Raw genomic sequence first — 71,541 nt, forward strand, 5'->3', positions numbered from 1 at the left:
CTCTGGGCATATAGCAGTGAGTGACACAGAGAAGGTCCTTGCACTCTGGAAGCTTAAAGGGCACTCCATGTGAGAGCCAAGTTTTGAAAAAAGGAATCAGAAGGACTTGTCTTCCAATATGATGAAACATAACATTGCTTAAATGCCTTATAAGCAGGAGCCAATGCTGGCATTATGGGTTACTCCAGCTTTCTAACAATGACAGAACACACAGAAATGGCTGCAAAGGAAAATTCAGTAATTTTCCATGTAATGTACTCTAAGTATCTTCCATTGAAGCACATTAAAGGGATAGTCTCCATATTTCTGGTATATAAATAACATATAAGAGATTTACAAACACATACACTCAATCATATTTGAACGGTTTTCATAATAAGCTGTGAAGGCCCAGCTCCTAAATGTTGTCCAAATATATCCTATTTGCTGTATACCCGTGTGCTTTGTTCCCCCCCACCTTTCCCCTTCTTTACTTTATCTCCAAGTGGCTGCATACAAATATCAAGTAACTATGAGGAAAGTGCCTGAAGATGCATGTGGTGGCAAGAGTCAGTTAGACACCATGGAGCATTAACTCCAAAACAAAACACATGCATCTTTTTCTTCTTACATCCTCCCACTGATGACAACTCTCCACTCATCCCTTCCCCAAACAGAATGCCTTTAGTTAAACGAGCCCTCTTATAAAAACTAACTGGCAAAGCATTCTCAATCTTTCCTCGCCAATGATGGCCCACTAGAATCAGAAGATAGGTAAAGTCCAATATGCTCTAATCACATTTTCAAATACTTCCCTTATCCTTTCCAATCTTTTCAACTACTACTGCTCTCACAAGATACAAACTGTTAGGTCCCACCATCATTCTCATCATTGTTATCTATATATATAAAAGCCTACATGACCGCCACTCGACAGGTCGACCAGTCACTATGATGAGCATTGACCACCAGGGGGCAGATGCTCAATGCAGGAGCTGCCCCCTGCTGGTCAGTGCGCTCCCACAGCCACCCTCCCGTGGTCCCTCCCCCAAGCCAGATGCCCGATTGCCCTGATCAGTCCCGATCGGGATTGGGCAAGATGGTCCCCACCCGTGCATGGGCCCCTAGTGTCTATAAATCATTAGACTGTATCTGTGGAAACACAATCAAAATAAACTTCTTGCTTAAGGAAGTCAAAACTGCTTAATTAAATCCAACCAAAAACTTAACTTCTTAATGCACGAAGTACTGGACTCAACACTGAATATGTTTAAGATATTTCATGGCAATCTGAAATATTAGGGAGAACCCCTGCAATGTAGATAATATAACATTCTTAACACTCATATACCCATGAATGTTAGACTTATTTTTTGTTTAATTTCTTTATTGGGTAAGGTACTACAAAAGTGTCCTCATCCCCCCATTAACCCCCAACCTCCCCCCACCCCCGAATGTTAGACTTATTAACAAAGCAATAACCAGCCCACTGTTTTTCATTTCCTTGGTTTGGTATTGGAAAATTACTCTTCCTGTTTCATTGTCATTTGTTAATCCTTAATTAGGAGTGTCACTTAGAAACTAAATATGGAAAGAAGCCTTTCGGAAAGGGCCATTACTTTCCCAATGTTTACTTTTTTCCAATGTCCAGGTGACAATGATACATAATGGGAACTTGGATAAATAAAGAGATACAGGGCTTTGGACTAATTGCAGTTCTATGCAATTTTATAGCCATCTTCCACCTTGAAAAACACATTAATTTACTCTAGGAGTCATTTTATATTGCCAACACCCTCATTTTACCAAAGCGGAAAGAGTAGTATCCAATGTATATATTCCACATTTGGGCGCATTCAAATCAAATCCATGTATTCAAATACTTCTGAGCAACCTATGCTTATGCAAAAGTTATCCTGGCAGACTGAATGTGATAAAAACATGTAGACCATTTGGCACAGGCCTGGCAAACAATCATTACTCAACATTGCTCATTAATACTGTTTCTAATTTTCCAACTTTTTAGTAACCTACATGGTTGTAAAATTATATGATTATGCATATATATAACATGTATAAGTTAACATGCATTAATACTATAAATAAAGCCAGTACGTTAGTGTAAAGTAACGCTATTTATCTAGAGACAAGGTTGAACAGTAGCAAAATGATCCACAAAGCAGCAGAGAACACTTCCTAAGGGGTAGTGTTAAATATTAGCTCTTATCTCTGTTTATCAATTAAGAATACAACCTCTACATGGTCTAGCATGAATTATAATTAGCACTCAGGTGATCCTAGAGAACTAGCTCAAAATGAATAGTTAAGACCTCAGCACGTGGACAAGTGACCATTTATTTGCAAGGCTGCTGCACCAACCACTGAAGTCTGCTAACTTCCAAACACTGGAATCCTGCAGAAATGCATTGCCTGCCTCAGGCTAGAAAATATATTTTTCAAGTCCCTACAGCACACACTTTAAAAAGTATCTACAGTGTCACTATCACAGCATCCAGCTTTTTATAGCACTTCAACCGTCGGCCACACCTCATTTATGACCATCGGGAAAATGGAAAGATAGTTTGGAGAGCATAGGCTTTCTTATTAAATATTTAGGTAAATATTAAAAGTAACCAGACGCCCTCATTAGGGAAAAGAAAACCTTTGTGTTTCCCAGCCTCATCTCGATCCGTGGCACAAAGCACATTCCCCCTCCCACGCAGCGAGTCACACCCGGGGCGCGCCGAGGAGGGGCGGGGAGAGGCAGGGCGCTCCGGGGTAGCGACCTGGCACCGCTCCTTCCCGCCGGCTCTAGCACGCAACCGCTAGACCCACGTGGACCGCCCGGCGGGGGCGCCGAGACCCACGCCCGTTGGCAGCCCGGCCGCCCCGGCCCGGGGGCGCGATCGCGCGGCGGGGACCCGCAGTGGGCGGCGCGCGCGGCCGGGGACCCGCAGAGGGCGGCGCGCAGGCGGGGGTCGGGGCCGGGGGCGGGGCCGGCGGTGACGCGCCACGGGGGAGGGGAAGGGAGCCCGGCTCCACTCACGCGCGGGGGCGGCACCGGGCCGTCGCTGCGTCTCTCCAGTTCAAACACTCTTAGGGGGGCGGAGGGGGCCGCAGGGGGGCGGGGAGGGAAAGACCTGGTTCCTCGTCTCTTCCGGAAACCGACGGGCCGGCAGGAAATGACGAAGCAGAGGTCGTCCGGGTCCGTGCGGTAACCGGTTCCCGCGAGCCCGGCCCCGACTCCGGGGAAAAGGGCCCCGCGCCGAGCAGCCTGGCCGCCTGCCGCCTCCGGAGCGAGCAGCGTGAGTGGACCCGCGTCCCTGCGCGTCCCGGGCCCGACCTCGCGTCACCCGGCCCCGCCCTCCGCCTGCGGGCCGCCCCGCCCCGGCCCGGCCCCGCCGGGGAGGGAGGGGGGGATGGAGGTCGCGCCCGCCCCACGCCCCCCGCCGGGTGTGTGAGGCTCCGAGTAGCTGCCTCTCGGGTGCTCGGGGACTCTCGGAGTCGCAGGAAGTAGGGAGGCCCCGAGTCCCAGAAGCCACGGTGGGCGGCGCGTCGGCCCCGCGCGGGTTCCCCGGGACTGTGTGAGGCTTGAATCAGACTCACCGGCGAGCGGCGGAAGCGCGGCGGCCTGGCAGCTCCGGAGGCCCCTGCCTGCGGCCACTCTCTGGGAAGGATTATATTCTGGACCCGCTCGACTGGATTTTTTTTCCCCCCTGGAGGAGCAGGTCTCACAAGTTGAGGTCAGGGCCGGAAGAGTTAAGGCTGGGGAGTCAGATGCAGGTGACAACCCCCACCCCCCCAGACTATGTGACATTTGGGCAGGCTATACTGTGTAACCACCACCGCCATCCCAGGCGCCGCTGTAAAACGGAGCGTAGTGCCTCCCAGCAGGTGGTTGTGAAGCTTAAAGGAGCATGTGGAACATGTGGCCTGCCCAGCACGTGAACCCTCGAATGTTCCTGCCTGCCCCCCTCGGCTCTTCCTCCCGGAGGCCTGTGTTAGCCCGTGCGCCCCTCCGACTCGGGAGGCCCATCCGCCCGTGTTTCCGAGGACTGAGAAGGAGACTCAGTTATGCGATGGACTGTGCGATGAGGAACTCTCGGAACCATATAAGTCCGTGGTTCTCAACCTGTGGGTCGCGACCCTTTCACGGGGGTCGCCTAAGACCATCGGAAAACACATATATAATTACATGTTGTTTTTGTGATTCATCTCTATGCTTTAATTATGTTCAATTTGTAACAATGAAATTGGGGGTCACCACAACACGTGGAACTGTATTAAAGGGTCGTGGCATTAGGAAGGTTGAGAACCACTGGAAGTGTTTCTAATCTGAATTTGTATCAAAATAACCAAGCACTCTTCCAGAGACAACAATGATAACATTCAAGACACGGTGACAAGTGATAATCCGTTTTAGAGCCACCTAGACATGGTATCAGGAAGCTAATTTTAAAATTTGTGATATAATCATTAATCCCTAGAAAACGTCTAGTTGTCAGCGTAAAATTCTATCAAACTAAGACCAAACCCTAGTTGTCATATTTTATCAACTTTATCTCTGAGTGTTAATATGTACCTGGGACTTAAGTCAGCTCACCCTGGCATCTCCTTAAGGAAATCGTTCGAGCATTCCTGTGCAGGGAAAACGTAGGGGAAAGGTTTAGTTTTCCCAGATGATGAATTTGAGAAATCCATGAATCATGATCCAAGCACATGGCTCGTTACATTGTGATCTTGCTGAAACATTAACGTGGCAAGAATGAACCATCGTGTAATGCCCCTGGGCATTTTGCTTCCCACTCCAGAGAAAGGCCGTGGTGGTATTCGGAACCGCTCCGGAACCGCTCCGGTGTCTGTGTGCGCTTGGTTGGACTGGCATGCGGGAAGCGGGTGGTCGTAGTTCAGGCCACATGGGAGCCATGGGTCTGTGCTGTGACTTCGGACAAAACCATTCTTTATGCCTGGCAGCCTTACAAAGCCGTGCCATTGGTCACGATGGAGAAGTGGACAGGAGAGGTGTACCCTCAGGACAGATCTTTCACCACGATACCTCCAGTGCGTTTCCCTGGAACTGGAACAGTAGTGTCATTGCATAGCAATGACGTTGTCTAATATCTGTTATATAACTCACGTTGAATTTTTACCATCTGGGTCAGCAACAATTTGAAATCCTCTGTAATTTGTAATTACTGGCATATTTGTAGCAGGAGGAAGATAAGCTCTGTAGGACTACACCATTTTAAACAGAATTTTGTGAAAAAATGGAAGCCAGAAAATTAACCTGGCTCAGATCCATTCAGGTGTTAGGAAACAGGTAGGAAACACTTTCATAATTTGTCAGATAAATGGCACCTGCCAAATGTCCTCGTGGCCACTTCTGCGTTTCCTGCTTCTTCCCTGACTTGTTAATAACTCCCACTCCCGAAAGCTACCACCCTTGCTGCGTAATGGTTCCAGGCCTTTTCAGCATCTTAAATCAGACATCTAAGGCCATCTCTTTTGCCAAACACAGTTATTGTTGTTGTTTTTTTACATTTTGGAACCAACAAAATCATAAATCATAAGCAATTATTAGTCTCAGGTCTTCCAAAATTTTTCATTTCTAAAGTAGATTGATTACTTACTATCAATCATAATTATTATATTCAGAGAAACTCTGGAGTTCAGTTTTAAGGAATAAGAGTTGAAACTCTGACTGTGCCAAATCCCCCTGTGCCTCTTACTCTCTTAAAAGAAAATTCATGGCCAGACTTTAATATATAGGATAGGGATATGGTCTGATGTTGAATGTTTAGATCTTGCATCTATAGATTACTATAATTTAAAGTAAGTTCTGTTTTATTATTTCCTGGCTAATTTTTACAAGACATCTTTCTATTCAGACACCAATAGATGTTTTAGAGAAATGATTCTTGCCCTCAGTGTTAACAGTGTAAGTTCAGTGCCGTTCCCGATACTCACTTTATTGTAAATGAGTACCTTATGTCCCCAAATGTCTGACAAAGACTTCAGATGTCAGCAAGGGACAGACATGCCACCTGGCCTGGCGGCAGACCTCTGAGGAAATTTCATTAATTTTATGCAGAGGCACACTATAAGAAAGAAAACAGAATCTGCCCTTAATACACACTTATTAACTTACTGAGCCAAATCTCCATTATAGATTATTTTGGAGGCTTGCAGGACAGGTTGAAAATATTTTAGTGGATGAAGTTCTGCAATGTCTTCATTGTTATAGAATATCTATGGGAAACTTGCAAAACAATCTCTTGGACATTTCAGATCTTCTTTTTCTTGGTATTAGAAAATGGCTGTCTTATTCTTAAAAACGACGGTACAGTTATCACCTATCGTTTTGTTCAGCTTCCTCTTTATAAAATGTCTAAAATAACACTTCTGGATTGCTTTCACATATTAGGTCATTTTACTTAGACTTACCTTTTATGTCCAACACAAAGGAGGAACTCTCTCTTAAAGAAAAAATTCAGTTACCTTCCCAAACACAAATAAGAAACCATTGCTCTTTTACGGCTAGTTGATACAGTTGCTATTACCACTCTTATTTTCTGTGGGAATGTCCAAAGAATGCATTTCCTTTAATAGAAGTCACAGCTGTGTAAATAGCAAAAACGTAACTTTTTATCCTGTAGCTTCTTTCAACCACATTTGGCCAGTAAAGCAAAACTAGATAAAGCTCCACGCGGGAGGCGTGTGGAAGAGCCTTGTCATGGCTGTCACATCTTCTCTAGGCTGAGGTCACGAGTGCAGCCCTTTTCTGAACATCACAGCTAGTTGTTTGGGCCTGTGTTTCAAAGTATGCAGTTGCTTTCATCTGGGTGATAGTCACTGTTCGGAGGCTGTGCAGTGATATGCAGCCTGTGTCCCTTTACTAATATGATTTTTTTAATCCCAAGTTTTAACCTTTATGTAGAAGCTGTAATGTTTCAAAGTAAAAAAATAAGGGGAGGACACCCGGCTGGTGTGCTCAGTGGATCGAATATTGTCTCATGGACCAAGGGGTCCTGGGTTCGATTTCTAATCAGGGCACACGCCCGGGTTGTGAGCTCAATCCCCTGTGGGAGGTCTGCAGGAGGCAGCCAATTAATGATTCTCTATCATCATTGATGTTTCTCTCTCTCCCTCTTCCTTCCTCTCTGAAATCAATAAAATTTTTTTTTTTTTTAAAAAGGAGAGGTGATCAACCAAAGAACTTGTATGCATAAATGCATAACCCATGGACACAGACAACAGGGTGGTGAAGGTCTGGGGTGGGGGAGGGGCAGACTGAAGAGGGTCAATGGGAAAAAATGGGGGACAAATGTGATACTTTCAAAAATAAAGATTTAAAAATAAAATATAAGGGGAATATGTTACATGCCTTAGTTATCTAGACCAGGGGTTGGCCAACTTTTTCTTAAAGGACCAGATTGTAAATATTTTAGGCTTTGAGAGCTGTAAGGCAAAAATCAAGGTTATTAGATAGGTAATTATAACCATTTAAAATGTATCCATTTGGAAATGTAAAACCATTCTTGGCTCCAGGGCCAGACAGAAACAGGCGGCAGGGCTGAGGTTGGCCAGCAGGCCGTATGCTTGCCAGCCCTTCTCCAATCATACCATCCCTCACTAACAGAAACCCTGTTCTTTTTTCTCTCTTTCAGCCACATGCCTGGGGATTACGGAGTGATGGGTGACGATGGCTCTATTGATTACAGCGTTCATGAGGCCTGGAACGAAGCCACCAACGTTTACTTGGTAGTCATCCTCGTTAGCTTTGGTCTCTTCATGTATGCCAAGAGGTAAATCTTTGAGTACTTCAGGGGAGATAAGAAACTGGGCATTTAAAAGCTCTGCAGGTTTGTTGGTTTGTTTGATCTGAATTAAACGCACAAAAATAATGTCATCAACATTTTTTGTTCCTGCTCTGAAAGCACTGTCTACTTGTGCCCTTGAGCACTGGGCACTGAGGTTTGGCTTGGAAAACCCTGTTGCTTTAAGAGGTGGAGATTTAAGTGCAGCCCTTGGCACCCAGCCCAGCTCACTATACTCCCATTCTATCATATCTAACACACCTCAATTTTATCACCCAGCCTGTGTTCACCAGCACCCTTGGATGAGCACACATGTTGGCCCATGTACCTAAAATGCAGAGACACTAACTCCTGTGTGCTTAGCAATTCTCTCTTTGCACACATTTTAAGCGTTCCCTTCTGTTTCCTGTGCAAGACTATTTCATAGCACTTATCCTATATAATAAAAGGGTAATATGCAAATTGACTGAACAGCGGAACGACCAGTTGCTATGACACGCACTGACCACCAGGGGGCAGATGCTCAATGCAGGAGCTGCCTCCTGGTGGTCAGTGCGCTCCCACAGGGGGAGTGCTGCTCAGCCAGAAGTCTCTCCCACCTCTGCAGCAGCGCTAAGAATGTCCGACTGTCAGCTTAGGCCCTCTCCCCACAGGAGGGTGCAGGCTAGGCAGGGGGACACCCCCCCCCCTCCCCCCAGTGCACAAGTTTTGTGCACCGGGCCTCTAGTTGAACAGTATTGGTATTATCTGATTACTTGTCTATTCCACAAAAACTTCAGTCCCTTGAGAACAAGTCCTGGTGTGTCACATAATGTAAATTCTCAATAAATATTTCCTACTTTAATTCTAGATTCCGTAGCATAATGTAACTGTTCTCTCTCATTCTCTCTCCTTTCCTTTTGTGGGGGGTGAGGGATGTGGGGGGGAGGGTGGAGAGGGTGGGGAAGCTGCTTTGAAAAGGAAAAGCACTATTAGTTGAACTGAGTTGCTTCTGCTTTAGGCACATGCTTCATGGTATCCTCTGCCAAAGTCAGAAAGACAGTAGATAGCTCAAAATAATCAGTAATCCAGAAATTACAGATGTTTGGTTTGGGGAGTAGCTCAGAGCCTATATTTGCTCTCAGACATGCAGGCTCATCCTTCCTAGCTGCCTGAGCCCTGAAGCAGCCCACCCATTGGCTGTCTAGACTGTAGGGGATGGGTGAGGGAAGGCTCTACATATCAGCACTGGCCCACTTGCAAGAAACCATGTTCCACTAAAAATAGCCACCGCCTCCTCCCCACCCCACAGTTTTAAAAGCAGGGGCACTGTTGTCAATTTTAAAAAGATGGCCATACAGAAGCTCCACTGAAGTCATGCTATTGTATACGAGAAATATGCGTATCCGTTATTTTCCAAAGTTAAGGTCTGCTCACATTTTGTTTATTGTAAAACCCAGGAAGTTACCTTTATTTGGAGGACATGAGAGGGAAGGGAAAAATCAGATATTTTCTTGTTTATGCATTTTTCCGTAGAATGCTTGGCTTTGGGAAGGGTAGGGAGTGAAAGCACAGTAGAGCTACATCACTGTTGTGTAAAGTGCACTGTTCAGCTACTTTTCTTTTGTACATTCCTGTGGCTATGCTTATACAGGCTCATACTTTTGAAAAATATGTTTTTATTGATTAAAAGAAAAAGGGAGAGGGAGGGAGAGAGAGAAACATCTATTGGCTGCCTCTCAACTGGGGATCGAACCTGGGCCATAGTGCCCTGACTGAGAATCAAATTGGCGACCTTTTGGCGCATGGAGTGACGCTCAAGCAACTGAGCCACAGCAGCCAGGGCATACAGCTTCACACTTTTTAGTGAAAGAAAGAATACCTGCCCTAACCAGTTTGTTTCAGTGGATAGAGCGACGGCCTGTGGACTGAAGAGTCCCAGGTTCGATTCCAGTCAAGGGCATGTACTTTGGTTGCGGGCACATCCCCAGAGGGGTTGTGCAGGAAGCAGCTGATCGATGTTTCTCTTTCATCGATGTTTCTAACTCTTTATCCCTCTCTTTTCCTTTCTGTAAAAAAAACAAAATATTTTTTTTAAAAAAGAAAGACTACCTGAGCCAAGGAAGCATCCACAGAGGCAAAATAAAAGATGGATTCCTTGCCACTTAAGTCCTTAAATGTAGTTTCCGATTACAACGATCCTGAGAATAATTATTATAGTCCTACTAGAGGCCTGGTGCACAAATTTGTGCACTGGTGGGGTCCAGCCCATCTGCCCCGATGGGGGCTGATGGGGGGCAGGGCTGGCCGGTGCAAGGGCCTGCAGGTGGTTTGCCGGCCAGCCCTGCCCCTAATCAGGGTGAGGGGGGCCCGTGGGGGACAGGGCCAGCTGGGGTGAAGGGCAGTGGTCATTCTGGTGGTTCTGCCATTCGGTCACTGGCCTTTTATTACATAGGATAGGTATTAATACAGATCTCTCTTCTGCATTGGTTTTGTGTTTTAGGAATAAAAGGAAGATTATGAGGATATTCAGTGTGCCACCTACAGCAGAAAGTTTGTCAGAGCCCAGCTTCTATGACACAATGAGCAAAATTCGTTTAAGACAGCAACTGGAAATGTATGCCATTTGTAAGTAGATTCTGTGCTTTACTGTATACAGAAGCATGTTTAAAGTAGAATTTTTGGAATTAAACCCAGTTAGTAAAAAGTTGTCAGAAATAGTTGATGATAAAACCTGAGTGCCCTTTTCAGATGCTCATCACAGTGACAGCAAAGGAGGTTTGCATGAAGTTAATGCTTCAGGACCCTGTGTTTGTACGGGCCCTTCCAAGACTCTGAGAAGAACCCTAGGAATGAATACGTGGGGTCGTACTTTTGTAAATTTTGCAAAAAATTAGCTATTTTAATAATCAGTTGAGATTGCTATCTCTTCCTACTGTAATTTGCCCTCCTTTCTACCCCCGTCCCTGCGGAGCAGCATGAAGGTGGCCAGGAGTGTTGGGTAGAATCTACGGGAAAGTTGAGTTGGAGCTACTTTTAGTTGGGTTTTGAGATTTTATTTATGGAATTTGCAGTCAGTCTCTTCTAGTATAAGTAAATTACTGCAAGCCAAAGCAGAAAGGAATGGCTTCCAGGAATATGGCATGTGATATTAACGTGCAAGGCCAGGGGTCATATCCAATATTAATATGTTCAATAGTACTGAGCACGGTGACTATGTAGGTGGTGGGGAAGAAACAAAGTTTAAAATGTACGGCGTCAGAATGAATTGTGGGCCACAGCCATTTATGCCACCATTTGAAAGAATAGGGGTGTTATTTCTGTGGTGTATCATTAAGCTCAGAAAGCAAAATATAATAGTATATTATACGATGCCACTCTTAAAGACACGTGACCAGAACATCCCTTATATTATCTACATATAATATAAATGTTCTATATAATTATGCAGGCATAGAGGAAGGTTTGAAGAGATACTCATCAGACTATTAACATTATTACCTTGATGGGGAGAGTGTGGGATTTAAAGAAAAAAGACTGGATATTTTTTAAAAGAAACGTATCTGTAGTAAAAAATGTAAACGTGTGTGTGTATGTGTGTGCATAGAAAGAACCAAAGAGTGAAATTTTAGGTGAAAAGTAGAAAAAATATATATATATGTGCATATATATTTTACACAAGTAAAACCTATAAAAAATTCTTTAGCATAAATTTTGTCCTAAGAACTGGTAACAGCAGTTCCTTTGGGGAAAGCAACTGGGTTAGCAGCTACAGGACTGGTCAGCTAAGAGGAATACACTTTCACTGTTTTTTCTTTTGTTCCTCTGCACTTTGTACGATATGGATGGCTTACCAGCTCAAGCTAAGCAGTAAAACTAACATAGCAGCTTTATTCACTGTAGCCAGAAGGTGGAAACAATCCAAGTGTCCTTGATGGATGAATGGATACACAAACAATGGTACATAAATATAGTAGAATGTTATTCCTTTAAGAGGAAGACAATTCTAACATATACTACAACATGGATGGACCTTAAAGACATTATGCTTCATAATTATTCTTATAATTAAGTAAAATAAGCAAGCCACAAAAGAACAGATATTGTATGATTTCACTTATATGAGGCAAAGTCATAGGCAGAAAGTAGAATGGTAGTTGCCAGTGACTGGGGGAGGAGAAAATGGGGAGTTATTACTTAATGGGTAGAGTTCAGTTTGAATGATCAAAAGAGTTCTGTGTCAGGATGGTGGTGATAGTTGCACAACAATGTGAATGTAGTTCATGCCACTATATTAAACACTAAAAACTGACTAAAATGGCCCTAGCCAGTTTGGCTCAGTGGATAGAGCATCAGCCTATAGACTGAAGGGTCCCAGGTTCGATTCCAACCAGGGGCACATGCCTGGGTTGCAGGCTCAATCCCCAGTGGGGGGCGTGCAGGAGACAGCTGATCCTTGATTCTCTCTCATCATTGATGTTTCTCTCTCTTCCTCTCCCTTCCTCTCTGAAATCAATCAAGACATATATATGTTTTTTAAAAACTAACTAAAAATGGCAAATTTTATGTATATTTTATCACAACAGAAGAAAAATCCTTAAAAAATTTAAGCATTTTTTTTTTAAGTATAGTCAGAAGCTTTGTAAAGAAAATTATAAGGGAAGAATTAAGTCTTCATTGATGCCTAGTCAAAATAGAAGTTACCTCCTATCAGTAATACATTCAGTAGTATAACATATACAATTATAAACCCCATTGTACAGGTTTTTTTTCTTCTTTGATGGGAACGGCATAAAATAAGATCAGAATTCCTGTCTTTGTAAGGCGCATGTTTTCTATTGCTGCTGTAACAAATTATCACAAATTTTGTGGCTTAAAACAACACAGATGCATTGTTTACATTTTTATAGGTTATAAATCCTACAACAGTCTTGCTGGGATAAAAGTCTAGGTGTGAGCAGGGTTTTCTTTCTGCTCCACATGCAGAGCCAGCAGCATTGCATCTTTCTGTTCATTCTTCATTATATCTTCCCTCTGTCTGAACTCAGCCAGGAAAGGTTCTCCAATTTTCAGAGTCCATGTGATTAGGTGGGACCAGGTAATCTCCCCCTCTCTTACCTTAATCACATCTTCAAAGTCCCCTTTGCGCTGTAAGGTAACATATTCACAGATTGGGGGGATTAGGATGTAGACAATTTTGGAAGCCATTATTCCTGTAAACAATGAGTGTGTGTGGGTATGCACATTTATTGAATTCCTGCTCATTGGAGCATTCTTAAGTGCTTGTGACATATCTAGCCCTAACAAAGTCTGCCAGTTCAGGAGGAAATAGCAAACAAAATTCTTTTTCTTAAAAAGGACTCCCAAAGTTGTCAAAGCTTTAGGCCACAAAAATCTGAATTTACCCCCGAGTACTGTAAACAAGTAGTATCTCTTTCTTGGCTAAGAAACAGTGAAGAGACTGAAAGTTTTAGAGCTAAGTAGTCAGTGACATTCCTAAATATTTTAGCCCTGTACTTTCTCTAGTTTTAGGTTGGGACCATTCATTTTTATTTTATTTATTTATTTATTTATTTATTTATTTTTCTTATTGACAGTTTTATAGATGTCCCCCAATTTCCCATCCCTTCTCCCAGCCCAGGCAACACCATTCTTCAAATAAACATTTCTCAGCAGTACAACGAGAATACAGAATTGCATTTTTTTCATCAAGTTTATATTAATCACAAAGTTCAATAATACATCTCTTAGGCTTATAAGTTAAAATATAGTCAAATTCCTTATTGTGTGGACAAAAGCATTATTTTTAATTTATCTTAAAGTGGAAATGGGGGGCAAGAAAAGAAAATTGCAGAGTGTTAATTTAACAGCTTAATTAATGTTTACCCTATATTTTTAAAGCTCTGAATAATCCTGATATACAAATAATAGTAATAATAATAACATATAAAATGGATATCAGCAGTGTTAAGATATTAGAGGATCATAATGTATAATAAAATTTTCCTCCAACAGAAAAAAAGTTTAATTCTAAGCTAATTCTTTACTGAGATTCATGACTGGTCATTTAATGATATTAACTAGTAATTATTTTGCTATTTTATTAAGTATATCTTTTTTCTTTCCTTTTTTTTTTTTTAATAGCAAGGAAGTATGACCATCAACAGCCACAAAACCAAGCTGACAGTGTGCAGCTCTCATTGGAATGAAATCTCAGAAAATGAACAACATAAATAATTGTTAAATAGTATTGTAGCAAGCTCCTAATTCCACCAAGTCATGAACAGCATCTTTAAAACATCTTCTGTCTCTATAAGATAATTTTTCTTGTGATCTTTATCCAAAATTTTTGGTGTGTTTTCTTTTACTTTTTTAAATTGCATCTGTGAGTGATTTGTTACACAAAAAAATGGCTCAGAAGACCTGAAAATGGGAAGAGAGACTATACCAGAGATGGTGATTTTACTTTGTGAACACCTTTGATTTCTTCAGGATGCAATCAGCCAGGAATGAAAACCCATCTTTGGAAGCGAGCATCTGAAACTTATGCCACTTTGAGCTGAAATTTTTGTAAAATGAAAAATGAAAATCCGGTCATTGGTATAATTTCCTCTCAGATTGTATTCTGTGATAAATGTAATGTGGATAACTGACTGATTTGTGTTCTCATTGATGTTGGTTACCACTCTTAATTGAATTACTACTTGCTTCTTCAGAACCTGCATAGTGGACTGTCTTTCTATATCATGAAGCGTACCCATCTGCTGATTATGGAAGCCTTCTGGAATTTTTCTCTCATGTGTTCCTAGGAGTTCATTTGCTTTTTTCTTTAATCCTAGAGTTTCATTTCTACCACAAGAGTCTTCTTTAGACCATATTGTGACCATGTTGTCAAACACTCGTAAATGAGCACCTCTATAATTGGTGTTAGCAACTTGCTTTTCATCATATGACTCTTGGTGTTTAACGTTAACTGTTTGGTTTCTAATGCTTTCTTAGCATAATAAGCTTCCCTGAAGACTCATATCTTGTACCATTTTCTCCTGTATATTGAAATGTTTTTACCTACTTTGTCATCATTATTTAAGTAAAAGCTGATTGGAGGTAGTGGTAGAGAAGTTAACTGTCCATGTAACTGACTAAGAATTAGTTTTTGAATCCAAGATATTCTTAATTCTAAGAGTTAGGGTTAATATTATTTTCCTTTCCCTTTATAATTGTAAAGTAAAAGAATGTAAATTTTAAATGAAAAGGTTTAGACCAAATAAAATCAGGGAAATTGCATTTTCTTTTAAAATTTAATTACATCATTCAAAAATGTATATATTGTTCAAGGTAAATTGTTGACCAAATGGAGTAACTCTTTTTTTTTTTTTTAATATATTTTATTGATTTTTTACAGAGAGGAAGGGAGAGAGATAGAGAGTTAGAAACATCGATGAGAGAGGAACATCGATCAGCTGCCTCCTGCACATCTCCTACTGGGGATGTGCCCACAACCCAGGTACATGCCCCTGACCGGAATCGAACCCGGGACCCTTCAGTCCGCAGGCTGACGCTCTATCCACTGAGCCAAACCGGTTTCGGCAAAATGGAGTAATTCTTAACTCACGAGTGAAGGCACTGCCTATATGAAGAACGAAACACCGTGTATAACTACAACCGTGTGTAACTAAACAGTTATAATTACAGGCTGGGGGTAGCAGAGTGGCAAGGAGACAGTCTTCTTAAACTTGGCTTTCCTCAAGGAAACACTATATTTCCATCAGCAGAGAATGTACTCGAGCAGGAACAGTTTACTTGCTGTCACTGACATGTGACACGACCTGGACAAATTACAAACCTGGCCATCTCAGATGATTTGTATAGTGTATATAAATAAATATAAATCACAATGAAATGGTGATTGTTTTTATCTGTGTCCACTAGATAGAGACAGTCATAACTAAAAACTGGTATATCATTTGGTGAGCATCAAACGTTGGCAAGTAAGAGCGGATGAATTCCTGATTTTTTTTCTCTTAAAGCTAACATGGGAATCACTCACCCCCACTGGCAGGAACAACAGTAAGTCCGCCTTTGAAGTTCCTTCTCTGCTTCAACAGCTGAGCTAGGAAGGGTGGAAGCCTGCAGCCACACTTCAAAGCGACACCAGGTGATTGTCCTGCTTCTGCCCCGGAATCCACCAAAGATTCAGTGGAACTATTTTCTTTGGAAGAAAAGTGGAATGACTAATAAGCTGGTAAATAACATTTGTGTTCTCCTTTTGTTCTTTTTTTTTCTTTTAATGCAGAAGATACTGAGCCGTGAGCACTGGTCAGCCTCTCCTGGTGCACAGCTTGAGCATGTTAAATAGTTGTTTAGCTGATACCAGCCAGCTGCACTCAGGGAAGCTGTTGGCCCCTAAAGGACACAGATGTTTGCTATAGACCTCACACTGCTTCAGGTGGAGTTATTTATATGATTCTTTTGAAAATGAAATGTGGAGTTTATGGCAAAATTGGTTTAATGTCAGAAATATTTTCGATATTGAGTCGAAATAACAAAATGATAATAAAAATAATTTCAGATATTAACAAATATATTGAAGGAAAAGGACAAAAGTATGGAATGAAGTTTTTCAACAAATAGTTATGAAATACATAACTGCTAGTCATGTGTCATCTATAGACCATTCGATTCTAATAACAATTAGAATAGGAATAGATGCAGGAAAACTAAAAGGAAATATGGTTATTTGCATACCTTTAACATCTATACAAAATAGTGAGAATAGGGACTGGAGCTTATCCTTTTTTTAATATGTTGATTTTTACAGAGAGGAAGGGAGAGGGATAGAGAGTTAGAAACATCAATGAGAGAGAAACATCAATCAGCTGCCTCCTGCACACCCCCCACTGGGAATGTGCCCGCAACCAAGGTACATGCCCTTGACTGGAATCGAACCTGGGACCTTTCAGTCTGCAGGCCGACGCTATATCCACTGAGCCAAACCGGTTAGGGTGGAGCTTATTCTTAATCTGTTTTCCACTTGACTCCCTAATAAAGCCAGAGCCAAACTTGCACAAAACTATAAAGCAAGAAAAGTTTCCCACCGACCTTTTGACCCTCGTCAGTCTCCTATAAGTCTGTATGGGCAAGACAGGTCTTAAATGAGGATTGAAAAGTTAGGATGAGGAACTAAGCTGAGAACTGAGGTGGTAAACCCTCCTTAGCCCTGTAGCATACCTGTAACTCACATGGGGACTTTCAGCAGCAGGTCATCTCTCTACTATCATTGACTTCTCACCCAAAATAAAAGTGGCTTTTAGCATTGGATTCTATGCTGATGTATTTTCCACCTTTACTTGGAGACAGTAAAAAACTAAAGCTATTTATGTAGATTAGTAACATTCCATATCCTAGGTAGGCAGGTGGGATAAGTCAAAGGAGAGGCCACTTACTGTCCAGGTTCATTGGTAGCTGAGCCCCAGATTTGATACTGAAAGAGCACTGTGTTGTGTTCACTTCTTTTATTTTTATTGTTTACTAGTTCCAGATGTTCTTGAAAAAGACCTCCATTCCAGGGATTTTATTTAACAACTAGAGGCCCAGTGCATGAAAATTCATGCACTGGAGGGGGGGGTCCCTCAGCCCGGCCTGCCCCCCTCACCATCCGGGAGCCCTCAGGGGAGGGAAGCGACCCAGTGATCAAGGGAAGGTGATGCCCCATCACACCTCTGCTGCTGCCACTTCCTGCAGCGCAAGCCTCGGCCGGCCCTGGTTACCTGATCCTCGGGCGGCCCTGGGCGGCTGGGCAGTTGCCATCCGAGGCTTGCCTGCGCCTCGGGCCAGCCCTAGGTGGCTGGGGGGCTGAGGGGACTGGGGGTGTTCGGAGGCAGGCACATGGAGTGGCTAGGCTCACCTGAGAGTGGGCCTGGCCTTGCCGCATGCCTGCCACTCTGGCAGGGTTGAGGGGACTGGGCACCGCCTTCTTTGAGGGTGTGGAAGTCAATTAGCATATTCCCTCATTGGCTGTGGGCACCGCCATCTTTGTGATGATGTGAGGGTCAATTTGCATATTCACTCTTTATTAGCTAGGACTAGGGGCCTGGTGCACAGATTTTTGCACCAGTAGGGTGTTGGGGTCCAGCCCCAGCAGGTCCAGGGGTCCAGGTGTGGATGGAGTCGGCGAAGAAGGAATGACACGGAGACAGCGTTCAGTTGATCAGCAGCCTAGCCAGGATCTCTAGCCAGGATCTCTAGCCAGGATCTCCAGCCAAGTTCTGTCTTTTATTGTCTTGTTACATCTGTATTTATACCATTTGATTTTAATCCTATCAATTTCTATTTCAAAGGTTAGGGCGTTTCTTATCTCCATTCCAGTGAGTAAAGATTATGTAGCTTAAGCGTGATTGTTCGTAGTTAAAGTGATTAACTACCTGCCTGGCACTTAGTTAAGGGGTTTTATTCCCTCCCTAACTTCATGGAAAAATCCCTACCTGGGGAAACAACCTTTCTCAGAGAGGTGACCTTGGTTAAAACACATGGTGCTAAGAAGGGGAGAAAACATATTAAGAACAGTATACCATATACCCCAGGTCCCTTGAAACATATGCTGTGCAGATGTTTCTTCCCTGCAACAACTGTGCCAAGCAGCAAGGATGGACTGGCTTCCGGCAGTGGGGTCCCTCAGCCTGGCCTGCGCCCTTTCACAACCCAGGACCCTTCGGGAATGTCAGACTGCTGGTTTCATGCCCGAGGGATGTAGTAGGGCACCAAGCGGCAGGCAGCCAGGGAGGAGCCCAAGCCCCAGCCAGGCGCTACACTGCTCCTGCTCATCCTGCCCCACTGCACCTGTCGCCATAGCCTCTTGGTAGTGCTGCCATGGAGGCAGGAGAGGCTAGCGCCACCGCAGCTGTGCTTGCCAGCTGTGAGCCTGGCTGTCGGTTAGCTGAGCAGTGCTCCCGCTGTGGGAGTGCACTGACCACCAGGGGGCAGCTCCTGCATTGAGCATCTGCCCCCTGGTGGTCAGTGTGTGTCATAGCGACCAGTCAAACTGGTAACTTAGGGTTTTATATATGTAAACTAGAGGCACAGTGCACAAAATTCATGCACGGGGGTGGGGGTGGAGGCGGGGTGTCCCTCAGCCCGGCCTGCACCCTCTCCAATCTGGGACATCCCTCTCACAATCCAGGACTGCTAACTCCTGACCGCTCGCCTGCCTGCCTACCTAATTGCCCCTAACCGCTTCTGCCTGCAGCCTGATCACCCCCTAACTGCACTCCCCTGCTGGCCCAATGGCCCCCAACTTCCCTCCCCTGCCGGCCCAATGGCTCCCAACTGCCCTCCCCTGCTGGCCCAATTGCCTCCAACTGCCCTCCCTTGCAGTCCTGGTTGCCCCCAACTGCCCTCCCCTGCCGTCCTGATCTCCCACAACTGCCCTCCTCTGGTGGCCATCTTGTGACAACATGAGGGCATTGCGTGAGGGTGCAAGGACCATCTAGGCTTTTATTAGTATAGATGTTTTGACAAATTTCAAACTAGCTGAAGAAAGTGGAGATTTTTCAATGCAACCAACTGTATTATCGACTGCAAATGTTTTTGGCTTCAGAAATCTGAATTTTTTCAAAAAATGTACCATGAAGTGTAAAATTTGACAGAATAAGTAAATGTATATTTACTGTATTCATTTTTTTAAGGGATTGCAAGTGTCTGAAGTTTAAAAATCCAGGTCTATTCAAGTTTACTACAACCTAATATAAATCCTACCTAAATGCTTTCTGTCACCTAGTATTGGCAAAGTAACTAGACCAAAGTAAATGGTTGGTGAATACTTATTGAATTAATTAATTTACTTCTAATAATTTATAGAACCGTTGTTTTATTTTTATGTTTTTGAAAAGTATTTGTAGGTTCTGCTTCTGGTAACAGAAAAGTAATCATATCAGACTCACAGATAATGATTATGAATTCAGAACAAAACATAAAAAAACTATCAGTGACCATAAGCAGACAACAGAAGGAGGTTGATCCTTGAAAGAGGGGACTGCACTACCTGAGATTTGTGATTATGTTTTTATTTTTTTTGTCTGAAGGTATTTCTAAGTCTACCAGTTGAGAGTAGCTAGAACTCAGGTAGAAAGCTATAGTGAAATTGGTTTGAGAATAGGACAGAGTTCAGGGCTTCTAGAGGGACTGGAACATGTGGAGGAACATCACAGAAAGAAGTGAACCACAGGAGGGGGAACCCCAAAATCTGCATATAAATTCTGACAAGTCCCTGGCTGACCCTATACTATGAATATACAGAGACTCTTAGGAACCTGGCAGAAACAACTAGCTAAAAAACCTGAAAGAACTAAGCAGAGTTTTCAGTCACGGCCTACCATAGGTGAGACAGTTTGAGTCCTGCCAAAAAACAATTTCAGAGAAAGATAGACTCTAGACTCTCTACACCATACCATCCACAGTGTCCAATGTACAGTGAAAAGTTACAGAAATGAGAAAAACAGTAAAATGATTCACAGTTAAAAGAAATGAGACAATGTGGTCCATAGTCAAGAGAAAAAATAGTTGATATAAACTGACTCCAAAATGACCCAGATATTGAATTAGCAGACAAGGACTTTAAAGTAGCTATTACAAGTATATTTAGATACATGAAATACTTTCAGAGACATTATAATTGAAAGGCTTTATCAGCAGCAGATCTTTCAGTACAAGAAACACTAAAAGAAGTTCTTTGGGCAAAAGGGACGTGATAACAGAAGGAAACTCACTTAAGCAAACTCTGGGCATAATGAATGACCAGATGGGGAGAAACAAGCAAAATCTAACAAGTCATTACTGTTTTGCATATCAGCAAATATCAATTAATAAAATGTTGATTGGAAACCAACTTCGACTGAGGAAATATGTCAACAGTCCAGAACATGAGAGGGGATGCTGGCCTGGCTAATTGCAGACGAACTATACATGCACCCTTTGGGGGCTGTGGAGTGTGTAAAGTTTATGTTTGTTCCCCCAACATCCCACAGGGTTCAGGGTTCAGGATCTGGAAGAGGGGCCACACGCAAGTGAAAGAGACAAGACAAGAAATAATAATTTGGAAACATTGGGGGGCCAGGCGGGCAAGTCCAACTCAAGGGGAAGGACTTCCCCTGGTACTCAGGCCTCACCAACCTTTTATTGGTTTGAGATACACCCATATCCCTTAGGCAGGCAATTTCCAGTAACAGGCAGACTAGCCCATCAGCAAGGATTTATATAATAATAAATGGGGAAGTTGCTTCAGCTACCATTGTCTGGAGTAACAGTGGGTGCACAGCCCTGACCTTTGCCAGGGCTTCAAGGGTCACAGCCTTCTGGTTCCTTATCCACACCTCTCTGCAAGTGAAGACAATAGGTGGCTTCCCACAGTGGAGACTTTTATCAGCAAATCTTTTGGGGAAAGGAGTTGCTCCTTTTCTTCCTTAAGACTTTGCTCATCAGAGTTAGCTTTCTCTTTTCGTCTTCAAGACCTGTGATGTTTTCTGAAGAGGAGTGGAGGCTGAGTTTCAGAAACACCAGTCCAAGGACAGATTTTCACTTATCTATCATTTATAAATGAATACAGGTGTTTGGAAACTTAATTACTCAAACATTTGCTTATTTAGTTGCAGTCTAATTTACTTAAGGTGCTGGATGCTTTTGGCTACTTCTTAGGTGCCTTACTTAATGGCTTCTGGCCCATTGCTATGGTGAAATAGAATTTATAATAATTCTTACGTATGCTAACTTAATACTTGTAAAATATACCCTTTCTTTGTTTATTAAAAAAAAAAAAAAGGACCCTGGCAAATCTAATATGCTTTAAAAGGATTATAAAATTTTTAGAAATGCTAGTCCTTAATTAAAGCTGTGGAGAAATTTGAGCTGAATGTATTAACCAACATATGACAAATGTAGACACTTAAATTGTTCTGCTAGCTGACAGTTTTGACTGAAGCTTGACGTTTCCTTTTTCAATTTAGTTTAAACAATTCCGAATGGAGGGAAGTCATTTCATGATCCAAATAATCTTTTACTTGTCATTTTTGGCCAATCCAAAGGATATAGTTCATCTTTCTCCTAAGAAGTGAACATAAAATTTGAGGTAACAATTTAGTTGATAGAACACAGAATTTGAAACTTAAGTTCCAGCCTGTTTTGATTTGTGCTGTATCTGTGTGAATTTGAGCTTGTCATTAATCTTACTAGGTCTCAATTTGTTCATCTGTTAAATAGGAATAAGACTGCCTTTACCCCAGGGGTGGTCAGATTCTAAATGACAAATCAGCTGAGCACCCTGGAAGGCAATGTCAAGACCTTTGGTGGGTGGGGGTGGTGTTCAATATTCTTTCACTGTGGTAACCAATTTATATTTTTAAGAGTTCTAAATTGCAAAGTCAAACATAAATGGAGTCCCTAATCCCTCCAGGCCACTAGAGTATGTATTCTTTAGCTTTCTCTGCAGTCCCAGGAAAAGCAGCTAGCTTAGGAGAACTTAAAAAGCACATGAATCAAGTCATCTAAACATAATTATCACTCACTTCAACTACATTTTAAAAACCTTCATTGATACTATCTCCATTTTTCAGGTGGAAATATGGGCACAGAGAAATTACGGGAGAGGCTCAATGTTGAAAACCAGAATTACTTTTTCTCTTGAGATCCTTTCCATTCTATTTCTCTCTCTCTCGCAAACGGAATGATTAGGAGGTTCAAGCATTGTTTCCAGTTGAGAATAATGTCAACATTATTGCTAGGAAATAATATAGCATGCCTTATTCAAGTCCCTTTGAGATAAAAGTCAAGCAAATGGCAGCAAGTAAGTTTTCCTTACAATATTTTGAAAGTATAACTGCCAAACACTCAAATATAGAGGACTCTTTTTTTCCCCTTTGTATTCATTTGATTACCCATAATTTATAAAGTACACTTTGTCCCAGGCATGTCTGGGCGTGCAAAGACTGTAGCCAGTTCACAAAAGCCACTTAACATATTTGGTTGTCATTTAAATTATGACTTTGAAAACGAAGAAGACAGGCCCTTTTACAGTGATAGGCTGGTTTACAGAAATTGCCTAGCAAACTAAATTTAAAATCAGTTCATACAGGAAATGTTATTTTTTCATTTCCATTCTGCCATAATACTCTCTGATGTTTTTTAAAATATCCACAGTAATTAATAAGCATGACATGAAGGTTTCAGTCCCTCTTCTCCTGTGCATCCATTTTGTAAGTTACAGAAACTACAGCCACCAGGTCTTTCTATTGATGATTCGATGAAAACTAGTGTTTCCTCCAAAACACTTATCCTGACATATTACAAATCAGGGAAAGAAAGCCAAGAGACAGCCTTAGGAGCACATACAGGTCTTGGGGTGTGTTCATTCGCTTCATCTAGTACCTCTTTTTGCCACAATTTCAGTTTAGTGACTCAAGAATATGCAAGTTAAAAATAAAATAAAAAGGATCCTGCAGTTCAGAGACCATCAGTGTGGCTCAGTGAACCTGAAGTGAGTAGGTGTGTCCTGAGGGCCTGTATTGGGGGGGCTAACAGCAGGGCTGTGGCCAGAGAAAGATCTGTTTACATCCCAGCTCCTTTTCTTACCAGCGGGCTTTGTGCCCTCCTATGCAAAGTGGAGATAATAACTCCCACCTCAAAGAACTATTTTCAGGGTTAAATGAAATTCACCACATTAACTGGTTAACCTGGTGCCTGATAGAATATGTATTCCATAGAGTTGTTATTGTTGTATACTCTCTTTGAGCCAGTCTATCTAATTTATGCTAAAATTAAGAGAGGTATTACTAAGATGAATCAAGAAAGAAGGCCATTCTTGGGAGTGAAATATTTGTATAATTTAAAAAATATGAAGTTTCTTACTTCCGATAACATACAGTACCATGCATGAAGTATGGCAAACCTGTTTTAATGAACAAATAAGAACCACTTAGAACTATCATAGCAGGATATAATGGAAAGGGGTGTTAGGCAAATCAGCTTGATTTCAATTCTAGCTCTGTCCTTGAGCAAATTTATTTATCTTTGATCTTTGGCTTCCTTGTTTGTTAAATTAACACTTGGGAGGAGTGTAGCGAGGGTGACATATTAAAAGTATATATATATATTTTTTTAGGATATTAGAATAAAACTGTATACATGTCTGTCTATCATCTATCTGTAGAAAGTACAAAATAATCTATATCGAGTAGTGATTATTCTAATATTATAATAATTTTTTACTGTAAATAAGATTTTTTAAAAATTTAGGTGCTAAAAATTAGTCTGATATAACTCTTTTCCCATAAATGGCTTGGGGTAACCTCTGAAAATGGTTTGCTATTCACTTGACCCAGGAAACCCCACAAAATCATGCAAATTAAGAAGTTCAGATCTTTGTGTTCACTTTAAGAATATTCGTGAAACTGCCCAGGCCATTAAGAGTATGCATATCTGAAAAGCCACCAAGTATCTGAAGGATGTCACTTTACAGAAGCAATGTATGCCGTTCGTCCTTACAATGGTGGAGTTGGTGGGTGTAACCAGGCCAAACAGTGGGGCTGGACGCAGGGTCGGTGACCCAAAAAGAGTGCTGAGTTTTTGCTGCCCATACTTAACAATGCAGAGAGTAAAGCTGAACTTAAGGGTGTAGACGTGGGTTTCCTGGTCATTGAGCACATCCAGGTGAACAGAGCTCCCAAGATGCAGCGCAGAACCCACAGAGCTCATGGGTAATGAACCCACACATAGGCTCTCCCTGCCACATGGGAAGGATTCTTACTGAAAAAGAGAAGATTGTTCCTAAGCCAGAAGAAGAGGCTGCACAGAATGAAAATATATCCCAGAAGAAACTGAAAGAACAAAAACTTATAGCCCCAAAACTATATAGCATAAAATAATCGTATATAATAAAAGGTAACATGCAAATAGACCGAATGGCAGAACAACTGAACAATCAATCAAAGCGTAATATGCTAATGATATGCTAAGGCTGCTCAACCACTCGCTATGATGTGCACTGACCACAGGGGGCAGACAGTCAACTCGTCAACCAGTCGCTATGACGTGCATTGACCACCAGGGGGCAGATGCTCCCACCAGTAGGTTAGCTTGCTGCTGGGGTCTGGCTGATCAGGACTAAGCAAGATGGACCAGACATGCCCCGGAACCCTCCTGCGGTCCCTCCTGCAGTCCCTCCTTTGCCCGATCATGCACTGGTGGGGTCCCTCAGCCTGGCCTGCACCCTCTCACAATCCAGGACCCCTCGGGGGATATCGGAGAGTCAGTTTCAGTCTGATGTCACAGGCCACTCCCCTTGGGAGGGTGCCAGACGCAGGGCTCATGGCTGGTGAGCGCTGCTGCAGCAGAGCGAGCCTCTCCCGATTGGGGCTGATAGGGTGCGAGCCTGCGGTAGGAACAGTGGGGCTGGGATGAGTGGGAGTGGCAGGTAGGAGCTGCAGGTGGCATTGGACTGCCGGTTTCAGCCTGATCCCTGCAGGCCACGCAGAGGGACCCCACCCGTGCACAAATTCGCAGCCATCTTGTGAGGGTGTGAGGGTCAATTTGCATATTACCTCTTTATTATATAGGATATGTTTCAAGCGTCCTTACATAATGGATAAAACAGTATTCCTCTGATGAAAATTTTAAAAATAGTCTGATTTAAGGAACCATTCTCTTTGAAATTATTTGCACTATTGTTACCTAAACCTTTTGTCACCTATATAATCAAACTTTAACCTCAAGTGGGTTGTGATTGTGATTGTGAGTGGCTTCTGGAGTGTGTGGCAAAGTTCTATTCCTTGACCTGGGTAGTAATTACAAGGTTAATTAATTTCTTATTAAACTATATATTTGTTTTGTGTAGGTTTTGTTGTCTGTGTTTTATTACACAATAAAATATTTTAAAGTAAAAACATTTACTCAACTCAGTTACTGCATGAACTACTACAAAGTGAAATCATAGAGGACTGATTTAGAGAGGTTTCATTAGGTTTTTAATAAAATAGAAGCAACATCCAAATATTTTTGGGGGGAGTCCTTCCGCCAAGGCACCAAATTACATATCTGAGTTTTCCATTCTCATCTGAAAAAATTTAGATGCCAACTATAAATATAAAGTATAATTAATGTCATCTTAGACAGTAACAGTTTACATGGCAATATATATGATCAATGTTGTTAATTAAAAAAGATGAATCAAATTGTAATGAGTCACATTACATTAATTCAGTCACAGTAAGCATGGCAGTGCCCACTTAAAGAATAAAAAGAGCCTGGCTGGCATGGCTCAGCAGTTGAGCATCAACTATGAACCAGGAGGTCAGGGTTCAATTCCTGGTCAGGGAACATGCCCAGATTATAGACTTGATCCTCAGTAGGTGGAGTGCAGGAGGCAGCCAATGATTCTCTCTCATCATTAATGTTTCTATCTCTCTCTCCTTTTCCTTTCCTCTCTGAAATAAAAATATTTTTGGGGGGGGAAAAAAGAAGAATAAAAAGAGATCAGTAGATGACAAGTTAAATCTGAGTCCACTTTTGTGTGGCTATTAAAAGAATAAAAAGATGCCTGAGCTATAATAAATATTTATTGAACAAGTTACTATTAGGCAACGTTGCTTATAAAGAAGAGAAACCTACTCAAGTTTTCTCTAGATAAAGGAACATAGAGGTACCTTATGACATCCATGAGGGCTCAATGCAGAAAACCTGTCAAGAATGAAGGAAAAACCAATCTCTCTCCCCTTGCCCCCAAAGGTTCTTGTTCTCTTCTCTCTGCAGTCCATTCCCACTCCTTGAAGATCAATATATGTGACCCTCAATGGCTGCCCTATGCTTCCGAAACTCTTGGGGCCATCATCTGATGCTAAAGGATTCATTCTGCCTGAGACCCAACTCCGAATAACTATGGGCAGAAGAGACCACGGGAGCAGAAGGTTCTTTGCTAAGGCACTGTAGGGGTAAGAGGAAATGACTTACTGGAATTCAACATAGACAAGGACATGGCCACTGAAATGGTAGAATAATTTATTCATTCTACCACCACCGAACTACCATGAGTCAGACTGTGCTGGGGATTCAAGGATAAATAATGACCAGAGATCAGACTTCAGAAAACATGACAGTACATCTAAAGGAATTCTTTAAAGGGGATAAAATAAAATAAGTATGAAGTCTTTCAGGATCCTAGAAGAGGTGATGACTAATTTCACAGAGGAGATTATAGTAGAGCAATCTTGAAGCATGAGTATTAAACTTCCCAAAGCACATTCAAGCAAAAGATGTATTAATATACATACAGCAAAGCTGGGAATTTCTCTTCAATAAAGGACACTATGGATATAGTCTTAGGTCCAAGAGAAGATTTTTGCAATATCTAATACTGAGAAGAAGCTAATACAAACCAGTAAGGAACAATGATGGGTGCTCCAATAGAAGATGGGCAAACATTGTGAACGAGCAATTAGCAGAGGAAAAAACAAAAAGCATCACACCTCATTCATTCATTCATCATTTTACACCAATTAGACTAGCAAAATAAGCAAGCTTGGTAGCACTAAGTGTGGGCAGGGGCTGAGGGCTATCGGCTCTGGGATAGGAGCAGTATTAACCAGTGCATGCATCCCGCAGAGCACTCCAGCAGTGCCTATCAAAGTCTGCATGAACACTGCATCCAGTGCAGGAGGAGGGGACAAAGCGGAGAGGCCAGCTTTTAAGGGTTTTCTATGTCATAAGTTTTGATTCTAAAGACAATGGAGAACCAAGAGAACGTTCTAAGCAGACCAGTGGCATGGCCAGAACAAAACTGATGGCAGTGTGGAGTTAAAAACCAAGTGAAGAGGAAATGGAAGCTTTGAAAATGAGTTCAGGGTTTCAGGGCATGTATATGTGAAATGGCATACAAAACAGTATGCAGACACCAGCTACTACTAGGTAAGGGTGGCAGAGTATATTTAATAAAGATCAGAAGTGAATCTGGAATGAAGCATATCTTATTTAATAGTCACAGCTTTCTTTTCTCCCTTGCAGCAGTTTGTTCATGATTTTTTTTGTATTGTACAAAATATTGTTTAGAATTCTAGAGTCTAAATATTAAAAGTGTTTCTTTAAAAAAGATACATAGGCTATGTAGTCTGGTTCATTTTGAATAAAGGATTAACTGATGATTAAAAAAAAAGATACATGGAGATTTAAGAATAAAGTTATTATGCTTTGATCCTGTTTGGAAGATGGAATTTTAGCAGCTTTTCGTGGTTCCAGACAGTTCCTTTTTACATGGCTATTATAAAAATTTAGAGCCTACTTCAGGGGTGGGCAAACTTTTTGACTCGAGGGCCACAATGGGTTCTTAAACTGGGCCGGAGGGCCGGAACAAAAGCATGGATGGAGTGTTTGTGTGAACTAATATAAATTCAAAGTGAACATCATTACATAAAAGGGTATGGTCTTTTTTTTTTTTTTTTTTTTAGTTTTATTCATTTCGAATGGGCCGGATCCGGCCGGCGGGCCGTAGTTTGCCCACGGCTGGCCTAGTTATACATAAGTTGTTCTGTATAGAAAGTAACTACAGTGAGTTTATTGGAGTATGGATGATTTTTCAAAATATCCTATATAATAAAAGGCTAATATGCAAATAGACCAAACGGCGGAACAACCGAACAACCAGTCGCTATGATGTGTGCTGACCACCAGGGGGTGTGCACGAAACATGGCAGGCATCAGCCATGGTGGGATAGTGGAGCAGGTGAGCAGGGGCGCCAGACCAAGGTGGGGTGCCGCTTGCTGTCTTTGGGGCAAGCCTCTGGTGGTTACTGAAAATTCTTTGCTCCCATGCTCCGAGGTCCCGCCCAGCACTTACACCTGCTGCTGGTGCCAGCCCTATTGCTTGGCGCCTGTCAGCAGGTGCAAGTGGTGGCTGCCGGCCCCGATTGTCCCTCAGGGCTTCCCCACCTCCCCCTGCTCCTGAGTGGCAATCGGGCCAGCAGCCGCCGCTAGCACCCACTGACAGGGCTGGCCCTGCTTGCACCCGGTGCTGGCTCCGGCCCCAATCGCTCCGTGCCATCAGTGGGTGCGAGCAGGGCCAGCACCACCAGCGTGTGGGAGCGGGGCTGCTGGCAGACAGGGAGGGGACCAGGGCCTGCGGCAGGAGCGGCCAGGCGGGGGCACAGAGGATGGGCCGAGACCCGCCCCTGTGCCCACAGCAGCCTCGCGGCCCACAGTTCCTTTCAAGGTGCATGAATTTGTGCACTGGACCCCTAGTGTTTTATATTTTCTATGGTTTCTATAATGAAATTGTGCCCCCACAATCTACCATTTTTCCAACTATATTCTAATTTTCATTTGGACGAATTTAGGATTTATTTTAGGCCTGGGTACAATTAGATTATCAACCTTTAAGCTGAACCTAGTTTCTCTTGTGAAATTAATTGGTTGGTCCAGCTAGTAGATGACATCATTGGTGCCTCAGCCAGAGGGCAACCCAGCTGTTCCTCAGCCCTGCGGAGTGTGGGCATGTCCAGCCTGGCTATCATAGATTCTGTGCAGGGACGTAACCTACAGAGATCCTGTGGTCTTAGAAGCATGAAACTCACCAGTCCAACAAAGAAGACAGCCAATAAGTGCTTGTTAGCTTCTCTGCCATATGTGCAGAGAGTTAATTTCCTCTACTTTTAGAAACTGTTCGTTTTGGCTTCTGTAACCTGAATGTTAATTAGCATCCCTTTCTCTTTCCTGTACATCTACCCATCTCAGGATGGCGCCAGTGCTGAGAATACACAAAGTCCTTTTTCTTACTTGCTTCTAGTTTTTTAGCTTTGCTTTCTCCCTCTGTCTGTTTTTTTCTCAGCCCCAGTCTGTTGTGTTTCCTTTGGTATCCCATGTCCTAGGCTCAATGGCTTGTTTCCTCATTCATCTCTGAGAAGGCTGTATTGAGACCTAGACACAATCTAGACTAATGAACTCTCTGGGTACAATGTCTGTGTGGTCTTTTCAAAAAGAGCTTCACAGAAATTTAATTGGGAGGACTTATGCTCATTAGGCAGTGATGTACGCTAAAGCTGAAGAACTAATGTAAACATTATGTTCCTTGCTAGAATGCTAAAAAAAAAAATAAAAAAAAATGCTTACGATGCAGGCTAGCTCTTTATTGTACTGAAAATATCATCCAACTATTAGAAATGGTATGCAGCTGTGCCAGGGATCATGCTATGTGGCCACGTTGTGTCAGGCCTAATTTCCTTGCTGGTCTTAAACACCTTTAAAGAATTGCTCCACACTTTTTGGCCATAATGATATGACTTACTATGTTAAGGTAATAAATGGTAATACATAATTAACTGCACTGTACTTAATGCAATAGGTGACCTCCTGAAACTAGCATGTAAATTAATTTATGAATAGAAATTTTTTTTTTTAAATTACTAAGCTCTGTGAGTAACTTTTACTGTTAATGGCTTAAAATTTCAAGGAATCCTCTTATAATAAGGAGGCAGCATTATAAAGTGGAAAAATAATGAAATTTGGAGGAATAAGCACTAGATTTCAGTTCTGATTCTGCCGGGGTGAAATGCGTTTCATCAAACCACTCTTGCCAAGGTTTTCATCTGCCGAACAGGAATTATTTCACAATGTTATTGCACTTTGCAAATTATAAAGGGCTCTACAGGTGTGAGCTGTTGCTATGATTACCTGCAGAGCCTTTTATATACATGGTCTCATGGGAGTCTCCTGAAACCTGTGGTTGAGACACAGCTGACCTTATTGTACTTTTCTCTATAGATGGAGAAACTAAACATCAGAAGAGTCTTCTGATTGATCTGAGGTAACATCACCAAAGCCGGCAGAGGCAAAACTAAACTCCAAATGATCTGACTCCTAGATTGGTAGATTTTCTACTATACTACACTACCCAAGACTCTGGGAGTGGGGAGGGGAGAGAGAGAAAAAGAGGAGATGAATACTTACCCTATATAATAAAAGGTTAATATGCAAATTGTCCTCTCGGGAGTTCGACTGACCTGGAGTTCGACCGCTCGCTATGACGTGAGCTGACCACCAGGGGGCGGTGTGAAACAAAAGAAGGCCCTGGCCAGCAGCTGGCAGCTGGGGAAGGAAGGCCCTAATCGGCCCTGGTCGTCGGCCAGGCCTAGGGACCCTTCCCATGTATGAATTTCATGCACCGGGCCTCTAGTACATAATATGCTTTTCTCCACTACAGTGAAAAGTGGAAAGGAATGGGAAAGTCTTGGGTGAAATTTTAATAAGTTGTGTGAACTTGGATGTAATACTTAACCTCACTGAGTCTTCATTTATAAAATAAAGATGATAATATCTAATTTGGGGGTGGCTAGTATTAAATAAGATGATGTGTGTGCTATCCAGGGTACATAAAAAGCATTCACTAAAGAAGATATTAGTATCAAATGCAGGCCCACATGTGGAAGGAAAGAAACCAAATACACCTAACCTGGCTTGGGGGAAGTCAATAGTTCACCAACTCTGAACCCTTAAGGGGCCATTTTGGGGACCAGGAGGATTGAAATATTCTCATCTTCTGTGAATTTCCTCCACTCCAGTCGTTCTAGCCCAGCCGTGGGCAAACTACGGCCCGCCGGCCGGATCCGGCCCGTTTGAAATGAATAAAACTAAAAAAAAAAGACCGCACCCTTTTATGTAATGATGTTTACTTTGAATTTATATTAGTTCACACAAACACTCCATCCATGCTTTTGTTCCGGCCCTCCGGTCCAGTTTAAGAACCCATTGTGGCCCTTGAGTCAAAAAGTTTGCCCACCCCTGTTCTAGCCATTAAAGCTGCCTGCAGTTCAGAATATCCTTTCCATTTCTTCCTGAGGTTTTCAGTCTCAGATGGCAGACTAAGTACATGCACTTACAAACTCTGCATGAAAATGCTAATAAAAAATTTTAAAATTCAACCATAAAGAGAATAGGAGGGGATGTCATCAACAAACCAGGGAGTTCAACAAATCTCTGTAAAACGAAAACCGTATGGGAGGGGGCTGACTGATGAAGCAGACCCTAGGAAGCCTGGATTACTGAGTGGGACTGGACTCCAGGCATTGACGGAGGTGAGGCTGAACACGGGGATTTAGTCAAGATCCATACATTAAAGCAATCCTCCCTCCACAGTTCTCTCCCACTTCCTATGCAGGGCGTCCTGTAGCCAGGAGTTTAGCCCCCTCGAGCAAAGAAAAGCCATCTTTTCTAAAGAAATCAAAAGAACTCTCTGGGGAGAACTATAGTCACTAGTGTGGGATTGGTGACTCAAGCGAAACTTCCTCTTTTGGGATGGCCTCCTCCCATCCTGTCTGCCAAAGCAAAGTGTGTCCTGGTGACAACTCCCACCACTGTACCCACCGTTCCCAGTCGGTCATTCAGTTTCCTCATTTTTTCCCAAATATAAACAGGCACCCAAAAATCATCGGGCATTTGAGTCAAATCTATAAAATGGAAGAGGAAGAAAAAGGGAACAATGAGAAGAAATGCTCTTAAAAGAGATTCATGAAACACTTTAATTAATGAAACTGAAGGTAACACGTTAAATAATAGAATTGGTGCCACCACAGAGATATGAATAGATCCATGAAACAAGAATGAGTATCTGTGGAAAAGAAACAAAATTAGAAAGAGCTCTTGGAAATAAAAAAGAAAGAAAAATATTGTTTAGATGACAAATTCCACAGAAAGATAAAATCAAAGAAATTTATCAGAAAGTAAGTCAAAATGAGCAACTTACAGAAAACTGAAGAAAGAGAGAGAGAGAGAGAGAGAGAGAGAGAGAGAGAGAGATACTTAATATCAGAGATCCAACATATCACTAATAAGAACTCCAAAAACAGAACAAAGAAAATGGAAGAGATGAGTTTATAAAAGAAATAATAATAGCATACTTTCCAAAAGTTGTAGAGAAAGAGACTGCAGGATGTCCAGAAATATAGTGCAAAAAAGAGCCACACCTAGAAATTTCACTGTGAAATTTGAGAATCCAAGATTAAAATATTCTAAATCCCTCTAGAGAGCAAAACAGGAAGGAAGACATCTATGAGACACTCCTTCAGCCAGAATGATGGTAGCATAAAGGCATTTTCAGACAGGCCAGCCCAAAGAAAGCTTACTCCTACCCAGCCCTCCACTTGGAACATGTGGGAAGGTTCTCTGGTAAAATGAGGAGTAGGATGTAGGATGCTGTGGAAGTGAGCCAGGGGAGAGATGAAGGATGACAGCGCATGGGGACAGCTGTGTAGCAGCCCCAGGAAACAACCAGGTCCAGATAGGAGCATGGCGCTCTGGGAAAGAGGTCCCTGGAAGAAAATGGTATGACCACTTATTTAGACCAAATGGAGTGACTATGCACTCAGGAAAAACAAGTGAATTTGTGATAAAGGCATTGGTTCCAAGAAGGTAACCAGAAACCCCAGGAAAAACAAAAAGCTGTATCAGAAAACCACAGTCTAAATATTTAAAAACCTGGAGTTTCAGAAAGAAAAATGGAAGTTTTCAAGCAATGGAGAACATGAATAAGAACAGGGAAGACAGTAGGAATATGGTCAAAAAGACATATTATGCTAACACTATGTTCCTTCTTACAACAACAAAAGAGTAGTGAGAAACTCCAGGGAGAAAAAAATAGTATGTGAAAGACACGAGGCAAACTGAAATGGGGGGGTGCCTGAACTTCATATTAGAACCATTCATGTTTGAGTGGCAAGGTGCTTAGGAGAAAGCATCATACTCACAGACACTATTTGGCTATTCAGTGAACACCTTTTATAGTCATAATAATATAAATTCTATCAATTATTCTTCCTATTTAGAATCAACCTATAGACAACTAGCAGAAAAATTGCTTTTGGTCGCCAAGCAGGCTATGAATGTAAGCAACTTGGATGCTTTAAAACTAGAGGCCCGATGCATGAAATTCGTGCCAGGGCTCAGCCCCAGCAGCCATGGCCGCTGCCTCGGCCCTCACAGCCCCGGCTTCGTCTGGACAATCAGTCTGCTGTTTGGCCATCTGGTCTAATTAGCATATTATGCTTTTATTATTATAGATAAAGTTTCGGCAGATGAAGGTTGAGAAGGAGAGAAAGAGCTGAGCTGCTAACATAATACAAAATGAGGACTGGGATCATGTTTAAAGTGAGAAACAGAAAGCCCACGAATTTGAGTATTTAATAATTAGACCAGATGTCCTTCCGGAGGAAGCCGCAGTGGGTGGGGGCTGAGGCAGAGGCCCCACAGCTGCCGCTGCCACGGTGGGGGCCGAGCCCCTTGCACGAATTTTGTGCATCAGCCCTCTAGTTTAGAAATACGAGAAATAGAAAGGTGTGAAGAAATAACTAGGAAAGTTGAACATGGTTTCCTCTAGAAAGATTAGGAATTAGTGCCCTTACAAAAAGAGGAAGACACAGGAGAGGAAGAGATGAGTGGACATAACCAGGAAGAGAGCCCTCACCGACAACTCAACCATGCTGCCGCTGGTACCCTGATCTCAGACTTCCAACCTCCCGAACCCTGAGAAATAAATGCTTGTTAAAACCACTCAATCTATGGTAATTTGCTATAGCAGGTTCAACTGCTATAGCAAATTACTGTAAAAAAGACCTTTCTTCTTTTCTAATATAAGTATTTAGTGCTATGAATTTCCCCTAAGCTGCTTTAGGTATATTCTACAAATTTTGTTATGTTGACTTTTAATTTTTATTCAGTTCAAAATATTTTCTAATTACCTTTTAGACTCCTTATTTGACCCATAGGTTATGTAGGTGCTTAATATTTTGAGATTTTTCAGGTATCATTCTATTAGTGACTTTTATTTTCTTCGGTAAGGTCAAGGAATATATTTAATATGATTTCAATTTTTAAAGTTTTGTTACAATTTGTTTCATAGCTCAGAATATGGCATATATTAATGAGCTGATAGCTTTTCTTGTTTAAGAAAGAGCAGGTTATTACTTGCCGGCAAAAGCATTACTGTTAACTGACTGAAAGCAAGAAGCAAGATAATGGAAGTAGCTGCAAACAAATTATAGCACATCTGGTTAACTGCTTCTCTCTGCTTCGAAGTATTCCATCCTGTATATCTACCACATTTTTCTTACCCATCCCCTCTGTAATGAACACCTAGGTTATTTCCAAGTCCCCACTATCTCAACTAATACTGCATGAACGTCCTCATATATGCCCCATTATGGAACAGTGTGAGAATTGCTTTTTTAGAGGGGAACAGCTGGATACAGGCTAAGAGAATAGTACCTGATTTGACTAAATATCATCAGATGGCTCTTTGGATCCCACACAATTGCACCCCACTGCCTCATCCACATCTCCTTTGGCTCTCAGCATCACCAGCTTTCTACACTCCATGCCAATCTAGCAAGTATAAAGGGATATTCTTGTTTTGTCTAATTTCTATCGCTACCACTGAGATTGTGCTGATTGTTTACTAGCCTTTTGGGCTTCCTCTTCCTGAATTGCCTGTTTTGTTGATGTTGCTGTTGTTTGGGTTTGCACTTTTCTTTTTTTTCAATTGAAGTTCCTGTCTTTTTTTTTTTTTTTTCCTTTCCCTGTATAAGTTACAGGTATTAGACCATGTTTGGTTTAAGATACCATGATTATCCTTTCCCCATCTGATTTCACTGTTATTTTTTTCCCATGGTCTCTCATTTCCCGTGTGGTTAGAAAATTCAATTTGCCTCCACCAGAGCCAGTGCCAGGTAACTGCCCAATATTCACATGAGTAGAAACTCTGTCTAGCACAGACACTGTCTGACAGACAACAGATGGGAGAGATGCCTGATGCTATGCCCCATCTGGCTTCACTATGATAACGACTATGAGGTTCCCTCACTCCTGCTCTCCCTCAACAACTATAGAACCAAAGATAATCTGGACACCCAGAGAGGTAATGAGGGAGGAGAACTCTCACAAGAGCGTGTGGGAGTTGGGTGGCAAAGGAGCCGAGAGCCCAAGGAGAATTCTGAGGTGGGACAGTGGACACAAACACTCCAGTAGGCTTTCCAATACAAAAGGCTTTGGGGAAGGTAGAACTTGGTACAAAGAGTAGGTTTATGAGTAAAAGATGCTTAAGAAAATATGGAGTTGGGGCTCCTGAGGATTTCCCTACCCCAGGAAGGAAGACTATAGGCCCCTGAAGTTAAGGCTTAAACCAGACTCAAAGCCTTGAGTAAAATGTACCAGCAAAGTGACAGACTCCAGACCAAGGTGGCTTGGCTGGAAACAACAACAGCAACAAAGCCAAATATTTGAAACTGCGAGATCCAGTCTAATAATTATGTCACATTGCGATAACTAAATTCTATACTTTGCTCCCACCTCTACTGCTAAGGGTTAAGCCCTAAGAGCTGGAGTCTGGGGATTGCAATGGGAAATGTATGGTAGGAACCTGAACTGTTAGGAAACCCAAGCTTCTAGGTCTTGCTGGGGCATTGCCCACCATGCACCGCAGCCAGACAAAGGTGGAGATACCTCCCTTTCCACGCCTCTTTGGATGACAGGATTAAAATGCAGCGTAAGTGGGTGGCTATGTAAAGGAGACATCCCTTCTGCACCCTCCCCCCACAGTCTTCTTTCCCTAGACATAGCCCAGGACTAAGAAGTTTTAGTGAGAAGTAGAGCTTAGCCTACTATTTCTATAAACACACACACACACACACACACACACACACACACACACACACACACAAACTGAACAGGAAGGTGTGGTCCAACTCCAACTGTTCAGGTAACTGATAAAGTTATTCACAGAGCTGCCTGGCCCAGCATGACAAGATGGGTTTTGACAAAGTGACTGATAATAACACTGACAGGCAGCCTACTAAAGCTCCATGGAGTTATGTCACCGGGACAAAAAGAGCTGTTAATGGGGCTTGTGGTTAACTTAACATCTAGTCTCTATTAATAGTGTACATACTGCACAGAAAGAAGCAGAGCCGAGGGACAGAGAGGCAAATTGTTTAGACATCCTATAAATCACTGAATTTAGCCAGGTTACAAGTAACTTCTGTCTATGCTAGTACTTTCATTTCTTACTTAAGATAGTTTAAATTGGATTTCTAATGTGGGCAACCAAAACGTTCTGACTAATATAAGTGGTGTAAGAAAGATGAAAAGGACAGTAAAATTTTCACTAGTTACATTATCTAGCTGTAAAACCTAAAAAAAAAATCAACTGAAAACTTATTCAAACATATAAGAGAAAAGATAAATTCTTTTTTCAGTAAGTGGTGTTGGGACATTAGATCCCTACCTCACACCAAAATAAATGTCAGGAAAAGATTTAATTAAATCATAAAAGAAAATATAGACACATTTTTATCTAATTTGGAAATAGAAAAAGCCTTTCTTAACATTGAGGCAAAAGCAGAAAACAAGCAACAAAAAGGATAGACTTATGTTTTAGTAATAGTAGATAACAATAAAGCACAGAATGAAAAACTCATTGAGACAGGAAACTTCGGTGGAAGACCAAGTTTGGGGCTTCCATGGGCTCTCGCTGGAAGTGGAGAAGCTGACTAATTTGATTTTGGACATAGTGGTATTTGTGGGAATGGCTCTCTCTGTCCAAATTAACTAGAAACAGATACACATGTAAAACTGATGAGTGACCGTAGGTTAGAGTTGTATGTTTGGGACAATTCAGCACATAGATGATAGTTAATTCTACTAGAGTGGATGGGATTACCCAGGAATGAGAAAAAAAGTGGTCCCCAGAACCTCACAGCACACTGATATTTAAAGAGCAGGGAAGAAGAAAACCTAGGAAGACTTAGTTTTTTTCAAGGTAGAAGATATTCCAAGTCAGATATATCTTGTGGCCTAGATAATACCTAGCACTGTGCAGGATATGTATCGGATATTCAATATAAACCCAATTGATTTTTTTCCAATTGTTTCTTAAATTTAATTAATTTAAAAATAGATACATTCATATAATTCAAAATTCAATAGGTGTAAAAGGATATTTTCTTGGTACCCCTGTCCTCTATTTTTTCTCCCTGGGATCAATGAATATCAACACTTTCTTGTGTATCCTTTCACAGATATTTTATGAATATGCAAGCAAATAATAATATGTTTTCTTCCCTTTTTAAAACCTTCTGGTTTCAACTCCCTGCTTTAATTGACACATTATATTAGAGACTGTGTCACGTCAATATATAGTGTTTTCATTCTTTTTATGAAGATAAGATTTCAATTTATAGGTTATCATAATTTGTTTAACCAGATCCTTTGTAGTAGCTATAACTAATAATGCTGGGATAGAAAGCTTTGATCGCAAGTCATTTGATGGTGGTAGTTTTAAAATGTGTCAACTTGATTCAGTTAAACCATGGACTTCACAATTCTTTGCCTTGTATGTTCCCTATGAGGGTGGGACACAGGAAACATTTTTATCACATGAGATTGGATTGAAGGGAAGATGCAGCCATACTGTTTTGCCTTGGAAGGTCAGGATGGGGTCACCAGGTGCTTTTGCAGCTCATAAGAGTTGTTGCTTGGCTGCAGGACCTTCTCCTTAGAGTAGAGCAGTGGGCTCTGCCCACTCTACCTTTAGAAAAAATTCTGCTAAGGTTTCTCATCTGCTTTTACAGCTTACTTTTCTATATTTAAATATGTAGACCCTCTGAAATAAATTTTTAAAAATATAGTCCCTTTGGAATTTGTCCATGTGTTTACCCAGAAGTTCCAAGGCCATTTACTGAATATTCTGCCTCCCGCCCCCCTCCCCATAGATTTTAATGCCATTTTTATCATATTATACATTCCTGTAATTATTTGGGTCTATTTCTAGACTTTTTCATCCTTTCTACTGGTTTTGTATAATGGTATTTTTAATTTATTGAAATTTATAATATTTAAAAATATATGGTTAGTCCATTCCCCTTTAATTACTCTTCATTTTTAGAATTTTACTGGCAAATCTTGTTTCTTTTTTTATATAAGTTTAGAATCAACTTGTCTAATTTAAAAATCCACCTAACATTTTTATTGGAATTACATGAAATTCATAGGCCAACTTAGGGAGAGTTGATATTTTTATGTATCTTACTAGCTAAGAACACAGTATACTTCTTACTTAATACGTTTTTTTATTGCTTCCAAAAGTAAATTTTAAAAAATTTCTTTTTGTAGTGACTGCACGTGTATTGGTAAGTTTATGTCTAGCTATCTTGCCTTTTTGTGAGACAACTGAAATATATTTTTTCTTTCACTATATTTTCAAACTGGCTATAATTTATACATTTTCCCTCATTGTGCTCTTAAGTGGGACACACCTGAACAGTTGCAGGCTGGGTATTGTTGTTCTCTTTCATTTCTCAGTAAGTTTCCTGGGCAGTATTAAAAACAGTAAATTATATACTGCAGCTCTCTTGCAAATTTCTCTCTTAGACACTCGGTTCCAAAATTCCTTTGCAGGGTCACAGATGGTGCCCCTCTCTGCTGGTATTTTAGTCAAATCAAGGTTTTTGTTTATTCCTTTCTTTCTGTGGGCCAAATAGTGGAAATGTTTTTGGTTAAAATTGGAGTTTGATCTCATCAAGTCTGCAAACTGAGCAGTCAGGATGCTGCCAGCAGTGCTGTTATCTGTTCTGAGGACCCCCTGGTGTGGATAATTGTGAAAGTCTGTAGAAATTGCTAAGGCCATATTTTCATACCCTCTTGTGAGCTGACTCACTTTGCAGTGCTGAGAGTATAAAAGTCACCGTGATTTCATCACAATAATGAAATAAAGATGGTTAGAACGGCAGGAGATTTGAGATCACACATCTAGTCTAAAGCTTTCATTTTATAGGTGAAGGCGCCTATGGTAAAGAAACCGCAGTTAAAAAGTGATACCTCAAAATGTTAAATATAGAATTACCATATAACCCAGCAAGTCACCTTCTGGGAATTTATCTGAAGAAACCCCAAACACTACAAAAAGACATATGCACCATATGTTCATTGCAGCATTATTTACAATAGCCAAGATATGGAAGCAACCTAAATGTCCACTGATAGACAAATATATAAAGAATATGTGGCACTTATCTACACTAATAAAAGACAAACATGCAAATTGACTGTACCTTCACTATGCCTTAAGCCACGCCCACCAGCCAATCAGAGCAACTATATGCAAATTCACCCAATCAAGATGGCTGCCAGCAACCATGGAGCTGAAGCAAGCAGGAGGCTTGGTTGCCCCAATGATGGAGGAAGCCAGGCTTCCCATCTGCCGCAGCGGGCTCTGAACTCCACTCAAAGCAACAAAGTTTCAATTATAAAAGGTAAATAAACCCCAGATACCTGCTTTCAGCCTGCCATGGCCACGGAGCTGGAGTGAGCAGGAGGCTTGCTTGACCCAGTGATGGAGGAAGCCAAGCTTCCCGCCTGCCAGCTGGCTCTGAGCTCCACTCAGGCAACAAAGTTTCAATTATAGAAGATAAATAAATCCCAGAATAAAAGAAAAAAAGTAGAGGCTGGGAGCTTTCGTCGCCAGGGGGGCTTGGCCAGCCTGAAAACAGCCCTCAGCCCCTCACCCAGACTAGCCAGGCACCCCAGTGGGGACCCCTCACCCTAAAGGGGGTGTGGCCAGCCTGAAAACAGCCATCAGCCCCTCACCCAGGCTGGCCAAACCTCCATAGGGTGAGGGTCCCCACTGGGGGCGGGGCGTTTTGACCAGCCTGCAAACAGCCATCAGCCCCTCACCCAGACTGGCCAGGCATCCCCGCAGGACCCCCACCCTGATCTGGGACACACTTCAGGGCAAACCAGCCAGCCCCAACCCGTGCACCAGGCCTCTATCCTATATAGTAAAAGGGTAATATGCAAATTGACCCTAACAGCAGAACGACTGGGAATGACTGGTCACTATGACACACACTGACCACCAGGGGGCAGATGCTCAATGCAGGAGCTGCCCTCTTGTGGTCAGTGCACTCCCACAGGGGGAGCTCTGCTCAGACACAAGCCAGGCTGACGGCTGCCAGCACAGCGGTGATAGTGGGAGCCTCTCCTGCCTCCTCAGCAGCACTAAGGATGTCAGACTATAGCTTAGGCCTGCTCCCTGCTGGCAAGGACATCACCCGAGGGCTCCTGGGCTGCCAGAGGGATGTCTGACTTCCAGCTTGGGACTGATCCCACAGGGAGAGGGCCTAAGCCAGTAGGTGGTCATCCCCCGAGGGGTCCCAGACTGCGAGAGGACACAGGCCAGGCTGAGGGACCTCCCCACCCGAGTGCACAAATTTTTGTGCACCAGGCCTCTAGTATACAATAAAATATTACTTGGCCATAATAAAGAATGACATTTTACCATTTGAAGCCACATAGATGGACCTAGATTATGCTAAGTAAAATAATTCAGACAGAGAAATACTAATGCCATGATTTCACTTATTTGTAGTCTAAAAAACCAAAATAAATGAACAAATAAAACAGAAACAAGCTCATATAATACAAAATGTATTTTGCTGGTTGCCAGATTGGAGGGAGGTTGTGGGGATGGGTGAAAAAGGGGACGAATTAGGATGTACAAATTGCCAGTTATAAAACAATCCCAGGATGTAAAGTCCAGCATAGGGAGTACAGTCAATAACCCTTTCTAATAAAGAAGAAATATGCTAATTGACCCTCACTCCATTGCAAAGATGGCAGCACCCACAGACAACAGGGAGGGAATATGCTAATTGACTGCCTCACCCTCAAAGATGTCGGCACCCAAAATATTAGGTTGGACTATCTGTAGTTACCAATAACCCAACATTTCTGACTTACAAAAACCAGCAATTTCACTTGGTTCAATCTACTACCCCTGGAAGTTAGCTTTAGAGCTGTGAAAGAAAGTTTTCTTTTTTAAATTTTTATTTTTCAATTACAGTTTACATTCAATATTATTTTGTTTTAGTTTCAGGTATACAGAATAGTGGTTAGGCAATCATATACTTTACAAAGTGTTCCCCCAATATTTCAAGTACCCACCTAGCACCACACATAGCTATTACAATAGTATCCAATATAATAAAACCCTAATTTGAAAATCAACTGAATGGCCCAATGACCAGTGGAATGACCAGTCACTATGATGTGTACTGCCCCCTGGGAGGGAGGAGACCGGTGGGGGAGGGAGAGGGCGGGGCTGGCCAGCAGGCGGTGCCAGGCTGCCAGCCAAGGCGGGTGCCAGCAGGGGCCCCCAGATCACCCCGCCTGCTGGTCACCCTGTAGATCGGCCCTGATCACTGGCCAGGTCTAGGGACCCAATCCTATATATTGGGAACAGTCTCTTAGATTTAAAAATTAAAACCTGGTAAGCCTACTCTAACACTGAAAAAACAGGATGATGCAGCAATGACATGCATGGCTTGCACATTTTGTGGTCAGCCCTGACGCTGACACTTATAACTGTGTGACAAAGCCAATTACTGAACTTCTCTCTGCTTCAGTTTTTCCACCCATAAGATGGGGAAAATGGTACTACTGCCTCAGAAGGATCATGTTATGTACTACTTTTTATAATCAGGGCAAAATGTAGCTGCCCTCACAACAGCAAGATGCCTTTCACCTGTATGAAAAGTATGGTCACGGGTGTATGCAGCATCCCGGATTGTGGGAGTGAGTCCAACTGCCTGAGATTGGGCCTAAACCGGCAGTTGGACATCCCCTGAGGGCACAGGCGGGGCTGAGGGACCCTCACCCCCATGCACGAATTTTGTGCACTGGGCCTCTAGTTGACTATTCCCTGTGCTGTACTTTACATCCCCATGACTACTCTGTAACTACCAATTTGTACTTCTTAATCCCTTCACCTTTTTTTTTTTTTTACTGTTGTTTGTCATATAAACAATCTGTGGTGTCTCATTCATGAAAAAAAAGTACATTTCAAAAGTATATGTTTGATATTTCAGTTTTTCAATGGAAAAGACCAAAATGTAAAGGAATGAATGGCAGCAACATAGATGAATTTTATTCATCTCATGACCCTGGGTGGGTCACATGGATTGGAATATGATTTCTTAAGCTTTATAAAAACTATATTATTTTATTGATTTCACAGAGGAAGGGAGAGGGAGCAAGAGATAGAAACATCAATGATGAGAGAGAATCATTGACCAGCTGCCTCCTGCACAGCCCCCCACTGTGGATCAAGCCTGCAACCCGGGCATGTGCCCTGACCAGGAATTGAACCATGACCGCCTGGTTCATAGGTTAATGCTCAATCACTGAGCTATGCCGGCTGGGCTTTTAAGCTTTTAAGAGTCTGAGAACTCAGCTATCTTTTTCACTAAAATGGTTTAAATTTAAATTAGAGAAGAATTCCACAGTAAAAAGTGTGGCCTTTTAACACCTTCCACGTGGGATAATAACATACCAACCACCAGCTAAAATGAACTTGGTTTTTTCAAAACACCAAGTATTTGGCAAATGCTGTGCTGAACCACTCACCACCCTGCTCAGTGATGCCAAGTGCTGGGGGCCCCCTGTCACCACTCTGCCCAGTGTTATGAGCAGAAGTGGCACACATTGTGAAGCTAGGCAAGGTGGCCCAGAAAAAGAATGTGATGGCCTCACATGCCCTCACAGTCCGTTTCCCCTTAGGGCAGGACAGGGCAACCAGGTTTCCAGAGGCAACACCCCTCCCCTTTGATGCGTACAAGGGAGAGAGCGCAGCCTGCGTCCAGGTGTGGCCTCTCCTCCAAGGGGCAAACCTGCAGGTGATGAGAGGATTATGGGGTGGGGATGGGGGTGGGGATGGGGGAAGAGATGTGAACACTCAGAGGTTCACTCTCTTTGCAGAGGGTCATTTTCTGTTTGGAATCCGAGTCTGCGCCCTAGAATGCTGATGTGGGCCTATTCATGCCCATGGAAACCACCCTGTGGAGTCCTGGCCTGAGGCCATGTGGTCAACTACACTTGTACCAGGAGTGGAGCCAACTCAGGAGCTCCCTGGTGGTCTGAGTCTCAACCCAAATCTCTCTTTTGTTTCCCAAATGGCTTCTCTCCCAAGCTCTGGGAAACTAATACAAGCAATGTTAAATGGGAAATGATCCTGAGGTCTATAGGGACCCCAAGCTTGGCCTCAGGGCCTGGCCTGCAGGACTGGCATCCTGAGTCACCTAGGGTCAGGTATTTGGGCTTTTTTTGGAGCAGGTGTGGGCTGAGCAGCCTATGGCTAGACCTCCCAAAGGTTGGCTGTTCAGGACTTCTGTGCTTGCTTCTTCTGCCTCCCTCTGATCCCCCTCTCCCCCTCTCCTCACACATACTCCATGATAGGCGTTATCTCTGGTTAGGGGAGGGAGCAGGATTGGGGAAAGAAGAAAGACAACTTCAATTTTATTTGCAATACTCCATTTCTTTCATAAAGTTAAAGGTCTCTATATTTTCTTTAAATTCAGTACAATACTTCAAATGTTAACAGTAGTGAAATTAGTAGTGATACTTTTTTTTCTTTTAATGTATTTCTCTCATTTCTTCTAATAAGCATATGTTTTTCTTCTGATGGGGGTAGGGGGAGAAAACATCTTTTAAAGTGTGAGTTGAACAATTGTTTATACGAGGCGCTGTAAGATAGGTGCTATGTGGAGAGCTATTTGGGGGGCATGGGCCCTATGTCACACATTAGATCTCAGAGAGTCGCTTCACTCTCAGCAAATATTTTTGTTACTTTAAGATGTCTCAAGTTAAAGAAGCTGTCCAGGTATTGTTGAAGGTTTTGACTTCCCCTGTCAAAATTCAGCTTCTAAGAATGAATAAAAATAGGTCATTAGTCCTGCCTTCCTCATTTACAGACCGTTCTTTTGATAAAGCTTGTGCCTCTCAGCTGTGGTGGGAGACATAAGCATCTGGTATACCTTCTCATTCCGCCAGTACAGACTGAGCACACATTGTGTATGCCAGGCACTGGCTTAGCCACTAGAATGCCATAATAACTAAAAGAGATACAGCCCCTGACATCCTGGCGGTATTCCCTCAATAGATGTTGCCTTTCCTTCCTTTATAACATTCTACCTGGCCTGCACAGGAACTCAGAAGAATCTTGACATTGTGGAGAAGGGATTCTTTTCTCCATTACAACTTGTTTCTAGGTGAAACCATCTGCTACATGTTGTCACGGTTAATTTCATGTGTCGACTTGGGTAGGCCATGGTGCCAGATATTTGGTCAAACATTATTCTGGATGGTTCGCTGGTGTGTTTTTTGGATGAGATTAAAATTTAAATCAGCGGATTTTGAGTAAAGCAGATGACCCTCCAAAATGTAGGTGGGTCTCATCTAATTACTTGAAGGGCTTTACTAGAACAGGCTGGCCTCCCTGAGCAAGAAGAGATGCTGCCAGAAATAAGATGTGTGGTTCACATAGACAGTGAGCGTAACATCTGTATTAAACATAGGAGAGAAGTTTATAAAGGGCGTTGGCAATAAACTCTTTGTTGCAGCTGTTTTCCAAGCAATGTAAATACCTTTTCCTGTGATTAAGTATAGCATATTGGTGTTCAGCAAAAAAAAAAGAACTCAGTGAGAATTTTACAACCTGTGTTTTGAGAGCATTACTAAGCCAACCTTTGGGAAGATACCAGCTTGAATATCCCAAATACATCAGAGGCATAATAAAGAGACCAACCTACAGGGAGAATGAGCCAAGACTTCCTTTAAACCAAAAAAATATATGTATTTGTTGTTTTACCCCAGTAACCATTAAATCCTCCTGTCAATAACACCCGACGCAGGGCAGGACCAGGGGACATGACTGGGGCCTTGTCCATGCCTGGATCCACCTGAAGGCACCTTCTAGTCACTAAGTCCTGCCTCTAGCCCTGTCCTTTAATTTTTCATCAGTGGGGAAAAAAAGATAATATAAAGCTTAGGGAAAGAAGCAAAATTAATACATAATAGCACCTTGAAAATAGGAGAATGAAATAAAATACAAAATGTTTTAACTGCTCATCAGTTAAACTATCATTTTCCTCCAAAGGACAGGAATCTGATTCCAGGGTTAAATAGCAGAATGACTAAAAAATGTAATTATTGACAAAAGGACTAAAATGTCTAAGGAGTTAAGAAGAATTTGTAAAATTTTTGAGCAAGTAGTATTGTCTCTAGCATACTGAGAGGGTCAAGTTCCTGGGGAAAAGCCAGGGGGCAAAGTCATATCCTTTTTAATGTGAAATACAGACACTATAGGTATTCATCAGAGGAAATTACATGCAGAGAGAGCTATATTCCCCCTACTGCAAATATACAGAACTGCAAATATATGGCCCAACTGAACCATCTTTTGGTTTTCAATAAACAGTCAACAACTTCTGTACACTATAATTTAGTTCTTAAGAGTCTACATTTATGATTAAGTTGTGGATGGATCCTTTTGACCACAGTCTTAGAAGTTGCACAATGTTTTCCACAAATGTTAGGTTCACAGTCCATTAGAAGGATCCTGGATCTTGGGCCAGGGTGCCAGCTAGCAGTGTGGTGCCTTTGGGAGAGTCTGGTGGTGGGAAATGAAAGTCTGTGAACTGGGAAGTTGGGAAACAAAAGTTTATAAGCTGTCTGGGCAATTCCATTCGTTCTCATTTCACCTCCCTTTGGAGCACAGCAGAAACCAGCCTGGGTAGATGCGCCAGGGGCTGAAAGTCTTGGAATGACTCCGTGGAATGGCTGGACTGGCCAAGAAGGTGGTTTCTGAAAAGAGGGGCTTAGATATTTGCAATTCCCCAAAAGTGTTGCCTCACAGTACTCATTCCTTATACCCATACTACCACTGAGTATGTCACCCAACTCTGTGGGTGCATCCACCATCCATCTGCTCCTAATGCACCTTTTCTAACCTGGCTCTCCAGCTCAGATCGGTCTTATACACACACATGTTGAATAGCTCCACTTGGAGTCCTGCAGGCAACTCAGGCTTATGTTTCCAGCCTCATGCCTTTGCCTCCTTCTGTGTTTGCTGTCTCCTTGGAAGGCATCGCCAGGCACCTGAGGGCCGTTCGTGACCCTGCCTGACGTTCTCATAAATATTTGTTGACTTTCTCCCCTGTCCATGACTAGTTGTTTCATCCCCTCTTCCCACACTGCTTGGTGTTCCTATCTTGAACTTATTCTCCTTGACTCAGTCCTTCAGTGGTTCCTCATTGCTCACAGGAATACATTCAATTCCTCAGGACAGCAGTATAGGCCTTTCAGTCTGATTTCTTCCTTTCCTCAGTTCAACTCTGACATTCCACCCATGCCAGAATCTTGACATCCTACATACATCAAAGCCACATGCCTCTTTCATGCTTCTCCTTGTACTTGAAATGTTTTTGTCCAGCCTCACTTCCTTACTTTTGTCTGGCTAATTTCCAACTCATCCTCTCAGATGTAGTTCAGGGGTCTGCTCTTCCTGGAAGCGGTCCTTGCCTTCCATTATGGGGTTGGGTGTGGCACCTCCACACAACTTAATATCCACAACATACCTTTGTCATTCCGTGTATTAGAATGATCTCCTGGTCTCACTTACACCCTCATCTGTGAGCTCCATGATGAGCAGGGACTCTGTATCCTCAGAATTCGACAAAAGCTCTTCAAAACCATTTGCTGGATAAATGAATAAATGATCTAAGTCAGTGATGGCGAACCTATGACACGCGTGTCAGAGGTGACACGCGAACTCATTTTTTTGGTCGATTTTTCTTTGTTAAATGGCATTTAAATATGTAAAATAAATATCAAAAATATAAATCTTTGTTTTACTATGGTTGCAAATATAAACAAATTTCTATATGTGACACAGCACCAGAGTTAAGTTAGGGTTTTTCAAAATGCTGACACGCCGAGCTCAAAAGGTTCGCCATCACTGATCTAAGTCTGCTTTGCTGGTCCTCCAGGAACTACTTCCAAAACAAATATGCACAGTATGATACACCTATCCCCCAAAGGGGCCTGTTGGGCACCCCTGGAGGGAAGGTGAGCTCAAAGTTCTACTACTTGAAGCATGGTAAACAGTAGGCTTGGGAGGGCTAGAAGGCTGATGCTATAGGTCAAAGATCTGGATGACAGTGCAATGAAGGTCTTGAAGAACTCAAGAAATGAGGTTATAATCATGGTTTACTAGTTCTACGGATTGAGCTCCCTTCTGGGCCTTAACCTCTAAAGGGGACCCTTGACTTTGATCAACTCTAAATTTCCTTTAGATTTCAAGAAATGCCACCAGTTAGAGCACAGTGGCTTTGCCCAGGTATAAAAAGTGATGAACTATGAGAAGAGGATAGATACACATGCTGTGAACACCCTACTGTGGTACTCTCATGTGGTATCCTGTTCTCTGGAACAGTGGTAGATATTTGGCAATGCTAGAGACACTTAGTTTGTTCTGATGGGGGGATGCGGGGAGAGGGGTGCTACTAGTACACAGTGGGCAAAAAGCAGGGATACTGAACATCCTACAGTGCACAGGACAGCCTCCCACAGCGAAGAATTATCTGGCCCCAAATGTCATTGCCAAGATGGGGAAACCCTGTCTGGAGCTTTAGCCCTTTGCCTTTGTCTCAAATTTACCAACAGGCCCATGGCTCAGGCACAGTGATTTCATGCAAAACAGACAAGCAAACACACCTGTGCCTTTTTCAGACGCTGGAAAAGGTCACCATCAATGGATCACCAAAGGGAGTTTCAAGTTGTGTGTGTGGGTGGGAGGGGGGCAAAAAGTTCAGGCTTCACTTTGGCAAATTTGTCCTGACTGGCACATTCCAATGGCAATGGAGGTAGGCAAGATTGATTCTGGACAAAATAGTGCTGTAGTCAAATTTATAATATTCCAGCTTCTCCCAGTGAACTCTCCACTGTCATCTTGGTCCCTTCCCTCTAGTCTAGTGGAGGATGTGACACCTTAGTGGCCACTTTCCTTCTTCATCTTGGAAACATTTCCATGATACCTTCTAAGATACTGGGAAACCCTCTTTGATCCATGTGTCTTTAATGCCACAGATTTTATGGCTTTTATTGCACACCCCAGTGCTTAGTATGGTTCAATGTTATCCACTGAAGGTACCTGTAACCATCATCGCATCCTTAACTGGACTGCAAGCCCTTTAGAGAGTTTTGTGCCCGCTCCCCCACCCCCCAGCCCCAGTGCCCTCCATACCACTGAGACTGTGGCAGAAATTCATTGAAAACTTACTTGATTGATTTCTACCTTCTAAGGAGAAAATTAGCTAATTACAATAAACTCAATCCTGCCAATGAGGAGATGCTGGCCCTAACAAGTATACTCTTAATGCCTCCTTTTCTCTGCACATCCCCTCCCCTTTGCACCCCTACGATGTTTCGGTAGGAGTTCAGACTGGGGGGGATAGTAGTGTGAAGAGGGGAAGATGTGTGGGTCACCAAAGGTTGGAAGGCTCCTTTCCTTCACACCTGGCCAAGGTGAGAAGTTGGCAGAAGAATACTTTCCTAGACTCCTCTCACAGTCCTATGGGAAGTGGCTGGAGCTTTGTTCTTATTACCTCTTTCTAAACTTCTCGTTGAAACAGAAGCAAAAGTGTGTGGGGCATGGAGAAGTGATGACAGGACCTACAGATAGGAAAAGGGTTTGTGGTATCCCTTCATCCCATTCTTATCTTGCCAAGCTCATGTTCTAGTTATTACTCATGGTTGCTTAGGTTAAGACTTGGGACTGTAACAACTGGGATTTTCATGGGTATAATATACTTGTGGCCCAGTGCACAAATTTGTGCACATTGAAAGGAAATTAATTAGGAGAAATATTTTGATATCGCTATTTGCCTTTTCTCTATAATAAAAGGATCAACCAAATTCACAATTGACAATGACAGATCGAAACACATGTGTGTGATTGGCGTCAGTGAGAGCTTTATATGTATCGCACATGTATATAGCCTTTTATTAGATACTAGAGGCCTGTTGCACGAAAAGATTCGTGCAATAGGCTTTCCCTTCCTCTGGCTGCCGGCACCGGTTTTCCTCCGGCACCCAGGAACCAGGCCTTCCCTCCAGCCGGAGCTGCCTTCAAGCCTTCGTTGCCCTGCCCAGCCACCCCGGTCCAGGTCGCACACGGGACGCCGGCCTCCCCGGGTCACACATAGCAGGCCCAGATGGTGGCAGGGTAGGCGGGATGGCACTGTCCCACCCTGCCTGCAGTATGCAAATTAACCGCCATTTTTGTTGGCGGTTAATTTGCATATCACACCGATTAGCCAATGGGACGCGTAGCGAAGGTACGGTCAATTACCATGTTTGTCTATTATTAGATAGGATAGAATGAACTTGCTTAATTAGACCTGCTTTCTGATTTAGTTAAACTTTTTCCAGCCCAGTGAAACACCCCAACTTCTCTTTCAGGTAATTGTCAGCAACACAGCAGTAAATATCAATATGAAGCGGATTATTATTGTAGATCATGCAGGGAGAACAAAGGGTAAAATATTTAACTGCAGCAGTGTTTGACTATATTCTGTGCAGTGAGAAAACCTGAAGTCATTTTCAAGGTCCACCATTTCTTACTTCTTTTCAGTCGGGTTACATTTCTAAGCATTCTAAATCACCATTTTCTGGCTAAAGAAAATAGAATTCCACTGAGTCTCCTATCTAGCTACTCCAGAACTTCTGTGAGGGTCAAATGAGATGAGGCATGGGAAAACATTTCACAGACATTTGGTTAAAGTGTAAAATGTTTGCACCTGCAGCGGTTCTAAACCTGTGGGTTGCGAACAATGAAAATACATCCTGCATATCAGATATTTACATTACGATTCATAACAGTAGCAAAATGACAGTTATGAAGTAGCAACAAAAATAATTTTATGGTTGGGGGTCACCACAACATGAGGAACTGTATTAAAGGGTCGCGGCATTAGGAAGGTTGAGAACCACTATGTAAAGCAATCATGTTCCTGGGCTGAAGAAACTCCAAGGAGGCTAGTCGCTAGGGAGAGGAAAACAGGTGTTGCTACATGATGTCATTACTTGGCACCCACAGCCACCATTTCCGGGCTGGACTGAGCTGTGGGCCACATTTTGTGCCATGGGGTCTTGGCAGCATCAGCTGCAATTTGGTGGCTGTTGCTCTGGGGTGGTGGTGAGGCCTGTGTCCCACTTGGGGGAAGCTATGTGTTGCTCTGTGGGTGTAAGGCCCACAGTGCCGTTTCTCTGTAAATGGCCAGTGTGTGTCACAGCAGCTCCTGTGTTGAGCGTCTACTCCCTGGTGGTCAGTGCACGTCATAGTAACCGGTCGAACAGTCAGACACTTAGCATATCAGCCTTTTATATATATATAGATAATGCTCCTACTTTTGTAATGATACTGGCCAGTTACTGTCACATATTCTTGCATTAGCAGAATATATCAAATTTTCATGACCACTGCCCACTTTCCAAGTCTATGAACACAGAATGGGAAATACTTTCAGAAACCACCTGATTAGAGTTTTAGAACTAAATTAGTTAAGATATGGACATTACAATGACTGTTTTCTATGATTGCTTGTATTAGGTAGTCATTTTTGAATACTGGCTCATCAAAGCATAATTGAGGAGGTAGCAATTAATGTTAGGTCCCTGCCTTCAAACCTTCATTAAATCATGTGTTAATTAAGATGCTTATGCATAATACTAAGCATTATTGGAATGAGTCCTTGAGTAAGGGTCAGGAGACTTGTCACTGGATCTCTGCGTTGCCACTGGCCTTCAGTAAGGTACTTTACCTCTCCAGTCCCTTCTTCTAAAATATGGATAATCGTACCTGTTTTACCTGCCTCCCAGGTTTGCTGTGAAGATGAGCCGAGTACCTGGCAGTGCTCTCTCCCTCACCAGCCCCCTGTTGAAAAAAAAGACCTCTGAGAACCATGTGACTCTTGTTAGCGTAAGGAACATTCAAACCTGTAAAGAATTTTTGTGAGTTTATTTGAGCCAAACTGTTGACAATTGCCTGGAAGCAGAATCTCAATGCTCCACCGTATTGAGATAATGCTCTGGAGAATGGCAGTTTTTCACCGATTTTTATAAATTACCATCAAAGGAGGAGATATAAGTGGGTTACACGAAATCCATTGGCGATAGATTAGGGAGGTAGGAGAAAGCAAAGTGGGGACACCTCTGGGATTGGGTAAACAAGTAAAATGATAGACACATGCTTCTTTTTCTTAAGTGGGTATAGGATAGTTAACAGTCAACAATTAACATGATAACAGTAACAATGAGGGAATGTGTGGTCTCTGCCCTGGTAGCCTGATGCATTGGTTGTGCCCTGAGGGGTCCAGAAAAAGGGAAGTTACAAGTTACCCTGACCTTCCAAACATATGTTATCAGATGCAAAGAGGCAATTGGCTTAGTTGGTCTTTGTCAGGGAAGATACAGGCCTAGGACATGACTACCCACCATAGACTGCTATTTAATTTAAAAAGTTTTCATTTCAGACCATGCTTGGTGGTTACTTTAGGTCTCTGAGTTCACAAGGCCGCCATGCAGGCCTCTCCTAAGTTAGTCGGGTTAGCATGTGGTCCCTTTTGTCCACTGGCTTTTCATCTGATGAACAGAAGCCCTCACCTTAATGTGCTCTGCATAGTTATCACAAGAACGGCTGAGGAAAGTACCAAGGCGGGCTCAGGAGCAAGAGAACGAAGGCCCACAGCCAGGCTGCACCCCTTCGCTCCCTTCTGGCCTGATCGCCTTCCATTTGCAGGCTTCCACTCTAGTCCTGGGTCCCCCGACTCCACTGGAAAGCTGGAGGCCTCGTTAGCACCTCACAGATGCTGGCTGTTAGCAGCCTATGTCCTGCATTCTCACCGTTCTCATCGTGGCAGAGCGAGGGGGAGTCAAGCCCAGCCCGAGTTTCTCCATTTCACGCGGGGCAGCCAGGCAGGCGAACTGGCTTCCAGGCTCCCGCGGAGGTGGAGTCTTCGGTTCCCAAGCCCAGCTCTCCCACGGCATCGCCCGCCAGTCTGGCTGGGATCCTGCATTGTGCAGAGAAGCGAGGAGCTCAGTGTTGGTGGGAAATGTTGTGCAACTCCAAGGGATCATGGTAATGTGTATTCACCCTCAATTTAATCATAAGTAGAGACAGTTAAACACTAGATTACAGACATCAGAAGTTGTTGATTGTTTACTAAAGCCCAAGAGGGCAGTCCAATGTGATCTGACAGAACATATTCATTAAGGGAAAAAGAGGAAATGCTTTTAAACATCCCCACTGCATATAATTTTCTCTGATGAATACCCACAGAGTATGTGTTTCATGTCAAATACAAGTTAATTTTCCCTCTGGCTCTTTCCCATGAATTTGCCAGTGGGTCGTAACTACTTAATCTCACTAGCCCTGGAGTTTCAGAAAATCCTTACTAAATTATAGCCCTGGAATAATTCCCTCTCACCCTATATCTATCCCTGACCTCACTCTCAGAATCTGTTAGCCCCTTTGGCTCTGTTAGCCCTTCCACCTTTTACTACGTCTTTCCTGGGGTCCCACACGCAGGACACCCTCAGAGTCAGTTCTCTGTGCTATTATCGCCTCAACAATCTTCTTCCATGAGTCCTTTCCCTGACCTCCGAGAGCCCATTCTTATTTCTACATCATAGAAGAGCGAGAAAGCATAACGAGCAATGAGCCCAGATATATTTGCTTCAACACTTCAACGCACAATTTCTGTGATTACCACCAAACCCTACTCTCCGACCTTTTCCTGTTGGATGGGATCTCTCTGATTTACAACTCAATCAATCACCACCTTTAAAGCGGGGGATTTCAAGTCTCATCAACAGATCCTTGATGTCTACTGTGCAAGAGTATGAAACTACTTGCTACTTCTAGAAACAGAAATTAAAAATCAGGTGTTTAACTGAACTATTAAAATACAATGATGTTGAGGCTGGAAAAACATGTCATTGGGTGGGTTCCTGCCCTATTAAAAGCCCCCCCAACCAATTCCTCCCCTGCACATGCTCTGGATCCTTCTGGCCTTCTCAAAACCTTCATCTCCCAGCTTCCTTTCTCTACTTGGCAACATCATTTTCTCTCCCTCTATTGAATCATGCGCATAAACAAACAACCATGCTCATTTAACCTTTAAAAAAGGAAACTGTCCCTGGACTGCAGGTCCCTGGCTAGCTGCTGCCCCTTATTTCTTCTTGATGGCTTGTCTTTAGTCCCTGTCTCAGATTCTTCACTTCCCATTCTCTCCTTGCTCTGCTCAGCTGGGGGATGGATAATGGAGGCCAGCTGGGTGGCCATGTGCCCAGGTAAAGTGTCAGGTGGGGAATTCTGTTTCTAGAAAGAAGGGGAGGACACAGTTAATAGTCTGCCACATTCCGCTTCTCCGGGATACTACAAGGACCTCAGAATGCTTTAACTTGAGTAAGGGTAAATTTGCCTTTTTGATTTTTTAAACTAAAAATGTCTTTTTCATCCTTGTTCTTGAATGAAAGGCTGTCTAGGTTATCTAGGTTGACAGTTATTTTTCCATAACTTAAAAAATATTATTCATTTGTTTTATATTCCAAATGTGAAGTTGGCTGACAGTATAATTGCTATTCTTTTATACACAAGTGGTCTTTTCTCCTTGGCTGCTTTTAAGAACTTCTCTTTATCTTTGGTGACCTGCAGTTTTGCAACACTGTGGCTTGGAGTTGATTTCTCGTTGTTTAGCTTAGTATTCATTCAATTCCTAAATCTGAAGATTTGTATTTTTTATCAACTGTGGATAAGTTCTTGCTTTTGAATGTTTGATAATTATTTTTCTTTTTATGGAATTCTAATTCACTGTGACTTAAACCTTCTCTATCCCTCATCATGTTTCTTTCTTTCTCTTTCATATTTTTCATTTCCTTGTCTCTCTGTGCTACATTCCGGGTAAGATCTTTGGGTATTTTTCTATTCATAAGTTTTATTGTCTCTTATGTTACATCAAAATTAAGTATTATATTAAAGCACAGTAAAGTCTTATTTAACATTTTACACACACACACACTCATATCCTTGAGCAGGTTTCAGCATTAAACAATTGCACACATCAAGATCCAAATGTTTATTAATAAGGGGAATCCCAAAAGATACACCAACATTATTTTTGTACAGTTAGGGGGGAAATATCATCTCCTGTCCAAGTAGAAAATTGTGTGGATGACTTCTAAAAACCTACATACTAAGTAGCTTTACAAAGAAACTTCTCATTTAGAAGTCCAACCCTCCCTTCCTCATTTTGCTGCAATCAATCAGCATTGAGTAGGGTTTAGATTAACTAGTGGAAAGTCAGAGGTTAGGACTTATTCTTCCTGTCCTACTTCACATAAAGGTTGAATGTTATAGTTCTGCTCCAGCTCCAAGGAGAGACAGATTGAGTTGGATTCTTACCTGTGACTCCTGAACATACACAAAGACAGAAAACGGAATTTTCTAGGCCCAGGAAATGACCGTCTCTTCCAATTCTTTCAGTGATGTCAACTCTTCCTTTTAACTTTATATTGAGTTTTCACTTCCATTATTATTATTACTAGGGGCCCGGTGCACGAAATTCGTGCACTGGGTGTGGGGCGGGGGAGAGTGTCCCTCAGCCCAGCCTGCCCCCTCTCACATACTGGGAGCCCTCAGGCGTTGACCCCCATCACCCTCCGATCGCCTGATCGGCCCCTTGCCCAGGCCTGACGCCTCTGCCAGAGATGTCAGGCTTGGACAGGGGACCCCCATCTCCCCCCGATCACTGGCTCTGGCCCCCGCCCAGGCCTGAGGCCTCTGGCCCAGGAATCATGCCTGGGCAGGGGACCCCCATCTCCCTCTGATCGCTTGCTCCACCCCCCGCCCAAGCCTGACGCCTCTGACCCAGGCTTCAGGCCTGGGCAAGGGGACCATCATATCCCCCCAATCCCCGGCTCCGCCCCCCACCCAGGCCTGATGCCTCAGCCAGAGGAGTTGACCCTCATCACCCTCCGATCACCAATCACTGGATTGGCCCCTTGACCAGGCCTGAGGCCTCCGGCAGAGGTGTCAGGCCTGGGCAGGGGACCCCCAGCTCCCCGCGGTTGCAGGCTCCACCCCTGCCCAGGCCTAACGCCTCTGGCCTAGGCGTCCGGCCCAGGCAGCGGGGACCTGCAGTGGCAGCGGGGGGCGCCGCGATCGTGGGCTTCGCTTTAGGCCCAGGCAAGGGACCCCTAGCTCCTGGGACTGCCAGCTTCGACCGTGCCCAGCTCCCATCGCTGGCTTCACCCCTACTTCCTGCTATCACTGGCCAGGGCGGCAAAGGCGCCTGATTCTTTGATCATGGCTGGGGGGCAGGGCAAAGGCGGCCCCAGGGCCACCTTTGCCCTGCCCCCCAGCTCTTAGCTCCCCCCTGGGTTTCAGATCACTGTCAGTGGCAGGGGGCTTCTTCCTGCTTTCCCTTTCGCCTCACTGCATTGTGCCTACATATGCAAATTAGCCGCCATCTTGTTGGCAGTTAACTGCCAATCTTAGTTGGCAGTTAATTTGCATATAGCCCTGATTAGCCAATGAAAACGGTATCGCCGTATGCCAATTACCATTTTTCTCTTTTATTAGTGTAGATTTTATTTTTAAAAGTATTTATAAAGAGTTTTCAAATCTCTCTGGTCTTTTTGATAGTATCTTATTTCTTGCTTCTGTTTTTTTTTATTTCCTTTTTAATTCTTTAAACCTTGTAAAAATGCTCATTTTAGAATCTATAGGGGATAATTCCAATATCTGAGATCTTTGGGAGCTCTAACCCTGCTGTCGCCGTTTCTCCTGACTCTTGCTCATGGTCGCTTGTTTTGTAACTGGGGTTGTATGCTCGTGTCCTGCATATTGAGTTGTATTTGCGGAATCTTGGGAAGCTTTGGTTAACAGCACAAACCTCCAAAAAGGTTTTACCTTTAATTCTGCCAAGTGCCCTCAACCCAAAAACTCTGTAAGTTAAAGTTCTCAGCTCTGGGTTTCTGGGTGGCCCAGGTGATTTCAGTTCATTCCCCAAATCCATGTAAGGAAAGACCATGGTTATACATTTTTCAGGGGGTTCCCCCCCCACACATACACATTTAGAGTCAAGGTCAAAGCAGACAAGTTTCTTTGTCATGTCTTTGCTGGAGCAGTTTTCCAGGTTAACCTTTATCCTGAGGGTGGCATAGATATGTGGGGTTCTTGTCTCCTTACTCCATGAGGCCATTAAAGCCCACAGCTCTTGGAAACTGAGATTGGTAAACTCCCTCCTGGTGGTCTATGTCCTAGGAGAACCTGCTCATCACTGTGGTTTCTGGGTCTCTCTACATTTCAGACTATGGAGAATTTCCCCTGCTTTCTTGAAAGTTCGGTCACTGGCAGCATTATTTACAATAGCCAAGACATAGGAAAAACCCGAGTGCTTATTGACTGATAGATGGATAAAACATGGTCTCTATACAATGGAATACTATTTAATCATCAAAAAGAAGTAAATCCTACCATTTGTTACAATTTGGATGGAACTTGAAGGCATTAGGCTAAATGAAATAAGTCACACAGAGAAAGACAAATACGGTATAATCTCACGTATACGTGGAGTCTTAAAAAACTTCATATAAAAAAAAGATCGGATTTGTTACCAGAGGCAGGGGGTGGGGACAGGGTAATTGGATAAAGGTACAAACTTCCAGTTATAAGATAAATAAGTACTTGGGCGTACTGTTCAATACGATGACTATAGTTAACACTGCTGTATGGTACATTTGAAAGTTGCTAAGAGAGTAAATCCTGTAAATTCTCATCAACAGGAAAAAAAAGGGTGGGTTTTTTTTGGTACCTATAGGAGGAAATGGATGTTAACTAAATTTATCATAGTAATCCAATTCAATATATATATGTTGAGTATGTTAAAATACATATACACATATCGAGTCATTATGCTGTACACTTTAAACTTATATAGCACTGTGTGTCAATTATATCTCAAAAAAACTGAAAAATAATTTGCAAAAAAATTTTAAAAAAGAAAATGCAGTCACGTACATTGTTTAAAAGCTTTAAAAATTATTGTATCCAACATGTTTAGTTGTTTTATTGAGCATTATTTTTGTAGGAAGTTTCCTTCCATATTCAAGATCACTTTCCCTTTAGGAAAAATATCTTTGATAGAAAAAAAACAATAATATCACCATACATTCCTGCCTAGAAGTCAAAGTGACTAGATATCTGAATATTGCTTACATCTCAGTTTGGGCTCCAAACCCAGAAGTAGTGACGTGAGAATGCTTAAATTAGGCTGCACTCTATTTAGGCCATTTTAACTTATATAATTTCATTTTTAAAAATTATATACCTTGTGTTCCTAACATGAGTTCCTTTCTAGCATTGGTGTAATTATGTGAGCCAAAGGGAAGAGTGGTTGAGAAATATACAACATCTCAGAGGGAAAATGATATTGCTAAGTAAGCGAGTGAGCTATGCTGGGTGGCTCAGAAACCCCTGTTAAGTTTAATGCCGCTCTTATGTGGGGAATGGGCACCTGGAGGCTAGATGCTGACCAGGCCAGACCCACTCTTAGCCTAATTTAATTGTTGCCTAGAAGAATGATTTGGGTGGCAAATTTGCCAGCTCTGATGCCTGATTGTCTCACGACAATTAAGACCCTGGAGTTGCCTTGGTGAACACACCTCTCAGTTTCCATAGTATACATTTACTTAAACAGTGAGTTCCAAAACCCTGGCCCATTGACCTTGCAAAACAGAAGCTGCTTCAAGTGTAGGAGCAGCAATGAGGTTCCTTTTTAATAATTTTTTTAATATATTTTATTGATTTTTTACAGAGAAGAAGGGAGAGAGATAGAGAGTTAGAAACATCGATGAGAGAGAAACATCGATCAGCTGCCTCCTGCACATCTCCCACTGGGGATGTGCCCGCAACCAAGGTACATGCCCTTGACTGGAATCGAACCCAGGACCCCCCAGTCCGCAGGCCGACGCTCTATCCACTGAGCCAAACCAGTTTTGGCTAGGTTCTTTTTTAAAAAAAATATTTTTATTGATTTCAGAGAGGAGGGAGAGGGAGAGAGAGATAGAAACATCAATAATGAGAGAGAATCATTGATAGGCTGCCTCCTGCATGTCCCACACTGGGGATCGAGCCCACAACCAGGTCATATCAGAGAATCAAACCTTGACCTCCTGGGTCATAGGTTGGTGCTCAACCACTGAGCCACACTGGCTGTGCAGCAATGAGGTTCTTTATGCAGCTCTGTTACCTGATGAAAAACGTCTTTGTTTTGGCTGGTGAGAGCATATGCTTCGATGCTGTGGCAGGGCCCTGGGAGGGTGTTTTCAGCACTCACAGCTCACTGGGTCTGCTCCCTTGAATCCTAAACGGTTTGGGGGGTGTGTGTGTGTGTGTGTGTACGCCATTTTCACAACACCTTTCCTCTGTGGTCATTGGCAATAGTCTTGGGAGGCAGTAGAAAGCGGTAGCTAGGCTTCGATGTCACACAGTCCTAGTCAAACATCCCAGGGCGGACACTTGCCACCTATGAGAACTTAGAAAATTACTTAACTCCTCTGAGCTCAGCTCCCTCGGACAGAAAACATGGATAACAATAGTGCATATCTCGTATGAGGACTGAATAAGACACAAGAAATAAGACATTTCTTGGCACATGTTCAGTACTTGAGAAATGTAAGCTCCTCATTTTATGGGTGGTGGTGGTGGTGGTGGTGGTGGTGTGAGTAAGGGTAGAACAACTATGGAAAGACTGAGCAAGACAAATTCCCAGGCTCTGGTTTCACTTGACCTAGCCCTCTGTGATTCTTTTTCTTCCTCCCAATTAATTCCTCGTCCATAGCACAGGACGTGGAGCAGTCCTGCATCCTTCTCATATCCTGGTCTTGTCATTTACTAGCTAAGTGACCCTAGGGAAGCACGGTGCACATTTCTTGGCTTTACACCTAAAAGTTTATTTTTCGCTCGTGCGACGTTGGCTGTGGGTCTAGGGAAGCAGTCTTCTCTATAGTGACGAGGTAGTGCAGGCTGTTCATAGCTCACAGCTCCCTATACAAAGTCTCCACAATGGCCCTGGTGGGGGAGGAAGGCGTAGAGAGCCCACCCACCTCTTCTGTGTGTCCAGATGGTGCTGCTTCTAGCAACCCCTGGGCCAGAACTAGTGCCATAGCCTCTCCTATTGCCAGGGCACTGGGATGGAGGGGCAGGGGCATTTGCCTCAGACTTTCTTACCCACAAAATGGAAGTAATACTTCCCAGGGCTGTCAGGAGGGTTAATATACTTATAGAGGACGGATAGGACCTTTGTCAACATCCTGGCAGGAAACAGATGGCACACTGACAAGAACGTATTGTTCCTAAGAGACGATGGGTGAGGGGACTGGGTACAGAGATGTGAGCAGAGTTAAGGGAACCATTAAGGGACAGTGTCTGAGGTCTGATTCCTTAGAAGCAGTTCAAGCCCGACTCTAAGTTAGAGGGTAAGGGTGATTCAGCCTCCTGACCTCAGGGGAGGGCAGATCTGAGAGGGAGGTGGGTGGCTAATAGAGAATAACCACTAGAGTACATAAAAACATTCATTAGATCTAAAATGCTCAACCTACATCACCATTCTGTTGGGTTTGTAGAGTGTTGGTGACTTAACCCCACGTTAGTCTGGCTTCATTCTCTGGTCTTTCTCTCTCCCTTCACTGAAGCTTCTAGTAGAAAGGATGTGACTGCAGACCCCATGTTGTAGCTCAAATCCAGAGGAATGTGGATCTGTGATAACTGTCACAGTCATCACACGTGTGTCCCTTGGATGGTGCTTGTATCCAGTGTTCTTCTTGGTGTGGAACCCTAGGAATTCAATCCCTATGGTTCAAGGTCTTTGTAACAGGGCCCTGGTAATAGCCTCCGAGCTGCCCCCGTCCCTGCTCTGTGCTGGCTCCATTCTAACAGTATCACTCACATTCTAAAAAACCGTCAACGGCCCGGCTGGTGTGGCTCAGTGGTTGAGCGTCCACCTATGAACCAGGAGATGACGGTTCAATTCCCGGTCGGGGCGCATGCCTGGGTTGTGGGCTCGATCCCTAGTGTGGGGTGTGCAGGAAACAGCCAATCGGTGATTCTCTCTCATCATTGATGTTTCTATCGCTCTCTCCCTCTCCCTCTGAAATAAATAAAAAAATATTTTTAAAAAACCCTTCAACGTTCCCTCTTTCACAGAAAACTAAGTCCAAACACCTCAGCCTGCTATCCAAAGTTCCTACTCGTTCTCACCTCCCACCACACCCTCCACCTAAGGACGACTCCAGCCACACCCTCCACCTGAGGACGACTCCAGCCACACCTACAATTCACAACTCCTGGCATTTCCCATCCTTGGATCTTGGCTCCAGATGGAATGTCCCTCCCACACCCGTGGTCACTTGTTAAAGTCCTACCCTTCCTCGAAGGGCCAAGTCAATACCAACCTATGCAAAACTCCCTCTTTGGATTCTCCTGGCAGGAAAAGATCCCTTTTTATTCTTCATCTTCCTATATGACCGTTGGATGCTTGTAACGTCTGCATGGGTTTGTCTCCTTTGCTAGATCACAAGCATTGCTGAAGTTATCTTCATTCCTCTGCCCTTCTCATGACACTGGGTGTGGCATTGCACCGACAGTAGATACTCAATAAGTGCTGCTGGAATCGGATTAAATACATTTTAAATATTTTTCAAAAGTACCTCCCATATGAGCTCAGGAAAGAGAAGGCTCCACGGGCAGCCCTTACTATAGGAACATCTTTCTTTAAAAAAAAAAATTCCAAACCTCAAACTTCTACCAACAGAAGAATAGAGAGCTATAGGAGACAGCTGGGGCACATGGGTAGGTCTTTCCCCTGCCCCCAGGCGCACTGTTGAAAGAATATCAAGGGGTTTGTCCTGCTTTAGTTTGCACTGGAGTCTGGGTTCTGGGGTCAAAGGCGGCCTCCTCCTTTGACCTCTCACTTTGCATCGCAAAGGCAACACTGGTTCTTAGCTTGTGACCTTCCTTGTCAGAAATCAGCATGGGCAGGGGGACTGCCTCTCCCTGAGGTTCCTGTCAAGATGGACTCCGGGGAGCTCTTCAGGAAATTTACCTACAAGGGACTCCCAGCAGGAGAGCGTGCCCTGCCAGGATCCCTGCTTACCCCCTGCAAGCCCTCTAGCCAAGGATATGTTTGCACAATTGTCTTCCTCTTATAAGGGAATTGCCAAGGGGGCTTTGCCTCCCTCTAACAGTCTGGGAAGTGTGGGCAGCCTCCTTCACTGAGATGAGTCTCAGCCTCAGCCCCCACTGCTTTGCTCTCTCAAGCGCTCCAGGAAGTTGCTGGCCATTTCCTGTTCCCCTGCCCTGCCCCCTGCTGCTGGCCCAGAACATTAGAAGACCGCTCCTCCCTGACTCGCCCTTCTTTAAGCAGCGGCTCAGAAGTAATATCCTGTGTTTGTGTAGCATGTTCCAGCCAAGACGTCCAAAGCCCTTTGCAAACATCAGCTCATCATTACCACACCTTCCCTTTTCTCACCATGTCGTGGCAGGGAACCTGTTGAAAGGGCACAATGTGTTATGGGGTGGGGAAGACAGCATTTGGAATAGAAGACAGGAGGTTAAAAGATGGGAAAGGCCAGAAAGCCTCAACTCCTCAGTAAAATTCACTCTGGTTCTAAAGCAAAACTTTCCCTTCTTTGACATTCCAGTCACCTGGCTGTTTTCTTGGTGACATGCCAGTATGATGCCACTGTTTTATAACAGTTTGCGGGGGAGGGGAACGGCAGTCTCACTGTGTTTTGCTAACCTGATATCATTAAAAACAGACTCCATGCATTTATGAGGCAATTCTAACTCAGCTGGTAGGGACTAAGTACCTGGTACTTTAATGTACCCGAACCCTTTCACCTTCCTAATGAAGTCTCCATTTTACAGGTGACAAACTGAGGCCTCAGAGATGAGCCAGGTCCCTGGGCCCACAGCTCGTCCCACTGGACCACATGTCCAGGTTCTGCTGAATTCGATGGGACCTGGGACCTGTGACCTGTGAAAGGCTTTGTAGGCCACACAGGTTCCCATCTGCCTCTCCGCCTCCATTGCTGGTGGGGGGCCTGGGAACGGTGAAGTGGACTTCTCCAGCTTCTAGCTGCTTTGCCTTCTTCTTTGGCCTTGGTCTTTGAGTGTCTCTACAGATCAAGCCCAGACCTCCGTTCTCTCCCCTCAGCCTTCCGCCCCCTCGGTTCATCCTGTCTTAGAACTTCGAGGTTCACTTGGCTCTCACCTCCATCTGTCCTGCCCGGCACAGCCAGATAAATCCTATTAAGGGTAAGTTCAGATCACCACCCAAACCTGCTCAAAGCAGGGGCCTGGCGCCCTCCCACAGCCCACCAACATAGGAAACTGCACCTTCAGCACTTCATAGTATAACCTTGACCTCCCCAAAGCTTAATTCCCACTGCTCCTGTATACATAGCCTGTGCTCACATTCCAACCGTGCTTCGTGCTAGCAGGAGAGCCGCTCCAATCCTTGCCAGCCCGTGCATTAGTATCCACTTGCACTGTTTCCTCTCCCTGGAATGCCCTTCCCAACCCCCAGCCAAATCCTCGTCTTTCTCTGGAGCCTGTTTTGAATGCCACTCCTTCAGGAAGCCTCCCCTGATGCTCCATATCCTACATGCCTCCTATGAAACCCCAGACCCTGATTCTCTTTCACGATCCACCTTATGCTGCCCTGCAGCGTCACTCTTGTTGTCTAATCCAAAGGCTACGTGAAATGTAAATTCCTGAAAACAAGTCTGTGTCTCCTTTACTTTTTATTCTCCCACAGTACATAGTACAGTACTTGGCACCTAATAGATGCTAAATAAATGTTTGTTGATTACATGGATGAATGTTTATACTATGAGATACTCATAAATATCTGATTATTGAAACTGATTTGTCAATAATCCTCAACGCTATTTCTCCATCAAGCCCCACTTTTGTATTCCAGATGCCTTCAAAGATGTCACATCTGATCTTTGCCTGGAACATAGCAGGTGGAAAACTAAAGTAACTGTCCCCACACCCCAGCCCCAGCCCCAGCGCCATTACTTTGGGCTTCTTGCCTACAAATCCTCCCAGCTTGTACTTCTGTAAGTTCCTTCACACGGGCTGGATGAGCACCAGAAAGTTGATCGGGTTGCCAAGTTCCCAGCACCTAACATCCATGGATTAATGCGTATCATAAAATTATAGGATGCCAGAGCTGGAAGCGACCTCAGTCCAACCCCTTCATTATAGATGAAGAAACCAAACCCCCATGGGGATTTGCAAGAACTCGAAGCAGAACGATCACAAGACTCCAGTCTTCTTACTCTTGGCCCAGGTCTCTGTCCTCATTAGGTAGGACATGACCTTCCTAAGCTCTTTTGTTTCTCTCGGTGCTTCAGGTGGTGATTTTTCAAGTGCCTGCATGTCTCAGCGTAGCTTTCTCTGACTCCCACAGTGAGAGTTGACAATGCAGGCCTTTGGGACTGCGGCGCAGAGCTCAGGCAGAGCTGCTACCTTTCCCAGAGCAGGCTGCTTTCCTGCAAAGCTCATTAACCCGCCCCAGGGTCTGAGGTGCCCGTTTCTCTAGAAACTTCCTAGCCGTGAGCTGGTAGGAACTTTGCATTATTAACCCAGCAGTAAATTCAAATTCTCTTCGTTTTATCTAACATCCCCAGACAAAGCTAAAGGTAACCCAGGTTACTGTAGGGCTTTGAATAATTAATTAATTCAAAAAGAGTTGTTCCAGGCCTGATTAGAAATGACCAGAAGGCCATGGAATACAATTTGAACCAGATAATATGCACTTGGGCTAAATCGTTTAAACTCACAGGCAGCCTCACAGTGACCCTGATTAGAAATCACTCTGTACATCTGGTCTGCAGGGCCAGGCAGGGCCAGGGGGCTCTTCCAGCTCGCCCTCCTCTCCCCCAGGCAGGGAGATGCCAGCGCAATACCACCTTTGAGCACTAGTTTACACTTTCCATGTGTGAGCTCATTGAACTTGATTCTCTCAATAACCCTGTGTAGTAGTATCCTCATTTTTCAAATAACAGAAGGGACACATTAAAAGGTGTAGTCGCCCAGCTGGTGGCTCAGGGGTTGAGCGTAGATCTATGAACCAGAAGGACACAATTCGATTCCCAGTCAGGGCACATGCCCAGGTTGCGGGCTCAATCCTGGTTGCAGGAGGCAGCCAATCAGTGATTCTCTCTCATCATTGATGTTTCTATCTCTCTCCCCCTTTTCCTTCCTCTCTGAAATCAATAAAAATATAGATATATTTTTAAAAAGTGTAGTAACTAGAAACAGCCAACCTTCAAGCCTGGCTCTGTCTCTGGCTCCGAAGAGTGAGCTTTTTCTATTTCACCAGTGGTTCTTTCCCTCCTCCTTCCCTCCTTCCTCCCTCCCTCCCTCGCCCCTCCCTCCCTCCCTCCCGCCCTTCTATCCTTCCTTTCTTCTTCTCCCTTCTTCCTCCTTTCTTTCTTTCTTTTTTTAGAAACCAAATACTTTTTTCTTTTTTCCAAATACTTTTTTCAACCGAAATGATGGACTGATGGGCTGAAGTGGGAACACAAACAGAGCCAGCCTGATGCCGGACCGGACTGTGCAGACGATATAGTGTTGTCTGGTTTGTATTTAAGAACTGTTATGTAAGCACTAGGCACATGTAGAAGTTTTATTATAATTCTCTGTAAGAGGGAACCTGTCCGGCAGCCATGACTCACGTTTAGTAGCATGCATGATATTATTGGCTAATGGAGGCACAAAAATGTTCCTTCTGCCCTTCTAGGTTCTTTGGCTGATCTATTAATCTATTGACATAGGCAGATTAATAGGAGAAAATCAAATTTAATTTCATAGGTAAAGAGTGTGGTCCAAGGACAGAATCAGCAGGCGAGTCTGAGGCAGGTGGCTGGGATTCAGGCCGCAGTCTCGATGGCCGACCCAAAGGGAAAGCTAAAGCTTCTGTAACTCCACTGTGTGAGGTTGCTGCTCCCCAGCATTTTGGGAGCCGTGGTTACAGCAGAACATGCAGGCCAAGGACAGGGGGAGGCAAATGAGCCACTTACCTTGCTGGGCTCAACTGGGTGCCAAAATATTCAGTACAAATAATTATTTTCAAAATAATTTGTACAAATAATTATTTTTAAAAGTTTTAATTTTAAAATAATTACAGATTCACAGGAGGCTGCAACGAGGGTATTCCCCCAGCGTTGACATCTTATATAGCTATAGTACAATATCCAAACCAGGAAACTGACATCAAAACATTACCTGTATTCAGGTGTGTGCACAGCTGTATAGTTTATCATAGGGCTGAATGCCATGTAAGATGAATATTTTAATGCAATCATTCTAAAGCTCAACATCAACGCCAAAAATACATGATGAGCAAAATATCAAAATTTTAAATAAAGGCAGGATCACTAAGCTCCGTGAACCATAATCAGAGCTGGAGGCAAAGCAAAAAATTAGCATTTTGTTCATCATAGATTTTTTCCCCATTAATTTTGATTTTTAAAAAAAATATTGCATTAAAAGATGACTTATCTTGACTGCTCAGGTCACCTCAGATTGTGTGCCCCAGGCAAATGGCTCACTCTCCCCACCCAGCCCCAGGCCTTGCAGTAAGGGCTCCAGGGCAGGTGGTGCTGTGCGCAGGACCTGCTGAGCCGGGGAGGAGGAAGGAGTCTCTCCCTGCTGCTCTTCTCTGCCGCCATCTGCTCTGTGTTGGGGGCCAACCAGGGGGGCGTTGGCACTGTGATTCAGCCCTAATTACATGCAGCCAGACACAGGGCTTCCTTTTTGAGGCCAGACGGGTCACCGCTGTCAGTGGCTGTCCCCTTCCTCTAGCCTTGGCCTCCTCAGCAGTGGAGCGCAGCTCTGCACTCAGCAAAGCCATCACCGGGCAAGTAGGGCAGCCCAGTCGCCTTACCTCTCCTCCACCCCCTTGCCTTCTCTGATGGTAAGTGTGCATATCTACTTCAGCATGGAGGTGGGAGTGAGAGATGAAATCCTTTGTGTGAAGGCTAAAGCATCTGATTAACATCTAGGCTGGGCATTCTCATTTCTGAGAACCTAGAGTGACCACAGAGCTGACTTTTATCTAAGAGTGAGCCCAGAAGTCAGGGGTCTGCCCAATGTTCCATCCAAGACCAAGGACACTTGCCTTCAGTGAATACATTTAAGAGGAAAAAGGGAGAAAAACAAGTTTGTGCTGAACATATCCCATGTGTCAGCAGTTAATGAAAGGTTCTAATGTAATGGTATTAAGAGCTAAATACCAAAAACTAATTACAATGGAAGGAGCTCTTGTTCAACTTAAGGCGTTTACTGAGTGTTTGCTATGGGCAAAGCTCTGTGCTGGGATGTTTTTATCAGGTCGTTTTTACCCCTGAAGCTGGCAACCTAAAGAAAGAAGGCCATGTGGGAGAAAACATTTTCCTTTATTCCCTTCCAGATTCTTTGGCTGGTCTGATAATTAAATTGACATCAGACAGATGAACAGGAGAAAAACAAACGTAATTTTATAGGTACCGTTAACAAAAGATTCTAGGGAGAACCAAGATGGCGGCATAGGTTAACGCCGGAGTTTGCTGCTTTGAACAACTACTTCAAAAGTGAAACTAAAAGACGGAACGGACATCACCCAAAACCACTGGAACGCTGGCTGAGTGGAAGTCCTACAACTAGGAGGAAAGAGAAACGCATACGGACACTCAGAGGCAGTGCTGAAGTCAAAGTCTGAGGTGCGGAGTGCGCGGAGCGGGCTGGCGGCGGAGGGCGCGGTTGGCGTTTTCAATCGGGAGGGAGTCGCAGACTCTGAGCTCCAGATCCGGGCGAGTCTTTAGGGACCCAGACTCAAACGGGAGAAGCGGGACTGCCTAGCTTCGGTCAGAGCGAGTGCAGCTTTCTCTCTGAGCTTTGCAGCGGGTGCTGGGACTCAGAGAGGCAGAGCCCCTGGGGACAGGACTGAGAGCCGCCATAACTGCTCTCTCTGGCCCACCCTGTTGATCCTGTGCGACCCGCCCCGCCCAAGCCCTGCACACAGGCATTTGCCGGATAGCCTCAGGCAAAGGCTAGATTAGCACCTCCCCAGAGGACAGAAGTTCTCTCACTGCAGACTCAGCTGATTCTCATAGCCACTTGGCCTGGAGGTCAAACCCTCCCTGGAATTAGCTACAACAATCAAGGTTTATAAGACTGCGCACAAAGGCCACTAGGGGGTGCACCAAGGAAGCATAACAAAATGCGGAGACAAAGAAACAGGACAAAATTGTCAATGGAAGATCTAGAGTTCAGAACCACACTTTTAAGGTCTCTCAAGAACTGTTTAGAAGCCACCGATAAACTTAATGAGATCTACAAGAAAACTAATGAGACCCTCGATGTTATATTGGGGAACCAACTAGAAATTAAGCATACACTAACTGAAATAAAGAATATTATACAGACTCCCGACAGCAGACCAGAGGAGCGCAAGAATCAAGTCAATGATTTGAAATGCGAGGAAACAAAAAACACCCAACCGGAAAAGCAAAATGAAAAAAGAATCCAAAAATGCGAGGATAGTGTAAGGAGCCTCTGGGACAGCTTCAGGCGTACCAACATCAGAATTATAGGGGTGCCAGAAGATGAGAGAGAGCAAGATATTGAAAACCTATTTGAAGAAATAATGACAGAAAACTTCCCTCACCTGGTGAAAGAAATGGACTTACAGGTCCAAGAAGCGCGGAGAACCCCAAACAAAAGGAATCCAAAGAGGACCACACCAAGACACATCATAATTAAAATGCCAAGAGCAAAAGATAAAGAGAGAATCTTAAAAACAGCAAGAGAAAGAAACTCAGTTACCTACAAGGGAATACCCATACGACTGTCAGCTGATTTCTCAACAGAAACTTTGCAGGCCAGAAGGGAGTGGCAAGAAATATTCAAAGTGATGAATACCAAGAACCTACAACCAAGATTACTTTATCCAGCAAAGCTATCAATCAGAATTGAAGGTCAGATAAAGAGCTTCACAGATAAGGAAAAGCTAAAGGAGTTCATCACCACCAAACCAGGATTATATGAAATGCTGAAAGGTATCCTTTAAGAAGAGGAAGAGGAAGAAAAAGGTAAAGATACAAATTATGAACAACAAATATGCATCATTCAACAAGTGAATCTAAGAATCAAGTGAATAAATAATCTGATGAACAGAATGAACTGGTGATTATAATAGAATCAGGGTCATAGAAAGGGAATGGACTGACTATTCTTGGGGGGGAAAGGGGTGTGGGAGATGCGGGAAGAGACTGGACAAAAATCGTGCACCTATGGACGAGGTCAGTGGGTGGGGAGTGAGGGCGGAGGGTGGGGCGGGAACTGGGAGGAGGGGAGTTATGGGGGGAAAAAAGAGGAACAAATGTAATAATCTGAACAATAAAGATTCAATTAAAAAAAAAAAAAAAAAAAAAAAAAAAAGATTCTAATGTAATGGTGTTACATGCTGAAAAACTGAGACAGCCCAGCCAGCGTGGCTCAGTGGTTGGGTGTCGACCAATGAACCAGGAGGCTGAGGTTCGATTCCTGGTCAGGGCACATGCCGGGGTTATGGGCTCGATTCTCAGTGAGGGGTATGCAGGAGGCAGCTGATTAATTGTTCTCTCTCGTCATTGAAGTTTCTGTCTTTCTCTCCCTTCCTCTCTGAAATCAATAATATATATTTTAAAAATAAAAATAAAAAACATAAGACACAAAAGGCAGCCAGGTAACTGAAACTTGTATACCATCCAGAGCTAAGGAAAGGATTAAGGGTCTAGGGGTCTTGAGGGGAGGAAGGCCCTTCACAGGGAGGCAAGGGAGATGTTTAAGGTTGCCCTGTTATACAGATAAGTTCCTTAGGTAAAAAGGTTATCTCTGATAGTGACTCTCTTCCTGGTACAGGCCCTCTTTTCAAGGTAAATTTAGGCAGTTGATGCCGGACGGGGGGGGGGGGGGGGGGGGGGGTAGTGGTGGGGAGGCAAAGAGCTTTCCTGAATCTGCTGGGCTTTGATTGCCTTTAGCTCAAAATAATGCCAAAGAGACATATTTTGGGGTAGCAAAATCTGTACCACTTCAACCAACACAGACATGAATAACTGACTGCAGGTTGACCAGGAAGACACTGTCCATCAAGGTGCACACCTCCTTGCTAGGGAAAGCTTTGGCAGCAAGTGGGTGCTCTGACAAGCGGTGGAATGCAGCCAGGGAAAGAGATAGCTCAAGCTTCTTTCAGCTTATTTACTGTCTGTCCTGATATTTGCACCTGTGCTCTACTTGTGCTTATCACTTGGTGGTGTGTTACGAATAGAAGGCCAAGTTCTTATTCTTACAAACAGGCCATTGCAAGCTCATGTACAAGAAGAAATTTAAAACTTCTGGAGACTCAGAGTAATTCTGACAAGATCATTGTTGTTTGCCCCAACATTTTGGGGACACAATTTATTTTTAAATCCAAATGACAACAGAATGTGGTGAGAGGAATCAGATGGAAAAGAATAGATATGATGAGGTTGAGATAGTAAGAAGCTAGGAAAATTCCTTGGTTAGTGGAATGGGGAAAATGAGACAGATAGCTGATTCAAACTGGCCACATGCAGCACCCTGACTTGCCTGCCTCCTCCCTTGCATGCCCACTCCCTAAAGCATTAAGCCCTCAGGACAACGAGGTTCTGATCAGCATTAAATACTCTTAGGAACAAAGCCTTGGGCCTGTTGACCACAGAGACAGAGTTTTGATCAAATTAGAGGTAACATCAAGGCCTCAGTTGCCTCAGCTCCAGGCTCAGGAAAGCAGAAACACCAGCTAAAGCGACACCATGGCTGGCATCAGAACCAGATGCCATGCCCTCCTACCCTAGCACTGACCAGTCAGTGGAGACCAGGCCCATGGCCCTATACGCCCATTTTGATGAATCAGCATGTTAAAGGACACACCTGGAAATCTGATGAATATTCTGTTGAAATCCTCCCCTCAGACCTCCCCTAAAATTCTGGCCTTTAGAAAAACAGATAAAAGCCCTAAGACAAAGGGCCCAGTTCTCTCTCTCTCTCTCTCTCTCTCTCTCTCTCTCTCTCTCTCTCTCATGCCTGAGCCTTCCTTCTTCAGGTGTGTATCTTTGTGTGTTTTTTCTCTTAAGGTCTAGGGCCCTTCATTTGCCTCTGTAACTTGTTTCCTGAGTCCAAGCAGCCCAGCTGGCTCACTTTCTCTCTAAAAGGCCAAGGCAGCTCTCGAGCAGCCCACTTGAATCTTCTCTTCGAGTGTACTTTCAATTTTCATGCTAAATAAACCTCTTGCACTAGAGTTCTTGGCTCGGAATTCTTTTTTTTTTTTTTTTTAAATATATTTTATTGATTTTTTACAGAGAGGAAGGGATAGAGATAGAGAGCTAGAAACATCGATGAGAGAGAAACATGGATTAGCCGCCTCCTGCACATCTCCCACTGCGGATGTGCCCACAACCAAGGTACATGCCCTTGACCGGAATCGAACCTGGGACCCTTCAGTCCGCAGGCCAACGCTCTATCCACTGAGCCAAACCGGTTTCGGCTCGGAATTCTATCTTTGCTGAACTCAAAAACCGAAAGCCGACATCACCACTAACAGAGTTACTGACTTCATATGAGTTTAGCTAGGACTCCTGACCAACATTCATCTAGTAGAGGCAAGGAAGAGGAATGACAACCTTCTTATTCTTCAGTCATCCTGTCCTGTCCTGACCACTGCCCAGACACACTCTCTCTCTCTAGGAC

At 43.4% G+C, this 71,541-nt stretch overlaps 1 protein-coding gene and 1 pseudogene across 3 annotated transcripts; both read left to right on the forward strand.

Annotated features, from left to right (window-relative positions):
* Positions 1 to 2,982: 2,982 nt before the first annotated feature.
* SMIM19 (small integral membrane protein 19) lies at positions 2,983 to 15,672 on the forward strand. Of its 2 annotated transcripts, none has more exons than XM_081085011.1 (4): positions 2,983 to 3,284; positions 7,647 to 7,784; positions 10,279 to 10,403; positions 13,920 to 15,672. In XM_081085011.1, exons 2-4 carry the CDS (start codon positions 7,651 to 7,653, stop codon positions 13,982 to 13,984), a joined length of 324 nt encoding a protein of 107 aa, XP_080941137.1. In that variant the 5' UTR covers positions 2,983 to 3,284; positions 7,647 to 7,650; the 3' UTR covers positions 13,985 to 15,672. The 2 variants fall into 2 exon arrangements, with proteins under 2 accessions (XP_080941137.1, XP_080941138.1); XM_081085012.1 differs by lacking the exon at positions 2,983 to 3,284 and adding an exon at positions 3,520 to 3,722.
* An 8,442-nt stretch (positions 15,673 to 24,114) lies between these two features.
* LOC308513677 (large ribosomal subunit protein uL22-like) lies at positions 24,115 to 24,682 on the forward strand (annotated as a pseudogene). Its single transcript has one exon. The product of its transcript is annotated as a large ribosomal subunit protein uL22-like (transcript).
* Positions 24,683 to 71,541: the final 46,859 nt, after the last annotated feature.

This window comes from Myotis nattereri (genome assembly GCF_964212035.1).
Source record: "Myotis nattereri genome assembly, chromosome: 2".
Taxonomy (NCBI): domain Eukaryota; kingdom Metazoa; phylum Chordata; class Mammalia; order Chiroptera; family Vespertilionidae; genus Myotis; species Myotis nattereri.

What these genes read in the sequence shown, in the direction of transcription:
- SMIM19 (XM_081085011.1), top strand. Translation starts at nt 7,651, where the DNA reads ATGCCTGGGGATTACGGAGTGATGGGTGACGATGGCTCTATTGATTAC. An exon ending in CTCTTCATGTATGCCAAGAG is followed by an intron (nt 7,785 to 10,278) that starts GTAAATCTTTGA and finishes TTTGTGTTTTAG; the next exon opens with GAATAAAAGGAAGATTATGA. An exon ending in ACTGGAAATGTATGCCATTT is followed by an intron (nt 10,404 to 13,919) that starts GTAAGTAGATTC and finishes TTTTTTTAATAG; the next exon opens with CAAGGAAGTATGACCATCAA.